The sequence below is a fragment of the Salmo salar genome, chromosome 05 (genome assembly GCF_965601325.2).
Source record: "Salmo salar chromosome 05, fSalSal1, whole genome shotgun sequence".
In the NCBI taxonomy this organism is placed as follows: domain Eukaryota; kingdom Metazoa; phylum Chordata; class Actinopteri; order Salmoniformes; family Salmonidae; genus Salmo; species Salmo salar.
Genome location: NC_138295.1, coordinates 9,650,857 through 9,722,474, shown reverse-complemented (window position 1 = coordinate 9,722,474; position 71,618 = coordinate 9,650,857). Strand labels below are relative to the sequence as shown.

The 71,618-nt window shown below is 41.0% G+C and overlaps 5 protein-coding genes across 9 annotated transcripts in view; all 5 read left to right on the top strand.

Moving 5' to 3' along the window:
- Positions 1-4,787, top strand: part of LOC106604201 (vesicular integral-membrane protein VIP36) — a 9,262-nt gene extending 4,475 nt beyond the window's left edge. For both annotated transcript variants that reach the window (XM_014198634.3, XM_014198633.3), the window contains exons 5-8: positions 75-236; positions 546-660; positions 3,562-3,681; positions 3,866-4,787. In XM_014198634.3, coding sequence (XP_014054109.1) covers positions 75-236; positions 546-660; positions 3,562-3,681; positions 3,866-4,026 — 558 coding nt within the window. In that variant the 3' untranslated portion in view covers positions 4,027-4,787. The remainder of the gene's footprint in view (positions 1-74; positions 237-545; positions 661-3,561; positions 3,682-3,865) is intronic.
- Positions 4,788-5,060: 273 nt separating this feature from the next.
- On the top strand, positions 5,061-9,010 carry LOC106604203 (transmembrane emp24 domain-containing protein 9). The gene is made up of 5 exons (XM_014198640.3): positions 5,061-5,258; positions 5,831-5,931; positions 6,084-6,209; positions 6,375-6,521; positions 7,303-9,010. Exons 1-5 carry the CDS (start codon positions 5,111-5,113, stop codon positions 7,450-7,452), a joined length of 672 nt encoding a protein of 223 aa, XP_014054115.1. The 5' UTR covers positions 5,061-5,110; the 3' UTR covers positions 7,453-9,010.
- Positions 9,011-9,558: 548 nt separating this feature from the next.
- On the top strand, positions 9,559-17,810 carry LOC106604202 (beta-1,4-galactosyltransferase 7). Of its 4 annotated transcripts, none has more exons than XM_014198636.3 (7): positions 9,560-10,307; positions 10,639-10,680; positions 11,077-11,409; positions 11,667-11,892; positions 14,348-14,431; positions 16,287-16,391; positions 16,533-17,810. In XM_014198636.3, the coding sequence occupies exons 1-7, from the start codon at positions 10,255-10,257 to the stop codon at positions 16,686-16,688; spliced, it is 999 nt and encodes a 332-aa protein (XP_014054111.2). In that variant the 5' UTR covers positions 9,560-10,254; the 3' UTR covers positions 16,689-17,810. The 4 variants fall into 4 exon arrangements, with proteins under 4 accessions (XP_014054113.2, XP_014054111.2, XP_045573828.1 ...); XM_045717872.2 differs by having other exon boundaries at positions 10,527-10,680; XM_014198638.3 differs by lacking the exon at positions 10,639-10,680 and having other exon boundaries at positions 9,559-10,307.
- A 1,008-nt stretch (positions 17,811-18,818) lies between these two features.
- On the top strand, positions 18,819-23,108 carry LOC123743076 (uncharacterized). Its single transcript, XM_045717869.2, has 2 exons — positions 18,819-19,275; positions 19,489-23,108. Exon 2 carries the CDS (start codon positions 19,963-19,965, stop codon positions 21,394-21,396), a length of 1,434 nt encoding a protein of 477 aa, XP_045573825.2. The 5' UTR covers positions 18,819-19,275; positions 19,489-19,962; the 3' UTR covers positions 21,397-23,108.
- A 2,375-nt stretch (positions 23,109-25,483) lies between these two features.
- LOC106604204 (homeobox protein EMX1) lies at positions 25,484-49,210 on the top strand. Its single transcript, XM_014198641.3, has 3 exons — positions 25,484-26,277; positions 45,802-45,986; positions 47,653-49,210. Exons 1-3 carry the CDS (start codon positions 25,935-25,937, stop codon positions 47,821-47,823), a joined length of 699 nt encoding a protein of 232 aa, XP_014054116.1. The 5' UTR covers positions 25,484-25,934; the 3' UTR covers positions 47,824-49,210.
- Positions 49,211-71,618: the final 22,408 nt, after the last annotated feature.

The following is a 71,618-nucleotide window of genomic DNA, read 5'->3' as shown; positions in this document are numbered from 1 at the left end:
ATTGATTCACAATGTCTATCTATATTGAATATTTGTCTGTTTTCTGTTGTTACATCCCTTGTGTTTTACACTAGCGTTCCTTCCCCTACATCTCTGCCATGGTGAGTAATGGTTCTCTGCCCTATGACCATGGGAATGATGGACGTACCTCTGAACTGGGAGGCTGCTCTTCTGAGATCAGGAACAAAGACCATGACACCTACCTGGCCATTCGCTACTCCAAGGGCAGACTCACGGTAGGAATCCCTTTTTAAGATATATAAATTACTATAGTCTAGACATCTTGGACTGGTATCCTAAACGCAGATGAGACTTAACCTAGTCCTGTATTAAACGGCATGCTTAATGGAGATGCTCCTTGGAGCATGCTTTTTGGTCCAGGACTACGCTTCGTCTTTGTCTGGGAACCAGGCCTCTTGTGTTATGAAATGTATGTATATATTTTTTCTTCTTCTATGTTATAGACTATATGTTATGTAATTGACATGATATATTTCTATTCAAATAATGGCAATTGCTGAATTGTGTCATTCTGATCTCTACAGGTGATGATTGACATTGATGATAAGAATGAATGGAAAGCGTGCATTGACATCGGGGGTGTCCGCCTCCCCACGGGGTACTACTTTGGGGCTTCTGCTGCTACAGGAGATCTCTCTGGTAGGTTGGGTCAGGTTGTAGAGACTGATTCTAGCTACAGGGGATCTCTGGTAGGTTGGGTCAGGTTGTAGAGACTGATTCTAGCTACAGGGGATCTCTGGTAGGTTGGGTCAGGTTGTAGAGACTGATTCTAGCTACAGGGGATCTCTGGTAGGTTGGGTCAGGTTGTAGAGACTGATTCTTGCTACAGGGGATCTCTGGTAGGTTGGGTCAGGTTGTAGAGACTGATTCTAGCTACAGGGGATCTCTGGTAGGTTGGGTCAGGTTGTAGAGACTGATTCTTGCTACAGGAGATCTCTCTGGTAGGTTGGGTCAGGTTGTAGAGACTGATTCTAGCTACAGGAGATCTCTGGTAGGTTGGGTCAGGTTGTAGAGACTGATTCTAGCTACAGGATATCTCTGGTAGGTTGGGTCAGGTTGTAGAGACTGATTCTAGCTACAGGGGATCTCTGGTAGGTTGGGTCAGGTTGTAGAGACTGATTCTAGCTACAGGAGATCTCTGGTAGGTTGGGTCAGGTTGTAGAGACTGATTCTAGCTACAGGGGATCTCTGGTAGGTTGGGTCAGGTTGTAGAAACTGATTCTAGCTACAGGGGATCTCTGGTAGGTTGGGTCAGGTTGTAGAGACTGATTCTAGCTACAGGGGATCTCTGGTAGGTTGGGTCAGGTTGTAGAGACTGATTCTAGCTACAGGGGATCTCTGGTAGGTTGGGTCAGGTTGTAGAAACTGATTCTAGCTACAGGAGATCTCTGGTAGGTTGGGTCAGGTTGTAGAGACTGATTCTAGCTACAGGGGATCTCTGGTAGGTTGGGTCAGGTTGTAGAGACTGATTCTAGCTACAGGGGATCTCTGGTAGGTTGGGTCAGGTTGTAGAGACTGATTCTAGCTACAGGGGATCTCTGGTAGGTTGGGTCAGGTTGTAGAGACTGATTCTAGCTACAGGGGATCTCTGGTAGGTTGGGTCAGGTTGTAGAGACTGATTCTAGCTACAGGGGATCTCTGGTAGGTTGGGTCAGGTTGTAGAGACTGATTCTAGCTACAGGAGATCTCTCTGGTAGGTTGGGTCAGGTTGTAGAGACTGATTCTAGCTACAGGGGATCTCTGGTAGGTTGGGTCAGGTTGTAGAGACTGATTCTAGCTACAGGAGATCTCTCTGGTAGGTTGGGTCAGGTTGTAGAGACTGATTCTAGCTACAGGGGATCTCTGGTAGGTTGGGTCAGGTTGTAGAAACTGATTCTAGCTACAGGGGATCTCTGGTAGGTTGGATCAGGTTGTAGAGACTGATTCTAGCTACAGGAGATCTCTCTGGTAGGTTGGGTCAGGTTGTAGAGACTGATTCTAGCTACAGGAGATCTCTCTGGTAGGTTGGGTCAGGTTGTAGAGACTGATTCTAGCTACAGGGGATCTCTGGTAGGTTGGGTCAGGTTGTAGAGACTGACTCTAGCTACAGGGGATCTCTGGTAGGTTGGGTCAGGTTGTAGAGACTGATTCTTGCTACAGGGGATCACTGGTAGGTTGGGTCAGGTTGTAGAGACTGATTCTAGCTACAGGGGATCTCTGGTAGGTTGGGTCAGGTTGTAGAGACTGATTCTAGCTACAGGGGATCTCTGGTAGGTTGGGTCAGGTTGTAGAGACTGATTCTTGCTACAGGGGATCTCTGGTAGGTTGGGTCAGGTTGTAGAGACTGATTCTTGCTACAGGGGATCTCTGGTAGGTTGGGTCAGGTTGTAGAGACTGATTCTTGCTACAGGGGATCTCTGGTAGGTTGGGTCAGGTTGTAGAGACTGATTCTTGCTACAGGGGATCTCTGGTAGGTTGGGTCAGGTTGTAGAAACTGATTCTTGCTACAGGGGATCTCTGGTAGGTTGGGTCAGGTTGTAGAGACTGATTCTAGCTACAGGGGATCTCTGGTAGATTGGGTCAGGTTGTGGAGACTGATTTTTGCTACAGGGGATCTCTGGTAGATTGGGTCAGGGTGGATTAAATAGAAACTGATTCTTGCTACAGTGGATCTGGTAGGTTGGGTCAGGGTGGATTAAATAGAAACTGATTCTTGCTACAGTGGATCTGGTAGGTTGGGTCAGGGTGGATTAAATAGAAACTGATTCTTGCTACAGTGGATCTGGTAGGTTGGGTCAGGGTGGATTAAATAGAAACTGATTCTTGCTACAGTGGATCTGGTAGGTTGGGTCAGGGTGGATTAAATAGAAACTGATTCTTGCTACAGTGGATCTGGTAGGTTGGGTCAGGGTGGATTAAATAGAAACTGATTCTTGCTACAGTGGATCTGGTAGGTTGGGTCAGGGTGGATTAAATAGAAACTGATTCTTGCTACAGTGGATCTGGTAGGTTGGGTCAGGGTGGATTAAATAGAAACTGATTCTTGCTACAGTGGATCTGGTAGGTTGGGTCAGGGTGGATTAAATAGAAACTGATTCTTGCTACAGTGGATCTGGTAGGTTGGGTCAGGGTGGATTAAATAGAAACTGATTCTTGCTACAGTGGATCTGGTAGGTTGGGTCAGGGTGGATTAAATAGAAACTGATTCTTGCTACAGTGGATCTGGTAGGTTGGGTCAGGGTGGATTAAATAGAAACTGATTCTTGCTACAGTGGATCTGGTAGGTTGGGTCAGGGTGGATTAAATAGAAACTGATTCTTTCAAGATGTAGATCACTCCTTTCTTTTTTTTTTTTTTTAGGTCTCGAACACAAATGTAAAAACTGCACGCTGAGAAAGATAATGCCTGACCTTGATTCAATTCTTATTTAAAACATCTTGCTGTGCAGGAGAGTATACACAGATTGAACCAATTACTTGTTTGTCATTTCACAGTCTGGCTTTGTCCATTGTACATTTGAAGTCTATGGTGATTCATGCTAACACAACTCTCATGTTGCAGATAACCATGACATCATCTCTATGAAGATGTATCAACTGATGGTGGAACACACACCTGATGAGGACAGTCTGGACTGGACCAAGATTGAGCCAAGCGTCAGCCTGCTGAAGTCCCCCAAAGGTAGGTAGATTTATTTGATAAAGAAAACCCATTTCTGTTCTAACCAAATAGACAAAGATGGTATTCCATTTGACCACAGTTAGGTATTTGTCATCTTACTGTAGATCATGTACGGTATTGGTAGGTGAGTAGACTTGTTAGATTGAGTTAACCATGATCATTCTTTAATTTTTCTCTTTCACAGACAACATTGATGATCCTACTGGTAACTTCCGAAGCACACCTCTTACTGGCTGGAAGGTCTTCCTGCTTCTGCTATGTGCTCTACTGGGAATTGTAGTTTGTGGTGTTGTAGGGGCTGTAGTCTTTCAGAAGCGCCAGGAAAGAAACAGGAGGTTTTACTGAGAGGAAAAACATATTTCTGTATGTGAGAGGTATTTGTAAAATGAACTGTTGTGAAAAATACAGATTCAGCAACACATCCAAAGTGAATTTTCTAAAGATTGTACAAATGTTTATATCTGCTGAAGCACCGTGATGATTACAGTCACTTATGGTATTGTCCAATGTTTGTGAAATAACCATGACTAATGGTTACTACCAGGTATGAGTGACCTTTTGATGGAGGTAGTTTGTTTTTATTCACCCTTTCACAGTACAGGGGATACTTGTTGATTTGGATCAATCTGTAAAACACTTTGTTAAATAACTTTCAGAGGAGATTTACTTTCACAACATTTTCTGTATAAGTTGATTTATTTTCCCCTCATCTTTTTATACAATTGGGTTCTGAGTGATTGGACTGATTTTACATATGTTTAGGATTTCATTTAGTTTTACATTGACCTCTAACTGCTCTTGACTTTGAATTCAATATGGGTGTTGGGAAGGATTTCGGGCACATTTACATTTGGTAACGCATACTGGAGGCTTTACAAATCTCTCATGGGAGATTGCGTCACATTTTACATTAGATCCACGGGAATTGTGTTTTTAATTATTCTGCATAAAGTGTTTCTTTCCTTTTGAGGTGGCTGCTTTAAACACGGATTATTTGAGTGGAAATATCCCTTTACCGTGATTGAATGACTCAAACTGAACAAGGCCGTTGTTGAGTTATCCTGTAAGACTCAATAAAACTGGTCTCCCCAAATGTCTTCTTCTAATGTGTAGTCCTAATGCTTTCATATCATGTTGTGTGACAGACAGTACACGTTAGCCCTGGACTTTTTCTATTAGCTTAAACTAATTGATATCTAAATTGAAGACCATAGTCAGTTAATTATTTTCATTCGTTTTGTGAGTGTTGGGTTAAGAAATAATACATTCGTAGTGCATAATCATGAAACCGGAAGAACATTACTTAGAACTACCATAACCACAAGTCTAACTCAAGTGTTGATTGGACGATGACCAGCGATAGGTTACGTGGCATTGGTGTCCGCGCAGACTCAGATTACAACATCCTTCGTCTATCATCGCCTGGAAGATGATGGCAGTCAAAATGCAGTCTTGTGTGTTGTTAGTTTTGCTTTTGAACGTTTATTACACCTTTGTCTCTTCGCTGTACTTCCACATCGGGGAGACTGAGAAGAAATGCTTCATAGAGGAAATTCCGGATGAAACCATGATCATCGGTCAGTAAAGTTATCTTGGGATTGCTATGCTATTTAGCCTCGGGATGTCAGCTAACGTTAACAGCTATCTAGTTAGCTAGTTATCTAGCCAGCCAACATTAAATGTGTCTGTTAACTTACTTTTCAGTTGACTTGTTGACAGACTTGCCTAGCTAGCTACTCAAATTCATGAGCAGGTTAGCTAACTAAGTTAACCAGTTAGCTAACGTTAGCTATACAAATCAAATACAATTTTATTAGTGGCGTACACATTTGCAGATGTTAACGCAGGTGCGAAATGCTCATGTTTCTAGCTCCAACAGTGCAGTAATATCTAACAATACAAATCTGACACTTGTCATATTGATGTCGTCAACTAGCTACAACTATCATGATTTGGATACTTTAATAAATATAAACCATATCTAGTGTAACAACATATTTTACTGTCGTACCATCCATATCGTAGGTCCTGCCCAGAAACAACCCCAGGCCCTAACACTTTACCCTCTAGCTAGCCACTTGTAAAGATAGGACCGGTAGAAGCAGTCATTGGCTGGCATGTGTAAACAATTGCATTTTTCTCTTTTTAGGAAACTATCGTACACAATTGTACGACAAACAGAAAGAAGAGTACCTTCCTGCCACACAGGGTCTGGGGATGTTTGTTGAGGTGAAAGACCCAGATGAGAAGGTAGGATGCTACACTCAGAAACCAGTATCATTCACATCATATGTTATTCTCTGAGAGAACCCTGTGAGAATAATTAAAAACCAAGCTGCATTGAATAGTAATTATACCGAAAAAGTGTTGCTTCCTGTGTTTTTTTCTTGTCTGGACTCTAGGTGATCCTGTCTCGTCAGTACGGCTCGGAGGGAAGATTCACCTTCACCTCTCACACCCCAGGAGAACATCAGATCTGCCTTCATTCCAACTCCTCCAAGTTTGCCCTCTTCGCTGGAGGAATGCTTGTAAGTACATTAGTGTGACAAATGTGGGGAAAAAAGGCTATTGCACTCACAATGTGGGTCAATAAGAAAAGCTGATGGCAGGATACAATATGGGATGGGGGGGGTGTAAGTGTTTTGAAAATAACTATGTTGATGCTCCTCTGAATTGCTGTGAACCACCCTCAGAGAGTTCACCTGGACATCCAAGTGGGAGAGCACACCAATAACTATGCAGAGATTGCAGCCAAAGACAAGCTGACAGAGCTGCAGCTGAGAGTGAGACAGCTGGTGGAGCAAGTGGACCAGATCCAGAAGGAGCAGAACTATCAGAGGGTGAGTACATTTTTAAATGTTATTTTTTTTATTTAACCTTTATTTAACTAGGCAAGTCAGTTAAGAACAAATTCTTATTTACCATGGCGGCCTACTCCGGCCAAACCCTAACCCGGACGACGCTGGGCCAATTGTGCCCGGCTCTATGGGACTTCCGATGACGGCTGGTTGTGATACAGCCTGGGATCAAACCAGGGTCTGTAGTGAAGCCTCTAGCACTGCTTAGACCGCTGTGTCACTTGGGAGCCCAACTCTAACTCAAGTCTACATCAGCTGTCCTGCTGAGTAAAGCCCTGGACACACTGGTATTGTTTGCTTGCCATTAGTACTTGGCACCTCTGAAAAGAGAGCTGGCTGTAATTTACAAACTGATTCTACATGTAGAAAAATACTAAAATAATGTCACAGACATCTACCTGCAGGTGGTCCGTAAAACACTGAGCGGAATGAACGCGAAACGAACCATTTGGTGGAATGTTTTCTCCTTAAAATATCAGTCTTTTCAAGGCAGTTTGATTTAAGACATTTGCTGAATTCCATATTTACCTCTAGCCCCCACACTCTAGCCACTCCTGTAGATCTGAGGGGATTGGATAGATTTGAGTAATGGCTTAATATAGTCTTCTGAATGGCTGGGTGGGAATATCGCCATATTGCTTCCGCCTATCCTATCCTGTCAGATCTACTAGTGAGTAGGGGTCGGGTTGGAGTTCAGATATTGATTCCCTTGGCTTGTGTGCTACTATTTGTATTTCTAAAAGCTTTGCTATGTCTTTTTCAGTACCGTGAGGAGCGCTTCAGGCAGACGAGTGAGAGCACAAACCAGAGGGTTCTGTGGTGGTCCATCGTTCAGACATTGATCCTTGTGGCCATTGGCTTCTGGCAGATGAGACATCTCAAGAGTTTCTTCGAAGCCAAGAAATTAGTGTAGACCTGCACTCTCATTTTGTTGTTTCTGAGTCTGGGTTGGGGATCAATTCAGTAAATTCAGGAAGTGAACTTTAACTCTATTATTCAATTGAAAATTCTCCCATTGTTTTCTATGAGGCATTTTTCATTCATCAATTCAGGTTTTAAATTCACTTCCAGAATTGATAAGTGAAATGAACCCAACCCTGGTCTGAATGCAGTACTCAAACATCAGTCCGAATGTGTGTTTGCTCCCAGAAGTATATGTGCAGACTGGTGAAGTTACCATCCTATCAGTGAAAACCACCCAATTACTTTGTATTTTGATAGGACTCTGCTTTTGGATTTTTAAGACCCTTTTATGACATTGATAATGCCCATCCCTGTTTCTATAAGATATCAGTCTGCAATTAGTTTATTTATGATCCTCTACATTATGCTATATGTTTTACTTTAGGCTGGGGAAAAAATTGTTTTATACTATTGATGATATCAAACATGGTTTATACTATTGGTGATATCAAACATGGTTTTATACAATTGATGATATCAAACATTGTCCTTCGACGGTTAAAACCACCTGTATTTTTTTCTCAACACATACTGCCCCCCGACGCCCCCGTAATATATTTCTGTTTGTGACTGTCAGTCATATTACAGGCCGCATCTCTTCTCTCAAAATAACAGCTGTGTTTTCAAACTAATTAGACAATGTTCTCACTCTACATGCATTATAATGGGGTTTTGTTACTGGCTGAGAGAGATCACCTATTTTAGTTCAGAGCCATACAACAGAAATGGTGACTTGATTTATGAAATGTATTTTTGGTCATGTGTGCATACTGGTCTTTGTGTCTGGATGTTTTTATTTAGATTCAAATGAATTTATGTTTCAACCCCAGATGTATTTAGTGTCAGTTGTGGTCTGTGTGTTTAGAAACAGAAAGACATCCATTTTTTTTTTTTTTATGGAGCTCTTGAAAATGTGGAATCTTCTCCTGTCTTGTTAGCCAGTATCTGTATTCACAAAGCGCATTGGAGTAGGCTTTCTGATCTAGTATCTGTTACCCCTTGCTATTCATTTTGATTTAAAAGTGAAAGCTGATCCTAGCTCAGCACTTCTACTCTGAGACGCTTACTGAATACGGGCTCTGTCTGTGTTTTATTTAATGTTCAATTTATAAAGCTGGAAAGTGAGACAAGAAACATGACATTTTAGTTAAAGGGTGGTGATAGTGTCTGATGTTAATATGGTAGTTCTATGGAAGACAAAAAGTAATGTGAAATACTAGCTATGCATTTGCTTAAGTAAGAAAGCAGTTCACAGTTTCTCCCTAACTTGCTGAATACACTGCCAAAGATGTTCACTTACCACAATCCATTGACTTGATGATGGTCAAGTGAATATTGATTTAAAGAGATTTGCTTGTTTTTTTTCTCTCCATCTATACTGCATATCTAAGTGAACCAGGAGAGATGGTGTTTTTGGCTTCTGTTTTGTCCATTTCCTTTCTCCAAATACTCAAGTAGAGTTATGAAGACACTGATTTATTTCAATAAAGAACTGCTGTCCAGGTTAACAGTTTGCTCCAGTTCTCATCATGCACAAGGAGTTGATTCGTGGGTAAACATCCATTGTACACTTAAAGTATTTAGCCAGAAAGCAGTCTTTGCTTCTTGTCTATCATAAAACAATTATTAACTATACTGGATCATTTTTGCAAAAACATTTTTGTTCAGTTAATCTGTTTTTTTTGTGTATCCTTAATGTTCCCAAAATGATTCCTAATTGTGTTAGTTCATCATTGGTGTTTTTTTTTTGTTGTTATGGTTAGATGTCAGAGATTGAGTGTGATTTTAATTTAATTGATTTTAATGGTTTATTTTGGGTGGGAATATTTTAGATTCTGTAAATTTGAAAACGTGTCTAAATTGCAGTCAAATATAAAGTTGTGACCTTTGGCTAGCTAGCTTGAATTACTATTTCCCAAGACACTTTGCCAAACAAAAATAGATCAGACGTGGGTCCATCCATTGGGAATGCGTTCTATAGTTCCCCAAATGCATAGGAATGTTTAGTCTTGATAATGTGTTTCTCCCGGAGCAATGTCTTCGGCGAACTTTAGAAAAACAGGTTGTGATATGTTCGTGAGTAGAAGCTCTTTTAGTGAACTAACGAATTATGTCAATGTAACTTTCGTATGGTAGTGTGTGTGAAACACACCGTTAATTATCGAAACAAATTATATTTGTGTAGTTTGTTGCTAGACTTCTTTTGCTTCCCGAAATCCACGGGTCTCACTGTGCGGTAGGTCATGGCGGGTAGGAACAACATTTCCCATGCTCCTCTATGTTGCCACGTGTCCACCCGGGGCGTCTTCATTACGCCGATTCCGTTCCAAAACGTTTCTTTAAACGGAAGGAAATGGGTCTGGACCTACCCGAACGTGTCCAATATCGTGTCCAACTCGTTTTAGCTGTAAAACGTTTTACAACACTTTGGACTAATGATTACACCCCTGTTAGAAAGCTCGCTAGTCATTAGCCAGCGTCAAGCCAAAGCTTTGCCAATGTAACAAGAAAATTGACACGGAATGTCAGTAACCAAAGGCGTATTGTGACATTTCGAGGAAGAATATGACAAGAACATCGAAATCCGACTGCAAAGGAGAGAACCATGAAGAATGGAGAAGTTCGATTGTAGAATCACGACAAAAACATTCTCTGTTTCATGAGTAGCTAACTACTGTCAAAATCTGGGGAATAGCAATACTCTTATTTTTTCTGTGCAACCTTGAAGCTGTTGTCATTTGCATTTTTGAAAATGATGTATTCATCTAGAAGAAAACCAGTCCTCTATTTCAAAGAAGACAGAAGGTAAAACATAACGGTATTTGGTATCTGATGTTAACAATGAGAGATTATCCAATCCTAGACTGGTTAGGCTAGATGAGGGAACAGATTTATGCATTTCAAGACATTAGCAAACTAGTAAAATGTCATTTTTATCTACTAGTGAGGCCTATGTGAATCATAAAAATGCACTACTACTGTAGGTACACTAAAGCCTAAATCTCTATTACATTGGGCCACTAGCCTATTTCTCAAAAACGTTTGAGAATGCAGCTGGTGTAAAATGGATTGCAGGCAGGTGTTGAAGATGGTTAAAGTATTTCACATCATTTCTTGGTATTGTTCAACCTCAAAGAAATGAGACACCAAAAGTACCTCGTCCAGAAGAGCGTAATCAGTGAGTAGCTGACTACAATAGAAGTGTGTTACTCTCAGATTTTGTTGTGTGAAATAATGTTGGTGCATTGATTTGTTTGTTTGCTGGTAAAAATTGCATGGAAGTATTTTAAATCAGCCACTCAGCCTTATAATCTAGACGTAGCCAATGCATACAGTGTATATGGGTTTGGTTGTGCAAGCGTTTTAATGTACAATACTAATACCTAACTGAGTTATTGAAACATTTTGAACTATTAGCTGTTTTCCAATGACAATGTGATGTCTTTCGGGCTACTTAACCGCTCACTTTTACATGCATGGCACTTGATCAATTTGTGGTGAAGGTGTGCGTCATAACATTGATTGACTTCACAACATTGCTCAATATGAGACTTGCTATTACTTCTACTTTCAGATTCTGGTCTGGGAAATGCACTGTCTACAAACTATTTGGTCTGTGTGTGGTTCCGGTACTGGTCTCCCTCCTATGGCTCCAACTCAGCTGTACAGGAGACATGGGCCGGGTTGTAGTGGATGACAGGCGCCTCCAACATCAGCCCTGTCCGCTGGACAGACAGGCATCCGCTGCGGACGACCCTTCCTGGGGTCCTCACAAGCTGGCCCTCCTGATACCTTTCAGGGAGAGGTTTGAGGAGCTGTTGGTGTTTGTCCCCTTCATGCACACCTTCTTGAACAACAAGAAAATACTGCATAAGATCTTCGTAATCAACCAGATGGATCACTATCGGTAAGTGATGGAAGACGTTATTTTGCCTTGTTAGTCATTAGGCCTACAACAGAAGTGTTGTCTAATCTGAAGACCACAACATATTCTATTCTGTTCTATCCTGTTCTATTCTATTTCAGTCCTATGGTGGTTGATGAATTCTGATTGGCACAGGGGAACTATAGTCTGGATGTGTGCCTAGGTGATTTGCGCCTTACCAAATAAATATTGACTCCTCCTGGAAGTAAATAATGAGTTCCACCCATATCTCACCACAGGTTCAACAGAGCCTCTCTCATTAACGTTGGTTACACGGAGAGTGGTAACGACACCGATTACATCGCCATGCATGATGTGGACTTGTTACCTCTGAATGAAGCTCTGGACTATGGTTTCCCAGAGGAGGGCCCTTTCCACGTGGCCTCACCAGAGCTGCACCCCCTGTATCACTACAAGACATACGTGGGAGGAATCCTGCTGCTCACCAAACAGCATTATCACATGGTAGGTTAGCCTATTGTTAAGTCAATCATTCATTATCCATAATAATAGACAGCACTTCAAAGCGCCAATATGTTCAATATTTTTTTTTTTTTACCCATGCACATATTAAAATACAATTATTTGTCACATGCACTGAATACAGCTGGTGCAGACATTACCGTGAAATGCTTACTTAAGAGCCCTTACCAATGATGCAGAGTTTAAAAATAGTAACACAAGAGAAATAAAATACACAAAAATGGAGCTATATACAGGAAGTACCAGATCAATGTGGAGCTATATACAGGAAGTACCAGATCAATGTGGAGCTATATACAGGAAGTACCAGATCAATGTGGAGCTATATACAGGAAGTACCAGTACCAGATCAATGTGGAGCTATATACAGGAAGTACCAGATCAATGTGGATCTATATACAGGGAGTACCAGATCAATGTGGAGCTATATACAGGAAGTACCAGATCAATGTGGAGCTATATACAGGAAGTACCAGATCAATGTGGAGCTATATACAGGGAGTACCAGATCAATGTGGAGCTATATACAGGGAGTACCAGATCAATGTGGAGCTATATACAGGGAGTACCAGATCAATGTGGAGCTATATACAGGGAGTACCAGTACCAGATCAATGTGAGGCTATATACAGGGAGTACCAGATCAATGTGGAGCTATATACAGGGAGTACCAGTACCAGATCAATGTGGAGCTATATACAGGGAGTACCAGTACCAGATCAATGTGGAGCTATATACAGGGAGTACCAGATCAATGTGGAGCTATATACAGGGAGTACCAGTACCAGATCAATGTGGAGCTATATACAGGGAGTACCAGATCAATGTGGAGCTATATACAGGGAGTACCAGATCAATGTGGAGCTATATACAGGGAGTACCAGTACCAGATCAATGTGGAGCTATATACAGGGAGTACCAGTACCAGATCAATGTGGAGCTATATACAGGGAGTACCAGTACCAGATCAATGTGGAGCTATATACAGGGAGTACCAGTACCAGATCAATGTGAGGCTATATACAGGGAGTACCAGATCAATGTGGAGCTATATACAGGGAGTACCAGTACCAGATCAATGTGGAGCTATATACAGGGAGTACCAGTACCAGATCAATGTGGAGCTATATACAGGGAGTACCAGTACCAGATCAATGTGGAGCTATATACAGGGAGTACCAGATCAATGTGGAGCTATATACAGGGAGTACCAGAACAAGATCAATGTGGAGCTATATACAGGGAGTACCAGTACCAGATCAATGTGGAGCTATATACAGGGAGTACCAGTACCAGATCAATGTGGAGCTATATACAGGGAGTACCAGTACCAGATCAATGTGGAGCTATATACAGGGAGTACCAGATCAATGTGGAGCTATATACAGGGAGTACCAGTACCAGATCAATGTGGAGCTATATACAGGGAGTACCAGTACCAGATCAATGTGGAGCTATATACAGGGAGTACCAGTACCAGATCAATGTGGAGCTATATACAGGGAGTACCAGTACCAGATCAATGTGGAGCTATATACAGGGAATACCAGTACCAGATCAATGTGGAGCTATATACAGGGAGTACCAGATCAATGTGGAGCTATATACAGGGAGTACCAGTACCAGATCAATGTGGAGCTATATACAGGAAGTACCAGTACCAGATCAATGTGGAGCTATATACAGGGAGTACCAGTACCAGATCAATGTGGAGCTATATACAGGGAGTACCAGTACCAGATCAATGTGGAGCTATATACAGGGAGTACCAGTACCAGATCAATGTGGAGCTATATACAGGGAATACCAGTACCAGATCAATGTGGAGCTATATACAGGGAATACCAGTACCAGATCAATGTGGAGCTATATACAGGGAGTACCAGTACCAGATCAATGTGGAGCTATATACAGGGAGTACCAGATCAATGTGGAGCTATATACAGGGAGTACCAGATCAATGTGGAGCTATATACAGGGAGTACCAGTACCAGATCAATGTGGAGCTATATACAGGGAGTACCAGATCAATGTGGAGCTATATACAGGGAGTACCAGTACCAGATCAATGTGGAGCTATATACAGGAAGTACCAGATCAATGTGGAGCTATATACAGGGAGTACCAGTACCAGATCAATGTGGAGCTATATACAGGGAGTACCAGTACCAGATCAATGTGGAGCTATATACAGGGAGTACCAGATCAATGTGGAGCTATATACAGGGAGTACCAGTACCAGATCAATGTGGAGCTATATACAGGAAGTACCAGATCAATGTGGAGCTATATACAGGGAGCACCAGTACCAGATCAATGTGCAGAGATGAACATGTACATGAAGGCAGGGTAAAGTGACTAGGCATCAGGATAGATCATAATAATTGTATGATTGTGGTGTGTTGTTTTAGCTGTGTCATGTTCTGTGTTCCTGAAGTGCAACGGCATGTCCAACCGGTTCTGGGGATGGGGAAGAGAAGACGATGAATTCTACAGGAGACTAAGAACTGCTGGATTACAGGTAAACCAGGACTGTCCTTTACAGTGAGGGGAAAAAAGTATTTGATCGCCTGCTGATTTTGTACATTTGCCCACTGACAAATAAAGGATCCGTCTATACTTTTAATGGCAGGTTTATTTGAACAGTGAGAGACAGAATAACAACAACAAAAATCAAGAAAAACGCATGCCAAAAATGTTATAAATTGATTTGCATTTTAATGAGGGAAATAAGTATTTGACCCCCTCTCAATCAGAAAGATTTCTGGCTCCCAGGTGTCTTTTATACAGGTAACGAGCTGAGATTAGGAGCACACTCTTAAAGGGAGTGCTCCTAATCTCAGCTTGTTACCTGTAAAAAAGACACCTGTCCACAGAAGCAATCAATCAATCAGATTCCAAACTCTCCACCATGGCCAAGACCAAAGAGCTCTCCAAGGATGTCATGGACAAGATTGTAGACCTACACAAGGCTGGAATGGGCTACAAGACCATCGCCAAGCAGCTTGGTGAGAAGGTGACAACAGTTGGTGCGATTATTCGCAAATGGAATAAACACAAAAGAACTGTCAATCTCCCTCGGCCTGGGGCTCCATGCAAGATCTCACCTTGTGGGGTTGCAATGATCATGAGAACGATGAGGAATCAGCCCAGAACTACACGGGAGGATCTTGTCAATGATCTCAAGGCAGCTGGGACCATGGTCACCAAGAAAACAATTGGTAACACACTACGCTGTGAAGGACTGAAATCCTGCAGCGCCCTCAAGGTCCCCCTGCTCAAGAAAGCACATACACATGCCCGTCTGAAGTTTGCCAATGAACATCTGAATGATTCAGAGGACAACTGGGTGAAGGTGTTGTGGTCAGATGAGACCAAAATGGAGCTCTTTGGCATCAACTCAACTCGCCGTGTTTGGAGGAGGAGGAATGCTGCCTATGACCCCAAGAACACCATCTCCACCGTCAAACATGGAGGTGGAAACATTATGCTTTGGGGGTGTTTTTCTGCTAAGGGGACAGGACAACTTCACCGCATCAAAGGGACGATGGACGGGGCCATGCACCGTCAAATCTTGGGTGAGAACCTCCTTCCCTCAGCCAGGGCATTGAAAATGGGTCGTGGATGGGTATTCCAGCATGACAATGGCCCAAAACACATGGCCAAGACAACAAAGGAGTGGCTCAAGAAGAAGCACATTAAGGTCCTGGAGTGGCCTAGCCAGTCTCCTGACCTTAATCCCATAGACAATCTGTGGAGGGAGCTGAAGGTTCGAGTTGCCAAACGTCAGCCTCGAAACCTTAATGACTTGGAGAAGATCTGCAAAGAGGAGTGGGACAAAATCCCTCCTGAGATGTGTGCAAACCTGGTGGCCAACTACAAGAAACGTCTGACCTCTGTGATTGCCAACAAGGGTTTTGCCAGCAAGTACTAAGTCATGTTTTGCAGAGGGGTCAAATACTTATTTCCCTCATTAAAATGCAAATCATTTTATAACATTTTTGACATGCGTTTTTCTGGATTTTTGTTGTTGTTATTCTGTCTCTCACTGTTCAAATAAACCTACCATTAAAATTATAGACTGATCATTTCTTTGTCAGTGGGCAAACGTACAAAATCAGCAGGGGATCAAATACTTTTTTCCCCTCACTGTACGTGTCACAAAGAGACCGACATAGCTAGGAATTTGGGTTAATCCCTGAAAATACTCCAAAAGAATGATAAGCCAATGACGGATTAGCATCAGTATCTGATACATCTCCCTACATAGTAGAACAACTCAAGAGTACGTTTGCATGTAGATCAGCAAAACAGCTGCCGCCACGTCTCTAAATACTATGAATAATATAATCAATCTGTCATTTTCTGTTTGTCAGCTCTTCAGGCCCAGTGGGATAAAAACAGGGTATAAAACCTTTCGCCACATCCATGACCCTGCCTGGAGGAAGAGAGACCAGAAGAGAGTGGCTGCACAGAAACAGGTAGAGATGCATTCACTGGACACCTACTACCGTGTTGTATTGTTATGTGTTCTATTCTCAGACAGATACTGGATTGATCTCCTCGGGTTGTATTTCTAATCACAGTACTGACATTGTTTTTCTGTCCTCGTTTTTTGGAAGGAACAATTCAAGGTTGACCCTGAGGGCGGGTTGACTAACTTGCAGTACAAGGTGGAGTCGAGACAGGAGCTGACTATTAGTGGAGCCCCTGTCACTGTCCTCAACATCAAACTGGGGTGTGACACGGACAAGACTCCCTGGTGTCTGTTGAACTAAGATGGCCTCCATGATAGACCTATGCTGCCTCTCATCTGGGTTATGTTCATTATCCATCAAACGGAAGAAAACAAACTAAAACAGGGAGGGACTACCTGAGCTTCTCCAATGAGAAACACTTGTTTTTGTGTGCCCTAATGAATATGACCCTGGTGCTACAGAAGGGGTGCTGTTAGCCCCTGCTTGCTGTGCTACGTCGGGACAGTTTCTGGTCCTGAGGACATGGCTAAAACAAACAACCGCACCAGGAGACATGGGTACCATATTCTGGCCGGTCCAGAAAAGAGGCTTTGGCCTCTGACCTTTGAACCCAGCAACGCCTTCCCTCATTGGAGAGATGGAATGTATTTATAAACTAGCTAAATGATGTTGTCCTTTAGAACTGCAGCGTAGCCGTCTGGCTTGCATTCAGAACTGTGAGTGACTGGATCTCATGCAGGCCTAACATCAGGGGCTTTAAACTACAGACGCTTTGCCAATATTGACGACACATGAAAGGAAAGGTGTACTGAAATCATAAGCAAAGTCCTTTGTATCTGTTTATCCAGGGACAGACAAGGACCAACCCTGCTTAGCTTCGGAGGCCAACCAGCAGTGGGATGTAGGGTGGTCTGTTGCTGGGTGTGATACCAGTGGATCATTTTCAGGAATCACTTTTCTGTCCTTCAGTTGAACTCTGCTGTACTGTCTGGCTTAATGTCTTATCATCAGAGTTAGTTTACTATGAAAGGGTTTTCTTTCTGAACTTGTAATGCACCGGATTGGCATGCCACCTCCATGATACATAGCGCTGTATTCTCATCCGGTATCCATTGTGACCCATCATGTAGTCAACTAGTAGTGAGTTGAGTATCAGAGTGCCATTTTGGGTTTGTTGTTGATGGTAAATCAGCTTTTAAGGTTTACAGTTTGTGCTTTTAGAACGTTTTCAGAGAACGACTTGATATTATGAAAGTATGTTTGGGTAAATGAACATATGTTTAGGTAATGTCAAGCGTATGTTACAACAGTTTGGCCATATATCATACTGCTGCAATGTCTTTTTGAATGATGGTACTGAAAAATGTATTTGTACAATATTCAGTATTTATATAAAGTTATGACTCAAAACCCCGGGAAAAACATGCACATTGTCTTATTCTCATTATAAATGTCTTCATTGTACATAATATGATTAACACATCTGTATCGTATTTTCAATACTTAACAGGATCTAACTGATCAGTTTGAAGTTCTGTATGACAGAAGACCATTGTACTTAGACTTCGTTATGTTGACGTTTCTCACTAGAATTGAAAAGTACTTGTTTCAGTTGAAACCTTCTCAGGAAATGCTTATAGGGTTAGTTAATAACTGATGGCACTTTGCTTGACAGTGTAAATGAAGGTGTGTAACCTGTTGTTTAGATTTCAGGTGCTTAAAGCGACCACTAGCCTGTCATTCCAGGTGTCTTTAATCTTCCTGATCCTGTAAACAGCCTTTGAAGTCAACCCTGCATTGTCCCGCTGGTTATAGACAAGACACATTTTGAATCCAGTAGATACTTGTATCACTACCAAGAAGTCTACAATAGCCTGTCTGAAATGTAAATGTATTGTAAGTTTATAAAATCAAGCATAACTTGTTATGCATTTAAAGTCGGCTCAAGACTGTAGTAGTTAGGCCTATTTCTGCTTCATGACCATGAAAAGATTCATTATTGCATTTAAATAGCCTAGGGAGCAAGCGACCATATGTCCTGTCCATATGCGATTATGTTGTATGCCTTTTGTAGCCTAATATTTATAGAAAAGACTATAGCACATTTATTTCATAAGCACAAACTAAGTCTCACTCAATGGCAACTTTGCCTAATTCTGGGGGCAGACGTTTCCCGAAATCCAATGGCATTCGTTTTCGATTAGATCGTTATTTCATTTGAATATCACAATGAAAACCTTTAGGCCTGTCTACTGAAACATGATTGTGTTGATTTGTCACTTCAGCCCGGCATGCAAAGCTCCTGTCTGAAGTGTTTGTCAGGTCATAATTGATCCATCGGCTCTTGGTCGACCAGAACACGGCCCCATTTAGGACAAGCCCCATCAGGAAAGGTTTACACTAATCTCCTCAAAGTAGTTTCTGACTCGATGGGACAACACCTCTCAGGCCCTCTGATCTATCTGTTGAGGCGGGGTATAAAGTCCTCGCCTCCCGCCTGGAGAAGGAGCCACATTGAGCCACACTCAACCGCGCAGCATGACGAGAGGAAGCCTGAGCGCGAGTTCCCTCAACGGGACATCTCCTTTCTCATTACCATCATACTTTCCTTTTTATGGTGGAGCAACGGACATCTCCTCATGCTTGCCAATCACGATTCTATCAACAACACAGACAAAAAAAGCGTGATCCTTCAGTGTAGAAGTGATCCATTCCGTGGGTCCTTCCGGGGAAGCAGCCACACAACAAGCCATGCACATCCAGCGACCAGGCGGAGGCGCACTGCACCATCCTGCGATGCTGACTTGGGCTCATTTTGGAGACACAAATTCACTTCACCCAGTTTACTAGAGGCGTCTAAGTGGTTATAATCAAGTTCTGTAGAACGGTAAGATTTAAAGTTTAATTTATGTCGTAAATGTTTCCGACTTTTATTGTTATGGTCCAAAGGATAGTAGCATATACATTATAGGTCTCGCATTGAATTGTATTGTAAAACTGATGATCTGACTCCTCTATATATTCCAAATGGAATAAGGATCATTGGGATAATGTATAATTAAGAATATATAGCAAATGAATGTTTGTTTTCTCTCAGCAGGAGATTCCGCACTATCTACACACCGACAACCAGCTGACTAAAGTAGAAGAGGTGTGCAGTAAGCAGCGGTACATGATCACCGGACGGAGAAGATTTTTCTGGCCTCATCGCTCAGACTGACCGAGACACAGGTCAAAGTCTGGTTCCAGGACAGGAGAACGCGGTGGAGGAAGGCCCACGGGGACATGGTCGTTGTACCGGAGAGACACACTAAGGGTGAAACATCGAGCAAGGAGGAGGATTAGTTGATTTCCGTGGACAATGACGAGTCATGGGTGTATTTTTTAAAATGTGTTTTATATTAGTAAATGCCTTGAGTCCATCACACACATTCATGATGATTGTTGAATTCTTATTCTTGTCAAACAAGAGAGAAAATTGCCGATATTTTACCACTGTGTGGCCTGGCATGGTATGCTTTTGCTCATCAGCTAGGCTATGAGTCACTGAAGATTTAGCCACATAATTTTTGTAATGTATTTTATATTCCTCATATCACAACATTCCTTATGTGATATAATTTCCCCCGCCTTCCTTTTACACCTGGAGTTTTTATTGGGTTCCCTTTCAGTTTATGTGGTGGCATTTATCCACGTACCGAACCCAGGGTGTGGGCATAGCCTTGTTCTGAACCCAGGGTGTAGGCATAGCCTTGTTCCGAACCCAGGGTGTAGGCCTTCTGTACTGAACCCAGGGTGTAGGCATAGCCTTGTTCCGAACCCAGGGTGTGGGCATAGCCTTGTTCTGAACCCAGGGTGTGGGCATAGCCTTGTTCTGAACCCAGGGTGTAGGCATAGCCTTGTTCCGAACCCAGGGTGTAGGCATAGCCTTGTTCCGAACCCAGGGTGTGGGCATAGCCTTGTTCCGAACCCAGGGTGTAGGCATAGCCTTGTTCTGAACCCAGGGTGTAGGCATAGCCTTGTTCCGAACCCAGGGTGTAGGCATAGCCTTGTTCTGAACCCAGGGTGTAGGCATAGCCTTGTTCTGAACCCAGGGTGTAGGCATAGCCTTGTTCCGAACCCAGGGTGTAGGCATAGCCTTGTTCTGAACCCAGGGTGTAGGCCTTCTGTACTGAACCCAGGGTGTAGGCCTTCTGTACTGAACCCAGGGTGTAGGCCTTCTGTACTGAACCCAGGATATAGGCCTTCTGTACTGAACCCAGGGTGTAGGCCTTCTGTACTGAACCCAGGATATAGGCCTTCTGTACTGAACCCAGGGTGTAGGCCTTCTGTACTGAACCCAGGATATAGGCCTTCTGAACTGAACCCAGGGTGTAGGCCTTCTGTACTGAACCCAGGGTGTAGGCCTTCTGTACTGAACCCAGGATATAGGCCTTCTGTACTGAACCCAGGGTGTAGGCCTTCTGTACTGAACCCAGGATATAGGCCTTCTGAACTGAACCCAGGGTGTAGGCCTTCTGTACTGAACCCAGGATATAGGCCTTCTGTACTGAACCCAGGATATAGGCCTTCTGTACTGAACCCAGGGTGTAGGCCTTCTGTACTGAACCCAGGGTGTAGGCCTTCTGTACTGAACCCAGGGTGTGGGCCTTCTGTACTGAACCCAGGGTGTGGGCCTTCTGTACTGAACCCAGTATATGGGCCTTCTGTACTGAACCCAGGGTGTGGGCCTTCTGTACTGAACCCAGGATGTAGGCCTTCTGTACTGAACCCAGGGTGTGGGCCTTCTGTACTGAACCCAGGGTGTGGGCCTTCTGTACTGAACCCAGGGTGTAGGCCTTCTGTACTGAACCCAGGGTGTGGGCCTTCTGTACTGAACCCAGGGTGTGGGCCTTCTGTACTGAACCCAGGATATAGGCCTTCTGAACTGAACCCAGGGTATAGGCCTTCTGAACTGAACCCAGGATATAGGCCTTGCCTCCTGTATTGCTGTTGTTTCTGTTCTTAATGTGGAATATTTTCGACTGATCACTGTCTCTATATTGTTGTTTTGACTGATATTTTTTAGCTACTTGATATGCAATTCTCTTGTATTTTTTATTTTTTTTTAATAAACCTTTGACCTATAGATGTGAAATGATGAATAAAATATAGGAAATGCCTTGTCCAAAACAGCAAGTGGAGATTTATTAAAGAACACACAACTTGCTGCAAATAACTATAGGCTACATTAATATATCATCCAAATCGACTAATTCTAATATACTCGGATGACAATAGTGTGATGGACAGAAGACTGCAGGTATAGCACCAAACTGAGTGACTAATGCATTATGGGCCACTACAGACTGTTTATTCGTTTTCAATGAGTTAAGACGTCCCCCCAGGCATACTGGCCTTCACTTAACCAGGTATTATGTTCCTAGAAGCCAGGTGTGTGGAGGTAAAAGCTTAAAGTCAGACCCAACACTGACATTCTTCTCCCTAATTGACCTTTATGGACTCGAGCTGACAGAGACAGGAAATGTTTGTGCGCGAGAGTAAATAAATCAGACAGTCCGGAGAGAGAGAGAGAGACAGCCATAAGGGCACAAAACGTTCCACAATTTGAGCCTAAATATGCTTCAAGGTTAAATTCCTCCTCACGCCATTTGCACAAATTATATATATATATATATACCTTCTTTTTTTTTTATTGTGTTATTGGCGGTACGCTTGTTTACTCCATGTGTAACTCTGTGTTGTTGTATGTGTCGAACTGCTTTGCTTTATCTTGGCCTGGTCGCAGTTGTAACTGAGAGCTTGTTCTCAACTTGCCTACCTGGTTAAATAAAAGTGAAATAAAAAATAAATTAAAAAATTGTAATTAGGTTGTAGATGGAAGTTTCCATTATGTAGTTATTAAAAAATAATACGTGTGAAATGAATTAACATGATATAATTAATAACTAATAAAGTTAAAGTAATTCGGGGTAAATAAAATAAAAAATAATATTGTTGAATTGAATTAAACATTTTTTTGTTGCAAATAGGTAATTATAGAAAATATCATGAATTCTATCCCAGATCTGATTTCAACAGAACATCAATATTATCTTAAAAAGTAAAGGTTTTTGCTCAACCCGCACTGACCTTTACTGAGACCATTAAAATCCACTAGAGGGCATTGACCACATAATAGTTTGCGTGAATGCATTGACATGGAGGCTACGGTTTTTTTATTTTTATGTATGTAGTTCTGTCCTTGAGCTGTTTTTGTCTATTAATGTTCTGTATTAGGTAATATTTCATGTTTTGTGTGGATCCCAGGAAGAGTAGCTGATGCTTTTGCAACAGCTAATGGAGATCCTAATAAAATATTTAAAAAAAATAGAGCACCCATAGTAACCAATTCATTCACTTGAAATCATTCATTTACCACCAAATTAAATGTAAATGAAAAGAAATTATTAAACCAGCACAAGATTTGACAAAAATGATGCCCTTCAACTTTACCCTTGACAAATGTACTTAAATAGGGCAATATTGTAACTATTTGAATTGATAAAGTTATTATTAAAATGCTGAATTAATATCATCAACGACAATGTATATTTAATAAGGGGACTGTTTTCTTCATTCCATTTCTCATTCAATGTACTGAAACCATAAAGGTAATCTGTAATGACCTGATGTGTCGATGAATGTTCCATTCAGCAGAGTTCTATAAAACGGCTCATGTTTTTCATGTCCTTTATACTGCAGTTTACTATATAGAATAAAGTAAATGGCATTTCCTATAACACATCCTATTTCTGTTCCTTTCTGAATAGAGTAACCTCATTCCTTGTAAAAGGGACTTAACTCCAGTTAGCTGATTCAAGGCAGACCATGCAGGGTGACAATAATCACATTTTAACTCAGCTTCACACCCCTGCGTGCCTACAAAAACTCCAGCTGCTTAATACCTCCTTTCAGACCAGCAAAATCTGTCATTAATTGCCAGAGGCAAAATTAATAGTTGTTAATGGCCACCTGAATCAAAGGCTCCGGGGCTAGATCTGCCAGTAAAACCTATTCATTCTATACAGCGGGACTGGGCGTTATAGGATTGGTATAGGGGACAAGAGGGGTGGAGACTAAACTCCTTTGGGACTCAAAGGGCTCTTTGGCCCTTGGTGGTTCACATCAGCTTTCCACCGCGCAGATCATGAAAGATGGAAGCAGGGGGCTTTTGTGGTTCGTCCTGATTATTTCTCCCCTGAAAGGACTGACATCTGTCCTGGGTTCCTGGGACTGGCTGCTTCTCTGATCTACTGGTACCCCCCCCCCCCCCCCACACCCCACCCCACCCCACCCCCCACCCTACCCCACTCCCTCAACAACATCTAAGATGGTAACTACCAAAAGAGGGAGGGAAGGTACCCTGGACATAACGTAAAGAGGACATATTTCCCAGACCTTTGACCTTAGTAAAACAATACCTCTTTAACTGACCTATTCTCAAAAGGAGTTTCATTTAGTAGACCTATAGGCCTATTCTGGAAAGGAGTATCATTTAGTAGACCTATAGGCCTATTCTGGAAAGGACTTTCATTTAGTAGACCAATAGACCTATTCTGTAAAGGAGTATCATTTAGTAGACCAATAGGCGTATTCTGGAAAGGACTTTCATTTAGTAGACCAATAGGCCTATTCTGTAAAGGACTTTCATTTAGTAGACCAATAGGCCTATTCTGTAAAGGACTTTCATTTAGTAGACCAATAGGCCTATTCTGGAAAGGACTTTCATTTAGTAGACCAATAGGCCTATTCTGTAAAGGACTTTCATTTAGTAGACCTATAGGCCTATTCTGGAAAGGACTTTCATTTAGTAGACCAATAGGCCTATTCTGGAAAGGAGTATCATTTAGTAGACCAATAGGCGTATTCTGGAAAGGACTTTCATTTAGTAGACCTATAGGCCTATTCTGGAAAGGAGTATCATTTAGTAGACCAATAGGCGTATTCTGGAAAGGACTTTCATTTAGTAGACCTATAGGCCTATTCTGGAAAGGACTTTCATTTAGTAGACCAATAGGCCTATTCTGTAAAGGACTTTCATTTAGTAGACCAATAGGCCTATTCTGTAAAGGACTTTCATTTAGTAGACCTATAGGCCTATTCTGTAAAGGACTTTCATTTAGTAGACCTATAGGCCTATTCTGTAAAGGACTTTCATTTAGTAGACCAATAGGCCTATTCTGTAAAGGACTTTCATTTAGTAGACCAATAGGCCTATTCTGTAAAGCAGTATCATTTAGTAGACCTATAGGCCTATTATGTAAAGGACTTTCAGTTTGTAGACCTATAGGCCTATTCTGTAAAGGACTTTCAGTTTGTAGACCTATAGGCCTATTCTGTAAAGGACTTAAAAACCTAGTAAACCTCAGAGATATTTTGTAGTTAATCCCTAGAATTATCATGTTCAAATTGTTAGAAGTGGCTTTAAAGGTTTGGACTAGTCTGATCTTTGACCTAGAATTAAATTGATCAATAAACCTACAGGTGCCACTGTCAGATATGGGCTATAAGATAGGAAAAAGATATGGGCTATAAGATAGGAAAAAGATATGGGCTATAAGATAGGAAAAAGATATGGGCTATAAGATAGGAAAAATATATGGGCTATAAGATAGGAAAAAGATATGGGCTATAAGATAGGAAAAAGATATTGGCTATAAAATAGGAAAAAGCTGAATAACTCATTTGTGTGAGAACCTTTTTTATGGTTTTCTAGTACAAGGCTAATTTCCTAGATTTTAGGGACCTTTTGGGAACGGGACATAGGGAATAATAAACTTGTTATGAGTAAATTATAATTAGTCAGTCATTAACAAGAACATCTCATATTATGGTGCTTCTGATTTAATATGATATCACTTTGCAACATTTAAATTAAACGTATATAGATAGGCTATTATTAGTCACAAGTCAATTCAACAGAGAATTAAGTCAGTCATTTAGACAAACAAAATGGCTGTCATCCACTAGGCTACACGGTCCTATCTGCGCATGCCCACCACACCTCTGTCACCGACAGTAGAGCCCAGGTATTGAGTATGACGAGTGACAGGCTCTTTCTCAAAGGCTTAGCCTTACTGATCCTGGCTCCTAACACAGCACTGTCCAAAAATGGTTTCCAGGACTGATGAGACTGAGACAAGAGCCAGGCTGTCATAAACCTAAAGTAATCACAAACTAATAGATCTGACGTTGCAGTGGTAACTAGAACGGAAACTAGATTTTTTTTGGGGGGGGCATATTGTTACAGCAGAGAAAAACCGGACGATATCCTTCTTATTGAAGACAAGTGACGGAGACAACTGAACCGGCGGTACAGGCAGCCCGCTCCAGAGGTCCGCTGATATTGGCAACAAGGTTTGCACGCGCAAGGGACTGCGAGTTATGGATTTCCCGGGAACTGTTCTACTACTGCTGTTGTGAGGTTTTACTGTGCATCACCTGTTTTATAACAGTGTTATTGAATATATTATTACAAATATATAAACTACAACCTATTTGATCATGTACCAACATAGTAAGAAATGTTTTACCATCGAATCCCTGGTTGGGAAAGACGTGAACTCTTCGACTACCGGGGACGAACCGATCAGACCTACAGCGCTGAGGTTCACGGAATCAATTCACCCGGCGCCCTTTGGGAGTTGTTTCCAGAACTCCGGCAGGACTTTATACAGCAGTCCAGACATGATGTTCCCTGACCCGGGCACACACACAGGGAACTCCGGTCTGCCCCTGCATCCCCTCCAGCTTCCATCTCAGCCTTTCTTCAACCCGCATCAGAGAGACACGTTGAATTTCTACCCGTGGGTTCTTCGAAACAGATATCTCGGGCACAGGTTCCAAGGTAAGCGAACAAGTACTTTAATTTAACGAATATTGCTAAGTTATTTTAAATAATATCATATGTTTGGGCATATCCTTGTTATTGCACACGTATGGGGACATATTACGCACGAGCTAAATTCCAACGACTGTAAGCATTAGAATTGAGAACTCACTCTATAGTTCCGTGATGGAAGAAATGTTCTAATGATCCCTGGACACGCGACATGTTGCTACGGATGGTCATTTATTCAGGACACAAACAAAATATATAAAAAGGGTAGTAAACAAAGTAACAAAAACAGGATCAATGCACATTATTGAAACTACTGTTTGCAGAGGAAAAAATGTCAAAATCCAATTATAGTTATTTTACTTGTTAAGTTATAGTTATATTCCTTATTGGTACATTTTCAGAGATTGGATGCATTAAAATAAACTTAAAACATCACACCCAAGCTTTGAACCCGCCGGTAGCTTTAAAAACCTGTAAAAAACACAAATGCATACTTTTCGTCCATTTTCAGTTGTGATTTAAAAAACCCATTAATATATGTTTTAATTCAATGAAAGTAGACTATATTGTTTATTTTTATTCATTTAAAATGCACATCGAAGCCATTGCACTTTCTTATAATGTATGTTCCGATAAAGTTGTTAGGAGATCAATAGTCTAATATGTTGAATAATAATAATAATAATACTAGGGTAAATTAATTTAAATGTGTAAGTTGTATGCAATTATTGAAATAAAATAGGCCTATAATCAAGATTTCTTTCACATTTGCCTAACCATTCGTTTTAGGTTTTGCATCATTCAGAAAGTTAATTATAAGCAGTGGTGCAAAAACGACCCAATTATCATACTTGAGTAAAAGTAAAGATATCTTAACAGAAAATGACTCAAGTAAAAGTGAGTCACCCAGTACTAAAAGTATTTGTTTTTAAATATACTTAAGTATTAAAAGTACATGTAATTGCTAAAATATACTTAAGTATCAAAAGCACAAATATAAATGATTTCACATTCCTTATATTAAGCAAACTGGACGGCACGATTTTCTTGATTTTTAAATTTACGGATAGCCAGGGGCACACTCCAACACTCAGACATCATTTACAAACGAAGCATTGTGTTTAGTGAGTCCGCAAGATTAGTGGCAGTAGGGATGACCAGGGATGTTCTCTTGAGAAGTACGTGAATTTGACCATTTTCCTGTCCTGCTAAGAATTTGAAATGTAACGAGTACTTTTAGGTATCAGAAAATGTATGGAGTAAAAAGTACATTATTTTCTTTAGGAATGTAGTGGAGTAAAAGTAAAAGTTGTACAAAATATAAATAGTAAAGTAAAGTACAAATACCCCAAAACAAAAAACGACTTAAGTAATACGTTAAAGTATTTTTACACCACTGATTATAAGGATTTTTGTTCCTCAAATATTTAGATATAATTAACTTATATTTAATTAGATAATTTAATGTTCAAAGTTATTTGGATTAAAAGTAACAAAAGACAGGAATAATGTAATATTATTCATTTCTAATAATGTTATAGTAATATAACAAATAATAACAGAAATAATAAACAAATAATAACAATATTATTTAATTCAAATTTGCTTTGTGTTCAACTTTAGATTTAAGGGCTGCACATTTCTGATAAGACATTGGACCAGATACAAAAGTCTTTAGGAACCAAATAAATCCATGAGAGAAATTGAATATTGGAAAATCTCAGTATTCAGTGACCAAAACTTTAAATCTTCTTACTCAAGCTATGTGCAGTGCATACATGCAGTACATGGTGAACATCCTTACTAACTGATGCTGGGTGGTCCTCAAAAAACAAAGCAATTTGTTAAACCAGACAGATCAATAACTTTCAACGCTCATCTCGTTGACTCAGTGGACAGCAGTGGTTAGCCACATCAGGTGTGCTCTCAGGTATGTTACAGGTATGTTACACTCTGACCAGCCAGCCCAGGGCCGTATTCACAGTGTCTCAGAGTAGGAGTGCTGTTCTAGGATCAGTTTAGCCTTTTAGATCATTAATGAATAAGATTATAAGGACAAAAGGGGGGAATCTGATCCTAGATCAGCACTTCTCTTCTTTACAGTCCTGTCCAGGTAACCTTCAGGGTGTATCTCAGTCAGGTAATCAGTAGGAGTCAGAGGTTGTTGTCACTGTTGCTCAGATCAGGAGCTCAGATAAAGTGTCTTTGTTTACAGACACAGCAGATCCACTCACTGATGGTGTCCAATAACCATGAAAACTAGTGTTTAGACAAGGCTAACTACAGACCGGAGGAGTGAGAGGAGAGGATTAACCATCATGACTGTCACTTACTGTTAGGGATGGATGGGTGATTTATTTTCTTTCATACTCCCCACACTTTCTGAGAGGCTGAGAGAGAGAAAGATAGAAAGAGAAAGATAGAGAGAGAGTTGTACAATATAAGCAGGATCTTAGGTCTTACACATGTGAGCAGCTCTTTATATTGGGGTGAATTTCAGTGTGTATGAGATTGTTATGGGATTGTTATCATCAGGAAGGAGGACAGACAGTTCAGTCACCCATCTCATCTCCCAATGGTCTGATGGTCTGGAGGTTTGCTTTGACACATTTTAATTCATTAGGAGGTGTTGAATGTCAGGAGATATGTGTCAGAGGTTAACTGATAGGATAACAGGGCATTGTAAACATTATTTTCCAAACATGTTGGTTAGTTCATAGAATACTCCTCTTCTTTTAGTTGTTTCAGTATTTGGTTTATAATCAGACAGAAAAACAATCAATCAATCAATCAATCAATCAATCACTCAGATAAAGACGGACTGTATGAGGAGGATGAAACATTATGATTACTTGCATGTAAAATGCTAATAGATTATAATTTTGTATGTAAAGAATAATTTATGCTGGAATTGATAGTTTCCTTTTCACATTCATTAATTATCTCTCTACATGTATACTTTATAGTCCATTTAGTGAGAAACGGAAATAGACCATCCTCCCCCTTATTTACCGCCGTCCGACTCCCTCCATATTCATCCATCCAGGGTTAGAATGAGAGATTGGCCCCCACCACTACCCAGTGTGTAGCTGACTGCTGACAAGACCATTCTTGTTGGTGCCAGGGGACTGGTCTTATTGGTGATGAACACAGCTCTCTGGCTGGCGCTGCCATCTGCTCCCTGGTAGTCATGTTGGAGGCATGTTCCCCCATGTTCCCCCACCCGCTGACTACAGGCCAGAGTGTTGAAGGCTCATCGCCTGGAGGGTATTCCCTCTGTGGCTGAGGCTGAGCCACCCTTACAGTTTAGGGTTAGTAATCACAAAGAGTCTCGGAGTCGGAGTGTTGATTTAGGATCAGGTCCCCGAGTCCATATAATTATATTTATTATGATCTATAAGGCTATATTGATCCTAGATCAGCACTCTTACTGATGGAGGTCTGAGCAGAACCAGCATTAGAGTTCAGTCCTAGTGTTCAGCCTGGTGAGATCCTCCCCAGTCTCAGTCTTCTCCAGGGGGATGTGAGTGGAGGTGACGCCGCTAACGCCATACAACAGATGATGCCAGTCTGACTGTCTATCTGAGTGGCTAAACCACCAGCCAGAACTAGCATGGGGTTCTCAAGGAAAATCATGTTGTTTCTTTCCTTATCAATGCATTACTATATTCGATGAAAACTACAATAGTTACAGCTGTTAAAAATTAAGACTTTAACACGAGATATATTACATTACATCTCCTCAATTTATTTAATTCAGCCTAATGCTGAGATTTAAAAAATGCACCACAAAATGGAGATACTATTTAGTTATTTTATTTTAGGACATGGACCCTAAAACCAGGAAATCCTATGACTTCTGTGACAGTGTGGCTTGTTGGTGTTCAGTGTCCCTTGAGAAGCATTAAGACTAAAGTTTTCATCACCTGCAGCTGCAGTGGATCTCTTTTTACATTCTCCTGTTCTACCAGAGCTGTGCTCCTCACATTCTCTCTCTTCAGAGGTGTATCTATTGTTTTTACATTCTCCTGTTCTACCAGAGCTGTGCTCCTCACATTCTCTCTCTTCAGAGGTGTATCTATTGTTTTTACATTCTCCTGTTCTACCAGAGCTGTGCTCCTCACATTCTCTCTCTTCAGAGGTGTATTTATTGTTTTTACATTCTCCTGTTCTACCAGAGCTGTGCTCCTCACATTCTCTCTCTTCAGAGGTGTATCTATTATTTTTACATTCTCCTGTTCTACCAGAGCTGTGCTCCTCACATTCTCTCTCTTCAGAGGTGTATCTATTGTTTTTACATTCTCCTGTTCTACCAGAGCTGTGCTCCTCACATTCTCTCTCTTCAGAGGTGTATCTATTGTTTTTACATTCTCCTGTTCTACCAGAGCTGTGCTCCTCACATTCTCTCTCTTCAGAGGTGTATCTATTGTTTTTACATTCTCCTGTTCTACCAGAGCTGTGCTCCTCACATTCTCTCTCTTCAGAGGTGTATCTATTGTTTTTACATTCTCCTGTTCTACCAGAGCTGTGCTCCTCACATTCTCTCTCTTCAGAGGTGTATCTATTATTTTTACATTCTCCTGTTCTACCAGAGCTGTGCTCCTCACATTCTCTCTCTTCAGAGGTGTATCTATTGTTTTTACATTCTCCTGTTCTACCAGAGCCGTGCTCCTCACATTCTCTCTCTTCAGAGGTGTATCTATTGTTTTTACATTCTCCTGTTCTACCAGAGCTGTGCTCCTCACATTCTCTCTCTTCAGAGGTGTATCTATTGTTTTTACATTCTCCTGTTCTACCAGAGCCATGCTCCTCACATTCTCTCTCTTCAGAGGTGTATCTATTGTTTTGTCCTCCGATGTTCAAAGCATTTTCAGCACGCCAGCTGAAGATGGTTGTTAATGACAGTCCTGTGACAGAAAATATGCATTCTTTAGTTAGCTAACACAGCTGAAGTGCTGGAGAGCATACCGTATTTGGTGCGGACCCCAATAGACTGTTATCCATGGCACTGTTAGTGCTATAGCCTATTTATTGTAGCAGGAAGGGGTGCTACAGTGCTTTCAGAAGTATTCACACCCCTTGAGTTTTTCCACATTTTGTTGTGTTACAGCTTGAATTTAAAATGTGTTACGTTGAGATTTTGTGACACTGGCCTACAAACAATATCCCAAAATGTGAAAGTGGAATTCTATTTTTAGAATTTTTTTACTAATGAATTAAAAATCAAAAGCTGAAATGTCTTGAGTCAATAATTATTCAACCCATTTTGTTATGGCAAGCCTAAATAAGTTTAGGAGTAAACATTTGCTTAACAAGTCACATAATAAGTTGCATGAACTTACTCTGCGTGCAATAATAGTGTTTAACATGATTGTTGAATGACTACCTCATCTCTGTACCCCACACATATAATTATCTATAAGGTCCCTCGGTCAAGTAGTGAATTTCAAACACAGAATCAACCACAAAGACCAGGTAGGTTTTTCAATGCCTCGCAAAGAAGTGCACCTATTGGTAGATGGGTAAAAAAAACAGAAAGCAGACATTGGGTATTCCTTTGAGCATGGTGAAGTTATTAATTACACGTTGGATGGTGTATCAATACACCCAGAACCCTACAAAGATACGGGCATCCATGAGGCCAATGTTGACTTTAAAACAGTTACAGAGGTTAATGGCTGTGATAGGAGAAAACTAAGGATGGATCAACAATATTGTACATACTCCACAATACTAACCTAATTGACCGAGTGAAGAGAAAGAAGCCTGTACAGAATACAGAATTTTATTAAAAATAAATAAATATTATTTACAATGACAACCTAGGAACAGTGGCTGAACTGCCTTGTTCAGGGGCAGAACGACAGATTTTTACAATGTCAGCTCAGGGATTCGATCTAGCTGTCACGTCCTGACCATAGAAAGCTTTTATTTTCTATGGTAGAGTCGGTCAGGGTGTGACAGGGGGTTTTGTCTAGTTTATTTATGTCTATGTTGGTTCTAGTTTATTTTTTCTATGTTGGGGGTTTTGTCTAGTTTATGTATTTCTATGTGGGGTTCTAGTTTCTGTATTTCTATGTTGTTGTTTTTTGGGATGATCTCCAATTAGAGGCAGTTGGTCATCGTTGTCTCTAATTGGGGATCATATTTAAATTGTTATTTTCCCCACTAGGTTTTGTGGGAGATTATTTTGAGTTAGTGTATGTTGCACCTCTTCGTCACGGTTTGTTGTTTTGTTTATTAGTTTATTTGTATGTCTTGCATAGTTTCACAAATGTGGAACGGTACACACGCTGCGCTTTGGTCCCATTCTTCAGACAGCCGTGACACTAGCAACCTTTCGGTTACTGGCCCAACGCTCTAACCACTAAGCTACCTGCCGCCCAAAACATGCATCCTGTTTGCAACAAGGCACTAAAGTAAAACTGCTAAAAATTGGGCTAAGAAATGTCCTGAATAAAAAGCGTTATGTTTGGGGCAAATCCAACACAACACATCACTGACTACCACTCTTCATATTTTCAAGCATGGTGGTGGTTGCATCATGTTATGGGTATGAGATTTGTTAATGACAGTATGCGGTGGAACACATGAAAATCACATGTACCTTCAGAATTGTTTGGCGAACTACTCAGAGGTAGCTACTGGTAGCTGGCGATCGACCTGTTGGAGACCCCTGAGACACAGACTGACCTGGTGAATCCAGGTGAAAGCTATGATCCCATATTCATTTCACTTGTTAAATCCACTTCAATCAATGTAGATGAAGGGAGGAGACAGGTTAAAGAAGGATTTTTAAGCCTTGAGTCTATTGAGTATGTGTGCCATTCAGAGGGTGAATGGGCAAGACAAAATATGTAACTACCTTTGAACGGGGTATGGTAGTAGAAGCCAGGCACACCTGTTTGTGTGAAGAACTGCAACGCTGCGGAGTTTTTCGTGCTCAACAGTTTCCTGTGTGTATCAAGAATGGTTCACCACCCAAAGGACATCCAGCCAATTTGACACAACTGTGGGAAGCATTGGAGTCAACATGGGCCAGCATCCCTGTGGAACGCTTTCGACACCTTGTAGAGTCCATACCCAGAGGAATTGAGGCTGTTCTGAGGGGGAAAAGGGGAGGGGTACTACTCAATAGGATGGTGTTCTTAATGTTTTGAACACTCAGTGTATATTCATCTGTGCATATGGAAAAACATTGTTGTAGCATTGTTTTGAATAAAAGCTGAGGAAACCTACTATTAGCTATTAGCTATTATTACTAGGTGCTAATAAGAAAGATTATTTCTTTATTTGATATATTAGGATCCCCATTAGCCAACGCCAATGGTGACAGCTAGTCTTACTGGGGCCTGACGTTTAACGAAAAATACATTACAGACAAAAGACTTTACAATTGACATACATTTGGGGCGGCAGATAGCCTAGAGGTTAGACCGTTGGGCCAGTAACCGAAAGGTTGCTGGATAAGGTAAAAATCTGGCCTTCTGCCCTGAACAAGGCGGTTAACCCACTGTTCCCTGGTAGGCTGTCATTGTAAATAAGAATTTGTTCTTAACCGACTTGCCTAGTTAAATAAATGTAAAACATTAATGTGTGTGCATCTATCAGTTACACATGTCAGTACATACACACAACCAGTAGGTCACATGTCAGTACATACACACAACCAGTAGGTCACATGTCAGTACATACACACAACTAGTAGGTCACATGTCAGTACATACACACAACCAGTAGCTCACATGTCAGTACATACACACAACAAGTAGGTCACATGTCAGTACATACACACAACAAGTAGGTCACATGTCAGTACATACACACAACCAGTAGGTCACATGTCAGTTCATACACACAACCAGTAGGTCACATGTCAGTACATACACACAACCAGTAGGTCACATGTCAGTACATACACACAACCAGTAGGTCACATGTCAGTACATACACACAACCAGTAGGTCACATGTCACTACATACACACAACCAGTAGGTCACATGTCACTACATACACACAACCAGTAGGTCACATGTCAGTACATACACACAACCAGTAGGTCACATGGTGGAGAGGTGGTGTTGCTGTTCACTTGTGCTATATAAGGTGGAAGGAAGTTCACTCCTGGCTCTGTATAATACTCTACCTTTTCTTCCTGGACCTGGGGACTGTGAAAACACCGCTTGTGGCATGTCTGGTGGGATAACTGTGTGTGTCAGTGCTGTGTGTAAGTTGACTATGCAAACAATTTGGAATTTCCAACCCGTTAATGTTTCTTATAAAAACAAGAAGTGACGCAGTCAGTCTCTCCTCAACTCTCAGCCAAGAGAGACTAGCATGCATGGTATTAATATTAGCCCTCTGATTACAATGAAGAGCAAAACGTGCCGCTCTGTTCTGGGCCAGCTGCAGCTTAACTAGGTCTTTCTTTGCAGCTCATATGACTGGACAATAATCAAGACAAGATAAAACTAGAGCCTGCAGGACTTGCTTTGTGGAGTGTGATGTCAAAAAAGCAGAGCATCTCTTCATTACGGACAGACTCCCCATTTTGACAACTATTGTAAACTGTCATGGTCAAAAGATTCAATCTAAGGTAACACAAAATCATTTAGTCTCCTCAACTTATTCAACAGCCACACCGTTCATTACCAGATTCAGCTGAGGTCTAGAACTTAGGGAATGACTTATACCAAATACAATGCTCTTAGTTTTAGAGATATTCAGGACCAGTTTATTACTGGCAACCCATTCTAAAACTGACTGCAACTCTTTGACTTTTATTAGCTGTGGTTGTTGATGCGTATATGGTTGAATCATCAGCATACATGGACACACATGTTTTGTTGGTGGCAGGTCATTGGTAAAAATACAAAAGAATAGAGGGCCTAGAGAGCTGCCCTGCGGTACACCACACTTTACATGTTTGACATTAGGGAAGTTTTCATTAAAGAAAACCCTCTGAGTTCTATTAGATAGCTCTGAATCCACTATATGGCAGAGGTTGAAAAGCCATAACATACGTTTTTTCAAAAACAGGTTATGGTCAATAATATAAAAGGCTGCACTGCAATCTAACAGTACAGCTCCCACAATCTTCTTATTATCAATTTCTTTCAACCAATCATCAGTCATTTGTGTCAGTGCAGTACATGTTGAGTGCCCTTCCCTATAAGCATGCTGGAAGTCTGTTGTTAATTTGTTTACAGAGAAATAGCATTGTATTTGGTCAAACACAATTTTTTTCCAATAGTTTTCTAAGAGCTGGCAGCAAGCTGATAGGTCTCCTGTTAGAACCAGTAAAGGCCTCTTTACCACTGTTGGGTAGCGGAATGACTTGTGCAGCTGGTTATTCCAGGCCTGTCAAAGAAGATATTAAGAGTTGACCATAAGCAGATGTGATTTGTTATGCTAGGCAAGAAATACACGGTTGTTTCCACAGACAGTGCTTTCATTGAACTCATTTAACAGTCTGTAGTAAAGAGCATCAGGTCAGTTTCTAACTAGGTTTATATTAGCATGAAATTATCCCTATAATATTGTAGTGTGTGCAAAGCTGTCATTAAGGCAAAGGGTGGCTACTTTGAAGAATCTCAAATATAAACTATATTTTTATTTGTTTAACACTTTTTTGGTTACTACATGATTCCATATGTGTTATTTCATAGTTTTGATGTCTTCACTATTATTCTACAATGTAGAAAATAGTAAAAATAAAGAAAAACCCTTGAATGAGTAGGTGTGTCCAAACTTTTGACTGGTACTGTATACAAATGATCTTAATGTCACAATATAGAGAGGAGAAAAGTCACTGAACCTGCCATCTACAGTGGTAATATAATCCTCTATTTCTGAATGAACCTGCCATCCAGAATGGTAGATTAACCCTCTATTTATGAATGAACCTGCCAACCAGTGTGGTAAAATACTCCTAGTTCTGAATGAACCTGCCATCCAGAATGGTAGATTAACCCTCTATTTCTGAATGAACCTGCCATCCAGAATGGTAGATTAACCCTCTATTTCTGAATAAACCTGCCATCCAGAATGGTAGATTAACCCTCTATTTCTGAATGAACCTGCCATCCAGAATGGTAGATTAACCCTCTATTTCTGAATGAACCTGCCATCCAGAATGGTAGATTAACCCTCTATTTCTGAATAAACCTGCCATCCAGAATGGTAGATTAACCCTCTATTTCTGAATGAACCTGCCATCCAGAATGGTAGATTAACCCTCTATTTCTGAATAAACCTGCCATCCAGAATGGTAGATTAACCCTCTATTTCTGAATGAACCTGCCATCCAGTGTGGTAAGATACTCCTCTATTTCTGAATGAACCTGCCATCCGCAGTGGTAGGATACCCTATAGCTTCTGAATGAAGTGGTATTCCGTATTGAAACTAGATGATCTACACTGAACACAATAATGAATGCATCATGCAACAATTTCTAAGATTTTTCTGAGTTACAGTTCATATAAGGAAATCAGTCAATTTAATTAAATTCATTAGGACCTAATTTATGGATTTCACATGACTGGGAATACATACACTACCGGTCAAACGTTTTAGAACACCTACTCATTCAAGGGTTTTCCTTTATTTTTACTATTTTCTAAGTTGTAGAATAATAGTGAAGACATCAAAACTTTGAAATAACACATATGGAATCATGTAGTAACCAAAATCAAAATATATTTTAGATTCTTCAAAGTAGCCACCTTTTCCCTTGATGACAGCTTTGCACACTCTTGGCATTCTCTCAACCAGCTTCACCTGGAATTCTTTTCCAACAGTCTTGAATGAGTTCCCACATATACTGAGCACTTATTGGCTGCTTTTCCTTCACTCTGCGGTCCGACTCATCCCAAACCATCTAAATTTGGTTGAGGTCAGGGGATTGTGAAGGCCAGGTCATCTGATGCAGCACTCCATCACATTCCTTTTTGGTAAAATAGCCATTACAGAATGTTGTGGTAGCCATGGTGGTGTGCCTTAAATTCTAAATACATCACAGACAGTTTCACCAGCAAAGCACCCCCACACCATAACACCTCCTCCTCCATGCTTCATGGTGGGAACCACACATGCGGAGATCATCCGTTCACCCACACCGCGTCTCACAAAGACACAGAGGTTGGATCCAAAAATCTCAAATTTGGACTCCAGACCAAAGGACACATTTCCACTGTTCTAATGTCCATTGCTCGTGTTTCTTGGCCCAAGCAAGTCTCTTCTTCTTATTGGTGTCCTTTAGAAGTGGTTTCTTTGCAGCAATTCGAACCTTGAAGGCCTGATTCACACAGTCTCCTCTGAACAGTTGATGTTGAGATGTGTCTGTTACTTGAGATGTGTCTGTTACTTGAACTCTGTGAAGCATTTATTTGGGCTGCAATTTCTGAGGATGGTAACTCTAATGAACTTATCCTCTGCAGCAGAGGTAACTCTGAGTCTTTCATTCCTGTGGCGGTCCTCATGAGAGCGAGTTTCATCATAGCGCTTGATGGTTTTTGTGACTGCACATGAAGAAACTTTCAAAGTTCTTGAAATATTATGTATTGTCTGACCTTCATGTCTTAAGGTAATGATGAACTGTCATTCTCTTTGCTTATTTGAGCTGTTCTTGCCATAATATGGACTTGGTCTTTTACCAAATAGGGCTATCTTCTGTATACCACCCCTACCTTGTCACAACACAACTGATTGGCTCAAATGCATTAAGAAGGAAAGAAATTCCACAACTTTTAAGAAGGCACACCTGTTTATTGAAAAGGATTCCAGGTGACTACCTCATGAAGCTGGTTGAGAGAATGCCGAGAGTGTGCAAAGTTGTCATCAAGGCAAAGGGGGGCTATTTGAAGAATCTCAAATATAAAATATATTTTGATTTGTTTAACACCTTTTTGGTTACTATATGATTCCATATGTGTTATTTCATAGTTTTGATGTCTTCACTATTATTTTACAATGTAGAAAATAGTAAAAAATAAAGAAAAACCCTTGAATGAGTAGCTGTTCTAAAACTTTTAGTGTTGTGAAATGGTAGTGTATATGCATCTGTTGGTCACAGATACCTTAAAAAAAAGGTAGGGGCGTGGATCAGAAAACCAGTCAGTGTCTGATGTGACCACCATTTCATGCATGCAGCGCGACACATCTCCTTTGCATAGAGTTGATCAGGCTGTTCATTGCGCCCTGTGGAATGTTGTCCCACTTCAATGGCTGTGCTAAGTTGCTGGATATTGATGGGAACTGGAACATGCTGTCGTACATGTCGATCCAGAGCATCCCAAACATGCTCATTGGGTGACATGTCTGGTGAGTATGCAGGCCATGGAAGAACTGGGACATTTTCAGCTTCCAGGAATTGTGTACTGATTATTGAGACATGGGGCTGTGCATTATCAAGCTGAAACATGAGGTGATGGCAGAGGATGAATGGCACGACAATAGGCCTCAAGATCTCATCAAGGTATCTCTATGGATTTAAATTGCCATCAATAAAATGCAATTGTGTGCGTTGTCTGTAGATTATGCCTGCCCATACCATTACCCCACCTCCACCATGGGGCACTCTGTTAACAACGTTGACATCAGCAAACCGCCCGCCCGCCCACACAACACCATACACACTGTCTGCCATCTGCCCGGTACAGTTGAAACCGGGATTCGTCCGTGAAGAGCACACTTCTCCAGTGTGCCAGCGGCCATCAAAGGTGAGCATTTGCCCACTTACATCGGTTACGACGACGAACTCCAGTCAGGTCAAGACCCTGGTGAGGACAACGAGCATGAAGCTGGTTGTGAAAGTTTGTGCAGAAATTATTTGGTTGTGCAAACCCACAGTTTCATCAGCCCTCCGGGTGGCTGGTCTCAGACGATCTCGCAGATGAAGAAGCCGGATGTGGAGGTCCTGGGCTGGCGTGGTTACACATGGTCTGCTGTTGTGAGGCCGGTTGGACGTACTGCCAAATTCTGTAAAACGACGTTGGTGGCAGCTTATGGTAGAGAAATGAACATTCAGTTCTCTGGTTACAGCTCTGATGGACATTCCTGCAGTCAGCATGCTAATCACATGCTCCCTCAAAACTTGAGACATCTGTGGCATTGTGTTGTATGACAAAACTGCACATTTTAAAGTTACCTTTTATTGTCCCCAGCACAAGGTGCACCTATGTAACGATCATTCTGTTTAATCAACTTCTTGATATGACACACCTGTCAGGTGAATGGATTATCTTGGCAAAGGGGAAATGCTCACTAACAGGGATGAAAACAAATGTGTACACAATTTTTGTTGTTGTTGTGCTTTTGGAACATATCTGTGATCTTTAATTTCAGCCCATGAAACATGGGACCAACACTTTACATGTTGCGTTTTTATTTTTGTTTGGTATACTCGGGGCTCCCAAGTGGCGCAGCGGTCTAAGGCACTGTATCTCAGTGCTAGAGGCATTACTACAGACACCCTGGTTCAAATCCAACCGGCCGGGATTGGGAGTCCCATAGGGCGGCGCACAATTGGCCCAGTGTTGTCCGGGTTTGGCCGGTGTAGGCTGTCATTGTAAATAAGAATTTGTTCTTAACTGAATTCCCTGGTTAAATAAAAAAAATATTCTAGAGGTTTTTATTGAGTCTAGCCTAAGAAAAGTATTCACAAATATTTATGGAATAACTCACTTTAAATTACAGTACTATTAAAATGTGATTCATGTCTTTGTTACTTTGGCACAACTAAGCAATGTCCTATTTAAAGTATCTTATTTTGAAACACTTTGATCTGAATAGCAAACATACAAACAACATTTCTCTCACAATAAACATATGCTTAAACAAAATAGGCACTGAGCAAATTTCAGGTTTGCTGAATGCAAACTTGACCTGTGTGAAAATTCTGTGCAACTTCCAGCGCGTGTTTGCTGAAGCTGTACCCGCTTTAAGTTACTGCTTCAAAAAGTATTCTACTGTGGCTATTTGTTCATAATGTAGGCTTAACAGAGTAGCCTACCATCAACAACAATGGAGAAATTGTATGTTGTTTAATATAGGACTACATTCTGTGAGTAAAAATAAATTAATTGACATTACCCTGTTTATCCACTTGTCCTTCAGACAAGGAGGTGACTGAAAATGTTGTTGTGGTGTCAATGCAAGAAACCATTTTACAAAATAAAAAATCTTTATTATTCCCATACCATAATTACAGAGAATCAGACAAATTATTCTACCCTCTGCCTGTTGGCTACTTAGCTTATTCAAGCATGTCTCAAAATACAACATTGCCCCTTAAAGACAAAAAAAAAGCTCTTTACCTGACTCGCTTTTCAAAGATGTACAGCTTTTCTTCTCTTGTAGGAAGCAATCACTCTCCCATTGCTGACTACAAATGATATATACCTGGGCTAATAACTCACTAAATAGCAAGGATATGAACAAATGTGCACATATGGCTACATGCAGCTCTTGCTTTGATCTCAAAACAAGAGCATCTACTCACGACCGCTCATCCTGTTAACACAGTCCAGTTCAAAGTGAATGGCACAGATCCATATATGGCAATGGTCTATTTACATATAGGCCTACTGCAGCTCTGATTGGTTATGCCGCACCGGTCTGGTCTGTGTAGTGTACGGGGCATGACTTGTGCCTGATAGTGTTTAACTAAGGTGGAAAACTCTAGAAAATTGAGTGAAGTTCAATCTAGTGCTTCTCTCTGTGCGGTAGTCCCGGGGGCGTGCATGGGCGCAGCTTAAGGCCTCCGCTTTGCTGAACTCGGCTAGCCGAACCGAACGAGTGTGCTCACAAACTCCCTTAAAAGACCTTCGCTTGAAAAATTTGAAAAAAAGCAGCAATGGTACTGTTTGTCCATTTTGAAACGCCATAGCCAGTATACACTTCCTCAAAATAGTCAGAATTAATCTAAGGTAACTCAAGAAATGTGTAACTAATTTTGACGTTTTTGACGAAGAGATCTTAGTCACGTAATTTTACATCTAACTAAGATGTTTGGTGCAGTACTGTGCAGTGAAAAAATGTCCGTGAAAATGAGTCATCTCTCGTTGAATGACAACAAAGACTTTATTGAAGAAATCCCAGTGTTGACCAATCACCGACGAAGAGGCGTAGACTTCGGCTACGAACCTCGGCTTGCTTCCAGAAACAAAATGTGTGTTCCCGAACAACCGAAAAAACCCTCACCGAAGTCCAAAACAAACAAAAACAAACAACATGTCGTCATAATATGCGCACGAACTCTACCGACCTGTTTCGGCTGGGAAGAATGCAGACGCCTTTATTATTAGAGCGGAACATTAGTCATGACCTTGATATATCAGAGAGGGTTTTTTTCTTTCAAATGTACTTCTCTCTCTCTCTCTCTCTGTGTGTGTGAGTGTGTGTGTGTGTGTGTGTGTGTGTGTGTGTGTGTGTGTGTGTGTGTGTGTGTGTGTGTGTGTGTGTGTGTGTGTGTGTGTGTGTGTGTGTGTGTGTGTGTGTGTGTCAGTGTGTGTGTGTATGTGGAACCAATATGCTCGTTGTTTAAAGTCCCAGTCCCTGGAGGTGGATGTCATCCATGGTGGCTGAACCAACATGTCAATTATTCAACTTTACTATTTCCTAACTGTGATGACATTCAACTCTACTATTTCCTAACTGTAATGACATTCAAACGTTGTGTAATGCATACAGTGCATCATCTCCTTAACTATAAATCTGTCTACATACTAGAACAAGCATTTTGAATGAGGTGTGGTGTGGTAGCATTGTGAAATGGAGGGAGAATGTCACATCCAAACATTAGTAGTGTTTACCTGTACATGAATCAATTACTCACGTTATGGGAAAGTGTCATGAATGATGAGTCAAGTGAAGAAGCCCATCGGGGCACATTGATATGGCTGATAGTGACCTGCTTAGCAGCATGCAATACATATCAACACTGATGTCCTGCTTAGCAACATGCAATACATATCATCACTGATGTCCTGCTTAGCAGCATGCAATACATATCAACACTGATGTCCTGCTTAGCAGCATGCAATACATATCATCACTGATGTCCTGCTTAGCAACATGGAGTACATATCAACACTGATGTCCTGCTTAGCAGCATGCAATACATATCATCACTGATGTCCTGCTTATTCAGTTCTTTGTCCTCCTTTTTGAGGTGTAATTGGACAAGGTATTAATCACAAACAACACCAAAGCCTACAAAAAAAACAGTATCAGTTTGCTGAGTTGTACAGTAGTTAGTATACAGTAGTTAGTATACAGTAGTTAGTATACAGTAGTTAGTATACAGCAGTTAGTATACAGCAGTTAGTATACAGCAGTTAGTATACAGTAGTTAGTATACAGTAGTTAGTATACAGCAGTTAGTATACAGCAGTTAGTATACAGTAGTTAGTATACAGCAGTTAGTATACAGTAGTTAGTATACAGCAGTTAGTATACAGCAGTTAGTATACAGCAGTTAGTATACAGCAGTTAGTATACAGTAGTTAGTATACAGCAGTTAGTATACAGTAGTTAGTATACAGCAGTTAGTATACAGTAGTTAGTATACAGTAGTTAGTATACAGTAGTTAGTATACAGCAGTTAGTATACAGTAGTTAGTATACAGCAGTTAGTATACAGTAGTTAGTATACAGCAGTTAGTATACAGCAGTTAGTATACAGCAGTTAGTATACAGTAGTTAGTATACAGTAGTTAGTATACAGCAGTTATTATACAGTAGTTAGTATACAGTAGTTAGTATACAGTAGTTAGTATACAGCAGTTATTATACAGTAGTTAGTATACAGTAGTTAGTATACAGTAGTTAGTATACAGCAGTTAGTATACAGTAGTTAGTATACAGTAGTTAGTGTACAGTAGTTAGTATACAGCAGTTAGTATACAGTAGTTAGTATACAGCAGTTAGTATAAAGTAGTTAGTATACAGCAGTTAGTATACAGCAGTTAGTATACAGTAGTTAGTATACAGTAGTTAGTATACAGCAGTTAGTATACAGTAGTTAGTATACAGCAGTTAGTATACAGCAGTTAGTATACAGTAGTTAGTATACAGCAGTAGTATACAGCAGTTAGTATACAGTAGTTAGTATACAGTAGTTAGTATACAGCAGTTAGTATACAGCAGTTAGTATACAGTAGTTAGAATACAGCAGTTAGTATACAGCAGTTAGTATACAGCAGTTAGTATACAGTAGTTAGTATACAGTAGTTAGTATACAGTAGTTAGTATACAGCAGTTAGTATACAGTAGTTAGTATACAGTAGTTAGTATACAGTAGTTAGTATACAGCAGTTAGTATACAGTAGTTAGTATACAGTAGTTAGTATACAGCAGTTAGTATACAGCAGTTAGTATACAGCAGTTAGTATACAGCAGTTAGTATACAGTAGTTAGTATACAGCAGTTAGTATACAGCAGTTAGTATACAGCAGTTAGTATACAGCAGTTAGTATACAGTAGTTAGTATACAGTAGTTAGTATACAGCAGTTAGTATACAGCAGTTAGTATACAGCAGTTAGTATACAGCAATTAGTATACAGCAGTTAGTATACAGTAGTTAGTATACAGCAGTTAGTATACAGCAGTTAGTATACAGTAGTTAGTATACAGCAGTTAGTTACAGCAGTTATTATACAGTAGTTAGTATACAGCAGTTAGTATACAGCAGTTAGTATACAGTAGTTAGTATACAGTAGTTAGTATACAGCAGTTAGTATACAGCAGTTAGTATACAGTAGTTAGTATACAGTAGTTAGTATACAGCAGTTAGTATACAGCAGTTAGTATACAGTAGTTAGTATACAGTAGTTAGTATACAGTAGTTAGTATACAGCAGTTAGTATACAGCAGTTAGTATACAGCAGTTAGTATACAGTAGTTAGTATACAGCAGTTAGTATACAGCAGTTAGTATACAGCAGTTAGTATACAGCAGTTAGTATACAGCAGTTAGTATACAGCAGTTAGTGTACAGTAGTTAGTGTACAGTAGTTAGTGTACAGCAGTTAGTATACAGCAGTTAGTATACAGCAGTTAGTATACAGCAGTTAGTATACAGCAGTTAGTATACAGTAGTTAGTATACAGCAGTTAGTATACAGCAGTTAGTATACAGCAGTTAGTATACAGTAGTTAGTATACAGTAGTTAGTATACAGCAGTTAGTATACAGCAGTTAGTATACAGCAGTTAGTATACAGTAGTTAGTATACAGCAGTTAGTATACAGTAGTTAGTATACAGTAGTTAGTATACAGCAGTTAGTATACAGCAGTTTGTATACAGCAGTTAGTATACAGCAGTTAGTATACAGCAGTTAGTATACAGCAGTTAGTATACAGCAGTTAGTATACAGTAGTTAGTATACAGCAGTTAGTATACAGCAGTTAGTATACAGTAGTTAGTATACAGCAGTTAGTATACAGCAGTTAGTATACAGCAGTTAGTATACAGTAGTTAGTATACAGCAGTTAGTATACAGCAGTTAGTATACAGCAGTTAGTATACAGCAGTTAGTATACAGCAGTTAGTATACAGCAGTTAGTATACAGCAGTTAGTATACAGCAGTTAGTATACAGTTGTTAGTATACAGCAGTTAGTATACAGTAGTTAGTATACAGCAGTTAGTATACAGCAGTTAGTATACAGCAGTTAGTATACAGCAGTTAGTATACAAAAGTTAGTATACAGTAGTTAGTAACAGCAGTTAGTATACAGCAGTTAGTATACAGCAATTAGTATACAGCAGTTGTATACAGTTGTTAGTATACAGCAGTTAGTATACAGTAGTTAGTATACAGCAGTTAGTATACAGCAGTTAGTATACAGCAGTTAGTATACAGCAGTTAGTATACAAAAGTTAGTATACAGTAGTTAGTAACAGCAGTTAGTATACAGCAGTTAGTATACAGCAATTAGTATACAGCAGTTAGTATACAGTAGTTAGTATACAGCAGTTAGTATACAGTAGTTAGTATACAGCAGTTAGTATACAGCAGTTAGTATACAGCAGTTAGTATACAGCAGTTAGTATACAGTAGTTAGTATACAGCAGTTAGTATACAGCAGTTAGTATACAGCAGTTAGTATACAGCAGTTAGTATACAGTAGTTAGTATACAGCAGTTAGTATACAGTAGTTAGTATACAGCAGTTAGTATACAGCAGTTAGTATACAGCAGTTAGTATACAGCAGTTAGTATACAGTAGTTAGTATACAGCAGTTAGTATACAGTAGTTAGTATACAGCAGTTAGTATACAGCAGTTAGTATACAGTAGTTAGTATACAGCAGTTAGTATACAGCAGTTAGTATACAGCAGTTAGTATACAGTAGTTAGTATACAGCAGTTAGTATACAGCAGTTATTATACAGTAGTTAGTATACAGTAGTTAGTATACTATAGTGTATCTCTTTACACATACAACAAGAGCTGCTATGGTGTCATTCCTGTCTGTCAACCCTAAGTCTAACCCTCCACTTCCTCTCCCTCCTCTCCTCTCTGCAGATGAGGACAGCAGCCCAGAGAACCTGCTCCTTCATGGGCCTTTTTCCCGCAAGCCGAAGCGCATCCGGACAGCCTTCTCCCCTTCACAGCTCCTCAGGCTGGAGAGGGCCTTTGAGAAGAACCACTATGTGGTGGGAGCAGAGCGGAAGCAGCTCGCCAGCGGCCTCTGCCTCACAGAGACACAGGTGTGTGGTGAGGGGACTCAACGATGTCGAACGCACCCTAAACCCCTAGGGCCTAAAAGCCAATTTGTGCTTGATCCGAAAATGTGGTCGGAGGCTCCGGATGGAGGGTGTGACGCAATTGTGGCGCCTCTGGAGGCTTGCGGAGGCCAAATCGAACTCCGTACCGCATCGTTGTGCCCCTTCGTATCGCTCCGTATAGCTCCGTATAGCTCCGTATAGCTCCGTACCGCATCGTTGTGCTCCTTCGTATAGCTCCGTATAGCTCCGTATAGCTCTGTATAGCTCCGTATAGCTCCGCATAGCTCCGTATAGCTCCGTATAGCTCCGCATAGCTCCGTATAGCTCCGTATAGCTCCGTATAGCTCCGTATAGCTCCGTACCGCATCGTTGTGCTCCTTCGTATAGCTCCGTATAGCTCCGTATAGCTCCGTATAGGTCCGTATAGCTCCGTATAGCTCCGTATAGCTCCGCATAGCTCCGTATAGCTCCGTATAGCTCCGTATAGCTCCGTATAGCTCCGTACCGCATCGTTGTGCTCCTTCGTATAGCTCCGTATAGCTCCGTATAGCTCCGTATAGCTCCGTATAGCTCCGCATAGCTCCGTATAGCTCCGTATAGCTCCGTATAGGTCCGTATAGCTCCGTATAGCTCCGTATAGCTCCGCATTGACATGATTGGTTGACGGTAGGTCCAGTATGAACATAAACTCACTTCCTTGACAACTTCCTTCACAACGGCTCTGCTCAGAGAAGCGCAATAAATATACATGCCCTGACTTTAGAGGCCGTATCACAGTAAATGCTGTTTGGCCACTGCAGAAGGCGGATTTACCATGCAGAGCCTTTAAGGCATGGCTGCATTCCAGAGCGCTGAAACAGGAGATATGAGTAGACTCGTAGTCAGAACTCCACAACACCCCCTCCACCAACGTATAGCAAAACCAGGTTTCTTAACCACAAGTTGTTTGTCCTACGCTAGCTATCGGGATGGGCAAGGTGACGTCAATAAATTATGTAGTAGATTTCACAATGATTATTTATGACTTCATTTCCCTAATCAACATCAGAAACACGCTGCTGATGAACAGCAATTTAGGCTTTTCGCAATCCTCTCATGCAATATTTCATACATTGGGAATACAGTACTGTATTGTATATTGTATACATTGGGAATACAGTATTGCGATGTGCTGAACTTTTAATTTCAAAGGAATTAGACCAATAATTGAATCAAGCTTGTAAATGTGATAAAACAATTACAACCAGACAATGTCTGAAAAATTTGATAGAAATGTGTTGCTATTTGCAAACAGCTGTAAAGAACAAAAGTATGTGAAGCCTTAGGTAAAGGCAATGTTTAGCAGTGTTGGCAGTATGGAAGCAATAACAGTTTTACACCATGTGAAATATTGTGTTGCCATTGTTGCTATGACACTTTGAAAAAAGCTTCGCTTAAAAATCATAGGGGGGATACATGCAGACACTTTTATAACTAGTAAAGGTACATTTACTGAAGAAAATGTGTGTGCTTGCTTCAGCTGTCTCAAGGTGTTTCATGGACGTGGAAGAACAAGTAGTAGTAGTTTTTCCAGCAAGCACATTGATACTATATATTTTGCCAATGTTTCTTCCAGTACTAAACGTGATGTCTCTCCTTTCTCTCCCAGGTAAAGGTTTGGTTCCAGAACAGGAGGACGAAGCACAAGCGACAGAAGCTGGAGGAAGAGTCACCTGAGTCGCAGCAGAAGAGGAAAGGAAGCCAGCACGTCAGCCGCTGGAGAGTGGCTACGCAGCAGGGCAGTAGCCCCGAGGACATCGATGTCATCTCAGAGGACTGACGTACGTCGTTATCACCTTGATTAAACCATCAGAAATCATTTGTCATGAATGCAGACTGACTGACTGCAGACTGACTGAATGCAGACTGACTGACTGCAGACTGACAGGTGTCTGAATGTCAGCGGTCTGTGTGCTCCTCTGAACACTTGGTTTGACCTTTCAATGAAAACGATCACTGCTTTATGTTGGACAGAAGAAGGCCAAGTTTATCATTTTATTACACAGCTCTGACTGCTGTAAACGTGGTGGACATCTGCATTTGGTCTATGTTGCTTGCCGTAGCAGCACAAATTACTGAAGAGAGACTGTTTGACTGGGAGGAATCCATTCAATACAGTTTGTTACTCTATTGTCTACCTGAACTTGAGATTGTCCTTCCTCACACTCACATTTAACAAAACATTGTCATTGTTTTAGCGTTTTCAGTTTGTTGTGTAATTGTACAATGCTAAATATGCACAATATGTTTGTGGTCAAAAATAAGCCATTGGTATGATAGCTATAGAGGAACCACCTAGAACCTGCTGATTCTGTTTAGGATTTTGTTAGTCTTTAGACCAGTCCCACTGAAAGGTAGGCAACTGCCACTTCAGACAATACATCATATAGATGCCACGTTACCCCTGAAATATGTTTTTGAGTCTCACATTGGAATAGTTTGGACAATTTAAATTGTAAGTATTTATGTACATCTAAAAATGGTATTCTATGCATATTTTGTCCTTGTTTTGTTTCCTCTGGATTTTTAAAAAGGCAGTTTTTGCCTAGTTTGTTACTCTTAAAATTCATTGCAAGTTTCTTTTTGCCTTTGACAAATATTTGATCAATTCTACTGAGACCATGTAGAATGTACAGTGCAGGCACATTCAAACTTGTCCACAAGAATGACATGAAAAACAAATGTACCTCAATACTACATTTATTTCAACAACCATTACAATTCCTGTGATATCATGTTACGTAGCACTTCGTAGTGGAATATATATATATATATATTTTTATTTGTTTTAAATAGATGTTAGAAATAACGCACTATAAGTAGGCCTACACTTTGATTTGATTTGAACCTATGCCCCGAGAGTGAACCTTTTTTTGTACTTTCTGTGTGTGGTCAGATGACTTTGGAAAATAAAAAACATCAACATAACATTATCTGTACAATACTACTGATATATATATTATGTGTACAATACTACTGATATATATATTATCTGTACAATACTACTGATATATATATTATGTGCGAGTACGTCTAAGCGTTCATTTTATAACCTATTTTCAACATCTATAATTGTCGACATGTCATGATGACACGTCAAACTACTAACGCATATCGGTTAAATGACAACGACACAGAACTTGGAAAAAGTAAATTGATTCACGACGGTTTGGTATTTGTTATTTGGTCTACACCTTTGTAGCACAGCTGTTCATATTTTTGCGAACTGCGGTTGAATAGTCCAAGCTGCTGATCAGCATATTTTTGTGACAAGTATACATTTTGTGACATGTATACATTTTTTAATTAAAAAAAGTACAGAAAGCCTAGTCTAGCCTAAACACAGAGGCATGGTTATAGTTTACAAAGCTTTATCTTGTGTTGTTAAACATGTTATCCATAAGAAACCCAAATGCTCTGTGTTTTTTACAAATCTTTATTCAGTCTGCAGATAGCCTTTATTATTAGGCCTATCCTAAATGATACATTGGCTATAATAGGGTTATTAACAGTTAGCCTAGATTATCAATACACTTATTGACGAAAACATGAAACATAAGGAGGTTCTTTAGACGACAGTAGGCCTTTTTGAATGTCTTCTCCGTCTGGACTTGTGCCTGTAGGCCTATAATTTGTAACTCAATGAGACACTGGATAGGTTGCGATGGGTGCAGGGCCAAATACGACGACACGTTCAAAGCGATATGAAGCAAGTTTAACATAACTCGGTGTCAATACACACTTTGTTCCGTCTCGTGCTCTTCAAAGGACATCTTTCACCAGCAATATTGTTGTGCCAGAGATGTTTTTCATTCCGGACACACCGAAGGACATATGCAACACTTACAGCAGCAAAAATAGAGAATGACAAATGTAATTGATTAGCCCCCTAGGCCATAAACCTTCAGCCGAAAGAGTTTCAAAAAAGGTAGGCCTATGTCGGACTCAGAATCAAACACATATTTTTTATTCCAATTTTTGCCATGCATGAGACGAGGATATGCTGCTATGGGAAAATAACTTGTTCCGTTATGCCGACACACACAGATGAGTAACGGCTGAGAAAGAGACAATCACAGCAAGAAATGTGTCGGGCCAAACGGACATGATCAACCCAACAACAGGCCAAAACCCGTCCCTGCTATTATTACTAACACGACATTGCCTCCTTACTAAAACGGCTTTCTTTGGGTAATAGAGACAAGTCTAGCGTGAGCCATAGTATTAATCAGTGATATATGGAGCATAGTCCCTAAGTGGTCAATTATTTAGAGCTGTTGTTCTTCATACTCAAACTGTCCCTAATTTCATTCTACGTTTTGTTATATTTTATGTCACCATTGTTGTGTTTGATATTCAGCTTGTATTAATGTAGATTGATGAAACATTGCTTGAAGGGCCTCTGCTGGGCCTTCAGCTCTATGTTTTACCAGCTGGAAAATTAATTCATATCACCTTTATGCGTTGTGATTTACACCTGCTAATTCTTCAAGCCCCGAGCAATTGAGAGGTGTTAGATTTGCGTCATTTTCATCACCTTTTTACAATAGACAGCCTCATTATCGGCAGATAGGCACATAAACTGTGAACAAAATGTAGGAGCAAACTATTCATATTCTCGGTAATTGGGACTTGAATCTTTTTTTCAGGGTACAATTACATAGTCAGTTACATACTTTCAGACACATTGATGATACGAGCATTGAAATAGGGATAGTAAAATCCACCAAGGCCTATAGGCTACATGATTGCCAGATTTTGTTGTTAAATTGATACAGTTGTTTCTGTTCTGCTTGATGCATGAGTGGAATGCAAACCAGCTCTCTTTTAGTAATTCTAAGTAATCTTATTTGTACTGTTGGAATGGGGATTAATCTATAGTATATTTAGTATAGTATAGTTGATTATATTATATTATTGACTGGGTGGTTTGAGCCCTGAATGCTGATTGGCTGACAGTCATGGTATATCAGACCGTATACCACGGCTATGACAAAATAGCTCTAATTACATTGGTAACCAATTTATAATAGCAATAAGACACTTCGGGGGTTTGTGGTATATGGACAATAAACCACGGCTAAGGGCTGTATCCAGGCACTCCTCGTTGCGTCGTGCGTAAGAACATTCCTTAGCTGTGGTATATTGGCCATGTACCCCACCCCTCGTGCCTTATTGCTTAAGTATAGTGTAGTACAGTATAGTATATCATAGTACAGTATAGTATAGTATAGTATAGTATAGTATAGTATAGTATAGTACAGTATAGTATGGTACACTATAGTATATTATATTATAGTATAACACATTGTAGTATAGTATATTATACCATAGCATAGTAGTACATTACATTTGTATAGTACAGTAAAGTCTGGTATAGTATAATATTGCATAGTATAGTATAGTAGTATAGTACATTACATTATGGTACAGTATAGTACAGTATATTATATTATATTATATTATAAAGGGGAAAGGAGAAAGGTGGATACTTAGTCAGTTTTAAAACTGAATGCATTCTACTGAAATGTGTCGTCCGCATTTAACCCAAACCCTCTGAATCAGAGAGGTGCGGAAGGCTGTCTTAATCGACATTCACATCTTCGGCGCGCGGGGAACAGCGGGTTAACTGCCTTGCTCAGGGGCAGAACGACAGATCTTTACCTTGTCAGCTCTGGGATTTGATCCAGCAACCTTTCGGTTAGTACAGTATAGCATATTATAGTATAGTACAGTGCAGTACCGTATGGTATTGTATAGTAAAGTAGTATTGTATAGTAAAGTAGTATGGTATTGTATAGTAAAGTGGTATGGTATTGTATAGTAAAGTAGTATTGTATTGTATAGTAAAGTAGTATTGTATTGTATAGTAAAGTAGTATGTGTATAGTAAAGTAGTATTGTATTGTATAGTAAAGTAGTATGGTATTGTATAGTAAAGTAGTATTGTATTGTATAGTAAAGTAGTATTGTATTGTATAGAATGCCTAATTTACTATAGATTATAGATTTGAAGATTATTTAGGAGTAGATTTATTAAAGTCTGTTCCAGAGCCATATATTTAGAGAGTTGGGACAATTTATTATATTCTGTTCCAGAGCCATATATTTAGAAAGTTGTGCCAATTTATTATAGTCTGTTCCAGAGCCATATATTTAGAAAGTTGTGCCAATTTATTATACTCTGTTCCAGAGCCATATATTTAGAGAGTTGGAGCAACGTTAAGAATATTTTCTAATTCTAGACATTCATAGCATTGTTTAAGTATTCCCCATGTTATGTTAATGCAGAGCTAACATGGCTACCATACAATGTTGTAGTGGCATGTAAACACATCCTAATGCAGAAACCTCAATGTCCCAGCTCTCTAAATATATGGCTCTGGTCTGTCCAAATGCCCTCAGTTCAGTTGTAGCCTTATGAACCCTGTGAGTGGTTTTATTATATTCAGGGGAAAACATTTATACACTTCCTGCTTCCTGCCTCCTTGGCGTTGCAATGGAAATTGGAAATTTAGAGGAACAAATAAAATACCAGATGGTAGAATGCATGTAGGTGCACAGAATGATCAGCTTTGTTCAGTAGCCACCATATCTCAAGAGAAATCAGGAGAGATATGTATTATGATTAGATTATGCTGTTGATATTTATAATAATAATTTAATATACTAAAGTATTTCATGTCTGGATTCCTTATGTTCATTTCCCATTTTACATGTACTTTTATGTAGGTTAACTTATGCACACAACAGAGTAGTTGTGTGCAGCCAGCCATACGGCTGGCAGATCAAGAGCTCTATAACTACTGTATATAATTAAGTATTAGAACTCTAGAACTAGAGGCTAGAACTATATAATTAAATATTAGAACTCTAGAACTAGAGGCTAGAACTATATAATTAAATATTAGAACTCTAGGACTAGAGGCTAGAACTATAGAATTACATATTATAACACTAGGACTAGAGGCTAGAACTATAGAATTACATATTAGAACTCTAGGACTAGAGGCTAGAACTATATAATTAAATATTAGAACTCTAGGACTAGAGGCTAGAACTATAGAATTACATATTAGAACTCTAGAACTAGAAACTAGAACTATATAATTAAATATTAGAACTCTAGAACTAGAAACTAGAACTATATAATTAAATATTAGAACTCTAGAACTAGAGACTAGAACTATATAATTAAATATTAGAACTCTAGAACTAGAAACTACAACTATATAATTAAATATTAGAACTCTAGAACTAGAAACTAGAACTATATAATTAAATATTAGAACTCTAGAACTAGAAACTAGAACTATATAATTAAATATTAGAACTCTAGGACTAGAGGCTAGAACTATATAATTAAATATTAGAACTCTAGGACTAGAGGCTAGAACTATATAATTAAATATTAGAACTCTAGAACTAGAGACTAGAACTATATAATTAAATATTAGAACTCTAGAACTAGAGGCTAGAACTATAGAATTAAATATTAGAACTCTAGAACTAGAAACTAGAACTATAGAATTAAATATTAGAACTCTAGAACTAGATGCTAGAACTATATAATTAAATATTAGAACTCTAGAACTAGATGCTAGAACTATAGAATTACATATTAGAACTCTAGAACTAGAGGCTAGAACTATATAATTAAATATTAGAACTCTAGAACTAGAGACTAGAACTATAGAATTAAATATTAGAACTCTAGAACTAGATGCTAGAACTATAGAATTAAATATTAGAACTCTAGAACTAGAGGCTAGAACTATAGAATGACATATTATAACTCTAGAACTAGAGGCTAGAACTATAGAATGAGCTATGAGTGTTCTTCTTTCTGCTGATTGAACGATGTAATTCATCTTTATTACTAATTAGTGACTGACAATCCCATGAGGCTCCATTACGAGGCCTCTGTATGTCTGTATGTCAAAGACAAAGACACACACACAGCTCACACTGACATGACCTTAGATAGATGGATGGAAAAGTTCCCTGTAGCTTTTCTCAAGTAAAAAAACAACAACTCTTCTTTCTTATTCAAATGTTTTTGTCAACCATTAGGCTTAAAGTAAACACCATGAAGTGAAAAGAAGTCTGGTTCCTTTGTTGAAAGTCAGGTAAGGGTTGTCAAGGGTTGTGTGAAAATGAATATGCCTTACGGTGTAATAGTGTTGTGAAACCTGGCGGAAGTGTAGGCTATTAGTAGCAGTTGTTATAATGACCTGAGTGATTGCATTAATCAGAACACTACACAACCTCCAGTACCTCTGTGTGTGTGTGTGTGTGTGTGTGTGTGTGTGTGTGTGTGTGTGTGTGTGTGTGTGTGTGTGTGTGTGTGTGTGTGTGTGTGTGTGTGTGTGTGTGTGTGTGTGTGTGTGTGTGTGTGTGTGTGTGCATTAGTGCACTGAAAAAAGTAATTAGTTCGGCTAACAGTTTTATTTGGTGGAAACCTGCTGCCTAGAACCATTCCAGTAACCCAACTCAAAGTACACTGCCTTCAAAAATGATTCATACCCCTTGACTTATTCCACATTTTGTTGTGTTACAGACAGAATTCAAAATGGATTAAATATATATTTTTTCCTCACACATCTACACACAATACCCCATAAGGACAAAGTGAAAACATATTTTTAGAAATGTTTGCAAATGTATTGGAAATTAAATTCAGTAATATCTCATTTACATAAGTATTCACACCCCTGAGTCAGTACATGTTAGAATCAGCTTTGGCAGTGATTACAGCTGTGAGGCTTTCTGGGTAAGTCTCTAAGAGCTTTGCACACCTGGATTGTACAATATTTGCCCATTATTCTTTTCAAAATTCTTCAAGCGCTGTCAAATTGGTTGTTGAACGTTGCTAGACAACCATTTTCAAGTCTTGCCATAGAATTTCAAGCCGATTTAAATTAAAACTGTAACTCTGCCACTCAGGAACATTCACTATCTTGTTGTTAAGCAACACCAGTGTAGATTTGGCCTTGTGTTTTAGGTTATTGTCCTGCTAAAAAAGGTGAATTCATCTCCCAGTGTCTGGTGGAAAGCAGATGGAACCAGGTGTTCCTCAAGGATTTTGCCTGTGCTTAGCTCCGTTACATTTGTTTTTCACCCTGAAAAACTCCCCAGTTCTTGACGATTACAAGCAAACCCATAACATGATGCAGCCACCACTATGCTTGAAAATATGGAGAATGGTACTCAGTAATGTGTTGTATTGGATTTGCCCCAAACATAACACTTTGTATTCAGGACCAAAAGTTAATTGTTTTGCCAATTTATTTTGCCTTGTTGCAAACAGGATGCATGTTTTGGAATATTTGTACAGGCTTCCTTCTTTTCACTCTGTGAATTAAGTTAGTATTGTGGCGTAACTACAGTGTTGTTGATACGTCCTCCGTTTTCTACTATCACAGCCATTAAACTGTTTTAAAGTCCCCATTGGCCTCATAGTGAAATCCCTGAGAGGTGTCCTTCCTCTCCGGCAAGTGTGTTAGGAAGGACACCTGTATCTTTGTAATGACTGGGTGTATTGATACACCATCCAACGTGTAATTAATAACTTCACCATGCTCAAAGGAATACCCAATGTCTGCTTTCTGTTTTTTTTACCCATCTACCAATAGGTGCACTTCTTTGCGAGGCATTGAAAAACCTACCTGGTCTTTGTGGTTGATTCTGTGTTTGAAATTCACTGCTGGACTGAGGGACCTTACAGATAACTATATGTGTGGGGTACAGAGATGAGGTAGTCATTCAACAATCATATTAAACACTATTATTGCATACAGAGTGAGTCTATGCAACTTATTATGTGACTTGTTAAGCAAATGTACACTACTAAACATATTTAGGCTTGACATAACAAAGGGGTTGAACACTCAGATTTTCATTTGTAATGAATTAGTAAAAAAATTCTAAAAACATAATTTCACTTTGGCATTTTGGGATATTGTGTGTAGGCCAGTGACCAAAAATCCCAATTGAATAAATTTGAAATTCGTGTTGTAACACAACAAAATGTGGAAAAAGGTCAAGGGCTGTGAATACATTGCATTCGGAAAGTATTCCGACCCCTTGACTTATTACACATTTTGTTACATAACAGCCTTATTCTAAAATTGATTTCCCTCATCAATCTACACACAATACCCCATAATGTCAAAGCAAAAACAGGTTTTTAGAAATTTGAGCAAATCACATTTACATAAGTATTCAGACCCTTTACTCAGTACTATGTTGAAGCACCTTAGGCAGCAATTACAGCCTTGAGTCTTCTTGGGTATAACGCTACAAGCTTGGCACACCTGTATTTTGGGAGTTTCTCCCATTCTTCTCTGCAGATCCTCTCAAGCTCTGTCAGGTTGGATGGGGAGCATTGCTGCACAGCTATTTTCAGGTCTCTCCAGAGATGTTCAATCGGGTTTAAGTCCGGGCTCTGGCTGGGCCACTCAAGGACATTCAGAGAATCCTCCCGAAGCCACTCTTTGTTTTGGCTGTGTGCTTAGGTTCGTTGTCCTGTTGGAAGGTGAACCTTCGCCCCAGTCTGAGGTCCTGAGTTCTCTGGAGCAGGTTTTCATCAAGGATCTCTCTGTACTTTACTCCGTTCAACTTTCCCTCAATTCTGACCAGTCTCCCAGACCCTGCCGCTGAAAAACATCCCCACAACAGGATGCTAACACCACCATGCTTCACCATAGAGATGATGCCAGGATTCCTCCAGACGTGATAATTGGCATTCAGGCCGAAGAGTTCAATCTTAGTTTCATCAGACCAGAGAATCTTGTTTATCATGGTCTGAGTCTTTAGGTGCCTTTTGACAAACTCCAAGCTGGCTGTCATGTGCCTTTTACTCAGGAGTGGCTTCAGTCTGGCCACTCTACCGTAAAGGCCTGATTGGTGAAGTGCTGTGGAGATGGTTGTCCTTCTGGAATCTTCTCCTATCTCTACAGAGGAACTCTATAGCTCTGTTCGAGTGACCATTGGGTTCTTGGTCACCTCCCTGACCAAGGCCCTTCTCCCTCGATTGCGAAGTTTTGCCGGGCGGCCAGTTCTAGGAAGAGTATTGGTGGTTCCAAACATCTTCCTTTTAAGAATGACTGAGGCCACTGTGTTTTTGGGGACCTTCAATGCTGCAGACATTTTTTGGTACCCTTCCCCAGATCTGTGCCTCGATACAATCCTGTCTCGGAGCTCTACGGATAAATTCCTTCAACCTCATGGCTTGGTTTTTGCTCTGACCTGCACTGTCAACTTTGGGCCGTTTATAGACAGGTGTGTGCCTTTCCAAATCATGTCCAATCAATTGAATTTACCACAGGTGGACTCCAATCAAGTTGTAGAAACATCTCAAGGATGATAAATGGAAACACGATGCAGACTCAAAGGGTCTGAATACTTATGTACTTAAGGTATTTCTGTTTTTTATTTTTAATACATTTGCTAAAATTAATAAAAACTTGTTTTCGTTTTGCTGTTATGGGATGTTGTGTGTAGATTGAATTGATTATTTATTTAATCCATTTTAGAAAAAGGCTGTCAAACGGTTCATAAAACACTAAACAGTTTAGTATTTAGGACTAGATAACCACATTGGTTCTGACATTCAGTGCCTTCGGAACGTTTTCAGACCCGTTGCATTATGTATTCTGAACTATAACGACTGAAGTTAATTAAACATGAATATGTGTTGTAGTGAACATACACATTTTGAGTCCCTTCCATTTAAATTATAAACTTTCATTACACATTTTTTGTCAAGTGTAAGAAGTTCTGGTTAGTAATTCTTAATGTTTAATATTGTTTCATGTACAGTATTTGACAATTTGTCATTTGAACCCACCTTAGCAGACATGGTCTCTTCCTCCTCCGGAAGCTGAAAAAATTGGGCATGGGCCCTCAGATCCTCAAAAAGTTCTACAGCTGCACCGTTGAGAGCATCTTTACTGGCTGCATCACTGCTTGGTGTGGCAACTGCTCGGCATCCGAGGCGCTGCAGAGGGTAGTCCGTACGCCCAGTGCAACACTGGGGTCGAACTCACTGCCATCCAGGACTTCTATTCCAGGCAGTGTCAGAGGAAGTCCCGAAAAATGGTCAAAGACTCCAGCCACCCTAGTCATCGATTGTTCTCTCTGCTATCACTTGGCAAGCGGTACCGGAGTGCCAAGTCAGGGGCCAAAAGGCTTCTGAACACCTTCTACCCCAAAGTCATAAGTCTGCTGAACAGTTAATGAAATGGCTACCCGGACTATTTACATTGACCCTTTATCATTCATTTTTTTAATCTTCATTTTTTTGCACTGACTCTATTCACATTTACTAGACCCAACCCACACGCTCACACATGCTAGACTGACACACACACACACACACGCACGCACGCACACACACGCACGCACGCACACACACACACACACACACACACACACACACACACACACACACACACACACACACACACACACACACACACACACACACACGACACACACACACACAGACACACACACACACACACACACACACACACACACACACACACACACACACACACACACACACACACACACACACACACACACACACACACACACACACACACACTTTCACAATCTTCACATACGGTGCTGCTACTATGTTTATTATCTATCCTGAATGCCTAGTCACTTTTACCCCTACCTACATGTACATACTGTATTACATTTACATTTACGTCATTTAGCAGACGCTCTTATCCAGAGCGACTTACAAATTGGTGCATTCACCTTATGATATCCAGTGGAACAACCACTTTACAATAGTACATCTATATCTTTTTTTTTGGGGGGGGGGGGGGTTAGAAGGATTACTTTATCCTATCCCAGGTATTCTTTAAAGAGGTGGGGTTTCAGGTGTCTCCGGAAGGTGGTGATTGACTCCGCTGTCCTGGCGTCGTGAGGGAGCTTGTTCCACCATTGGGGTGCCAGAGCAGCGAACAGTTTTGACTGGGCTGAGCGGGAACTGTGCTTCCGCAGAGGTAGGGAGGCGAGCAGGCCAGAGGTGGATGAACGCAGTGCCCTTCTTTGGGTGGAGGGACTGATCAGAGCCTGAAGGTACGGAGGTGCCGTTCCCCTCACAGCTCCGTAGGCAAGCACCATGGTCTTGTAACAGATGCGAGCTTCAATTGGAAGCCAATGGAGTGTGCGGAGGAGCGGGGTGACGTGAGAGAACTTGGGAAGGTTGAACACCAGATGGGCTGCGGCGTTCTGGATGAGTTGTAGGGGTTTAATGGCACAGGTAGGGAGCCCCGCCAACAGCGAGTTGCAGTAATCCACACAGGAGATGACAAGTGCCTGGATTAGGACCTGCGCCGCTTCCTGTGTAAGGCAGGGTTGTACTATGCGAATGTTGTAGAGCATGAACCTACAGGATCGGGTCACCGCCTTGATGTTAGCGGAGAATGACAGGGTGTTGTCCAGGGTCACGCCAAGGCTCTTAGCACTCTGGAAGGCGGACACAATGGAGTTGTCAACCGTGATGGCAAGATCATGGAACGGGCAGTCCTTCCCCGGGAGGAAGAGCAGCTCCGTCTTGCCGAAGTTCAGCTTGAGGTGGTGATCCGTCATCCACACTGATATTTCTGCCAGACATGCAGAGATGCGATTCGCCACCTGGTTATCAGAAGGGGGAAAGGAGAAGATGTATTGTGTGTCGTCTGCGAAGCAATGATAGGAGAGACCATGTGAGGATATGACAGAGCCAAGTGACTTGGTGTATAGCGAGAATAGGAGAGGGCCTAGAACTGAGCCCTGGGGGACACCAGTGGTGAGAGCACATGGTGCGGAGACGGATTCTCGCCACGCCACCTGGTAGGAGCGACCTGTCAGGTAGGACGCAAACCAAGAGTGAGCCGCGCCGGAGATGCCCAACTCGGAGAGGGTGGAGAGGAGGATCTGATGGTTCACAGTATCAAAGGCAGCAGATAGGTCTAGAAGGATGAGAGCAGAGGAGAGAGAGTTAGCTTTAGCAGTGTGGAGAGCCTCCGTGACGCAGAGAAGAGCAGTCTCAGTTGAATGACCAGTCTTGAAACCTGACTGATTTGGATCAAGAAGGTCATTCTGAGAGAGATAGCAAGAGAGCTGGCCAAGGACGGCACGCTCAAGAGTTTTGGAGAGAAAGGAAAGAAGGAATACTGGTCTGTAGTTGTTGACATCGCAGGGATTGAGTGTAGGTTTTTTGAGAAGGGGTGCAACTCTCGCTCTCTTGAAGACGGAAGGGACGTAGCCAGCGGTCAAGGATGAGTTGATGAGTGAGGTGAGGTAGTGGAGAAGGTCTCCGGAAATGGTCTGGAGAAGAGAGGAGGGGATAGGGTCAAGCGGGCAGGTTGTTGGACGGTCGGCCATCACAAGTCGCAAGATTTCATCTGGAGAGAGAGGGGAGAAAGAGGTCAAAGCATAGGGTAGGGCAATGTGAGCAGGACCAGCGGTGTCGTTTGACCTAACAAACGAGGATCGGATGTCGTCAACCTTCTTTTCAAAATAGTTGACGAAGTCATCCGCAGAGAGGGAGGAGGGGGGAAGGAGGAGGAGGATTCAGGAGGGAGGAGAAGGTGGCAAAGAGCTTCCTAGGGTTAGAGGCAAATGCTTGGAATTTAGAGTGGTAGAAAGTGGCTTTAGCAGCAGAAACAGAGGAAGAAAATGTAGAGAGGAGGGAGTGAAAAGATGCCAGGTCCGCAGGGAGGCTAGTTTTCCTCCATTCCTGCTCGGCTGCCCGGAGCCCTGTTCTGTGAGCTCGCAATGAGTCGTCAAGCCACGGAGCAGGAGGGGAGGACCGAGCCGGTCGGGAGTATAGGGGACATAGAGAGTCAAAGGATGCAGAAAGGGAGGAGAGGAGGGTTGAGGAGGCAGAATCAGGAGATTGGTTGGAGAAGGATTGAGCAGAGGGAAGAGATGATAGGATGGAAGAGGAGAGAGTAGCAGGAGAGAGAGAGCGAAGGTTGCGACGGCGCAGTACCATCTGAGTAGAGGCAGAGTGAGTAGTGTTGGAGGAGAGCGAGAGGGAAAAGGATTTAAGGTAGTGGTCGGAAACTTGGAGGGGAGTTGCAGTGAGATTAGTAGAAGTACAGCATCTAGTAAAGATGAGGTCAAGCGTATTGCCTGCCTTGTGAGTAGGGGGGGACGCTGAGAGGGTGAGGTCAAAAGAGGAGAGTGGAAAGAAGGAGGCAGAGAGAAATGAGTCAAAGGTAGACGTAGGGAGGTTAAAGTCACTCAGAACTGTGAGGGGTGAGCCATCCTCAGGAAAGGAACTTATCAAGGCGTCAAGCTCATTGATGAACTCTCCAAGGGAACCTGCAGGGCGATAAATGATAAGGATGTTAAGCTTGAATATGACTGTGACAGCATGGAATTCAAAGGAGGAGATAGACAGATGGGTCAGGGGAGAAAGAGAGAATGTCCACTTGGAAGAGATGAGGATTCCAGTGCCACCACCCCGCTGACCAGATACTCTCAGATGCTTACCTCAATTATCTCAACTAACTCGTACGCACATTGACTCAGTACTGGTACTCCTTGTATATAGCCCTGTTATTGTTATTTTATTGTGTTACTCTTTCCTTTTTTATTTAGCAAATATTTTTCTTACTATTTAACTCTGCATTGTTGTGAATGGGCTCGTAAATAAGCATTTCACGGTAAAGTTTACACCTGTTGTATTCGGCGCATGTGACCAATACAATTTGATTTGATTGTTGAGCAGATTACTCATTCCATTAAGCATGAAGCATTACAGGATACTGAATTAACTTCTGTCATTAAGAGTGGTGCAAATGGCCTTGTGGATGGAGGGAATGGCTTGTCTCGTTATTTAATGTCAATTTGCTTGAAGGTTTTGATATCCATTCATCATGATCAATTACACCTCATAGCACAACAAACTGCTTAATACTATTTTAGAAATATACTTTTCTTTCTTCAAACATGCATATACCATTGTGTAAAAGTATAATAAAGTTAAAAAAATTCCAATTTCCCACAATCCTCTAAAAACAGAGACAAGTGGCACTATTACAGTGTAATTGTTTACACACTAAAATTGGCCCATGAGGCACAATGACCCAAACCTGTATCTAGTAGAACCACACAACAAATCTGCAATACTACATGTTTTTCTTTACACTCATAATCTAACAAACATTTGGCAAAACACAACACACAATTCTCTACCTTTGGCACAACCTTCACAACTAAAATGTCTTGTGTGAAAATGAAAAACAACACTGTTCAACATGCTAAGATCAATTTCCAATTGATCACTTTCTCTCTTCACATGTGCCAACACTAATTGTGTAAATGTTCACTTTACAATCAGACCTCTGGTATGGATCAAAAAGCCACTTGTGAGCACTCCTGTGTTTGGAGAACAATGTAAGCGAACTTGGTAGACAGAGGTAGAGGTGGAGGTGGAGGTGGAGGAAGACCAAGAACAAGGAGAGTAATCTCTGAGAGAGGCTGGTCAACCATGGTTTGACCTTGAGAGAGGCTGGTCAACCATGGTTTAACCTTGAGAGAGGCTGGTCAAACATAGTTTGACCTTGAGAGAGGCTGGTCAAACATGGTTTGACCTTGAGAGAGGCTGGTCAAACATGGTTTGACCTTGAGAGAGGCTGGGCAAACATGGTTTGACCTTGAGAGAGGCTGGTCAACCATGGTTTGACCTTGAGAGAGGCTGGGCAAAGAGTGCTGCCCAATCTTAGCCGCTTCACCGTAGCATCCATCATCCAGATGTTCCAAAATGAGAAGAGGTTTGTACTGCAGACATTGGTCCTCTCTACTGCTTTTACTACTCGACAGTAGTACAACATAAAGCACAGTGAAGACTATAGATTTCAATACATACTGGAAGGGGAAACAAAGTCAATGGTTCATGTATTACTGTATGTATGAAATTGGGAGCTATAATACTTTGTAACATGTTTATCTTGTACACTGTATTACTGTAGTGTTTACTGTACTGCATGCTATTTGGTTTTTGTAGAACTGAAAGACGACCACCGCGTATGTGGCAGAACACGTCTATTTACAGGAGAACAGGAGGCTGCCATTGTGCAAATTGTAGTTGAAAAGAATGCCATAAGACTGTGGGAAATCCAACAACAGATGATTGAAAACCCTGCCATCTTCCATAACATCAGAGTAAGCTTATCAACCGTAGCGTGCATCCTTAAGAAACACAATCTCCGGATGAAGCAAATCTACAGAGTCCCATTTGAAGGAATTCCCAAAGGGCAAAGGTTAAACGGTACGAATATGTGCAAGTAAACAATGTAGTAGTATTACACTCTTGAAACATTAGAGAGTCATTAATGTTGCCAGTGAACTTTACTATACAGCAATTACAGTATTTACTGTCATTTCAGAGATTCATGGAGTTGGATGCAAGTCCTATCCCCCAGGTGTCACGACTTCCACCGAAGTCGGTCCCTCTCCTTGTTCGGGCGGCGTTCGGTGGTCGACGTCACCGGTCTTCTAGCCATCGCTGATCCACCTTTCATTTTCCATTGGTTTTGTCTTGTCTTCCCTCACACTTGGTTTCAATTCCATCAATTACATGTTGTGTATTTAACCCTCTGTTCCCCCCCCATGTCCTTGTCCGGAATTGTTGATTGTAAGAGTTTGTGCACGTTATGTCTGGCGTGCGAAGGGTTTTGTCCCATTGTATTTATTTATTGTGTTTGTTCACAGTGATTTTTATTATTCAACTGCACCGTTGTAACACAGTCTTTGCTCTCCTGCGCCTGACTTCTCTGTCACCAGTACACACGCATTACAGCGTGAGACGTTACGCGCATTACACCAGGACCTCATACTCATAGACGAGGCTGGATTCAATTTAGCAAAGATGAGGAAGAGAGGAAGGAACATCATTGGTCAATGCGACATTATTGACGTAACCTGGCCAGTGCAGGGGAAATGTCACCATATGCGCAGATATGAGCCACAATGGGGTGAGCCACAATGGGGTCCTCCACCGCCATGCCACCCTTGGACCATACAACACTGCCCATCTCCTTAATTTCCTGAACACCTTACATGACAATCTTTTTCAGCCAGAGCAGAGAGGGCCAGGTGATCCTGAGCAGCAAATGTATGTTCTAATTTGGGACAATGGGAGTTTCCATCGGGCTGTTCAGGTCTACGACTGGTTCCATGACCATCCCAGGTTTACAATTCTCCAACTCATATTCCCCATTTCTCAATCCCATTGAGGAGTTGTTTTCAGCATGGCAGTGGAAGGTTGTCACGCCTGCTCCCGCTCTCCCTCCCTGGCGCTCGAAGGCGCCAGGCTCCCCAGCATTATGCACTCCAGCCACCATCAGTACGCACACCTGCCTTCCCCCCGTCACGTGCATCAGCAATTATTGGACTCACCTGGACTCAATCACCTGTGTCATTACCTCTGCTACTGGCTTTCCAGTTGGTGGTGATGTCGGATCCGGGGGATGCATCCGATGGAAAGAGTGGTGCCTAAGACAGTTCGTCGGGCTTCCACGCCCTAGCTGGCTTGAGATGTTTTCTTGTCCCGGTTGGCTCGGCAGGCATCCATCCCACGTCAGGCCTCAGCCCGATCGCCCGGGTTTTACGCCTCAGCCGACTCGCCAGGTGTCTACGCTTCAGTCGGCTCATCAGGCGCCCACGTTCCAGCGGAATCGTCAGGCTGTCACGCCTCAACCGGGTCGTCAGGCTCCCACACCTCAGCCGGTTCGCCAGGCTCCCACGCCCCTGCCGTTTTGTCAGGCTGTCACGCCTCAGCTGGCTGGTCCAGCGCCCAGGCCTCGGCCGGCCCGTCAGGCTCGCCCAGGCAGGATGCCGGACTCAATCACCTGTGTCATTACCTCCCCTCTATGTGTCTGTTCCCAAGCTCTGTTCCCTGCTTCAGGATTGATGTTTGTTTGTCTTTGCATACCCGGTTCTGAAGCTGTCTCTGTCCTGTTTGATGTCTGTTCCATATTAAATATTCTACTCCCCGTACCTGCTTCTCTTCTCAAGCGTCGGTCCTTACAAAATGTGTATGATCGCAAACCCCATGAACGTATGGCTGTTGTCCAGGCAATGGAGGAGGCCTGCGGTGACATTCCAGCAGAGTCCTGTCAGGGGTGGATGCGTCATGCCAAAAGATATTTCCCTGCTGTCTGGCCTGTGATGTTGATGAAAATCTGTGGCCGGACGAAAACAACAGACATTACTGATTTTGTTTTTGCGATGGAGTATTTGTTTCTTATCTTATGATTTAGATTTGACTGTATTTTGACAGTTTCTTAATCTATTCCGTACAATTAATCTAACATACATTACAGTAGTACAAATAGGCCTATTTTTATTCCTCTGCATATGCAAAATATATTTACTGTATGTTTGCATTTTTACTGTATGTGTGCTTACAGTATGCTGTTTGACATGCATTGAGTTGAAATATAAAACTGACATTTTTGCATTTGTGTTCCTTTCTTGTTTGAGTACAAACAAACAATATACAGTTTAACAACAAAATATTAGTCTTCACACTGAAATAGGTTCTGATAGTAGTGTTTTGAATATGTCACAATAGTGTGATCTTGGTTGTCACTTAGTTAGATTCATTTGACGTGTGTGTGTGTCTGTCTCACTTTTATGCAGAGTTTCATTCTGAGCAGGGAGTACGTGATTTTGAATGCTGTGTTTCATATTGAAAATTGTCTGTAGGATTTGGGGAAATTGGCTAACTGTTTTGTGTTTCGTTTTTAGAGTTTTGAGTGTCTGAGATATAGTGTGTTAACAATTGTGAAAAACTGTATATATTCATAGCTTGCAAAAATGTAATAATTCTATATCAGCAGAAGAACAACACAGATAAATCAAGTGTTTTAATATCAATGTGTCTGACTACTACTTTATTATTTTAAGTAAGACATAAAACATAATAGAATCTAGTAATAACAACTTATTTAATAAATGTTAGATTCAATTTAAAATAATAATTATTATAATAATCTTAACTTGTAAAAATCAATGACTTTAGATTAGCAGAATACACATAAATAAAGTTATATTTTCTCAATAAGCTAATATTTGTTAAGAATACTCAAAAACATGAAGTGATAGATGAAGTGATCTGATTGACACCTGAATGAGTACCACTTATATGATTTGAGTTCTAGAGGAAGTTGAGATGGTTGAGTAACCACTACTCAATTGCTTTAATGAGTTAGACAATTACTTTTTACAGTGTGTACTTGTGTGTGTGTTAGTGTATGTGTGTGTGTGCGCATGAGTGCATGTGTGTGTGTGTGCGTTAGTGTGTGTGTGTGTGTTAGTGTATGTATGTGTGTGTCCTGTTGATCAGAAAACAGGTCAACAGCTTCCACAGGGTTAATTGTGATAATTATTGTGTTATTGATCAAAATTAGACTAATTAATACACGTATCCTGTGTTCCTATTTTAGTACTGATTTTATAATCTAGCAAATGTAGAAATGCAATAATTAAAATGAGTCAAATCAATATAATTAGTTATGGTTCCTCCTAAGACCTAGTAGTTATACACTTCTGTACACATGATTAATGCTGTTATGATGATTAAAGTCCTTCAGATACAACCAGCCTGCAGCAGAGGCAAGAGAGCATGAAGCTAGTTGTGTTTGGATCATGTAGCATGAGCTGCTATACAGATCTGGCAGGGTAAAGGGTTAATATAGGTTAGCAGGGTAAAGGGTTAATATAGGTTAGCAGGGTAAAGGGTTAATATAGGTTAGCAGGGTAAAGGGTTAATATAGGTTAGCAGGGTAAAGGGTTAATATAGGTTAGCAGGGTAAAGGGTTAATATAGGTTAGCAGGGTAAAGGGTTAATATAGGTTAGCAGGGTAAAGGGTTAATATAGGTTAGCAGGGTAAAGGGTTAATATAGGTTAGCAGGGTAAAGGGTTAATATAGGTTAGCAGGGTAAAGGGTTAATATAGGTTAGCAGGGTAAAGGGTTAATATAGGTTAGCAGGGTAAAGGGTTAATATATACTGCTCAAAAAAATAAAGGGAACACTTAAACAACACATCCTAGATCTGAATGAAAGAAATAATCTTATTAAATACTTTTATCTTTACATAGTTGAATGTGCTGACAACAAAATCACACAAAAATAATCAATGGAAATCCAATTTATCAACCCATGGAGGTCTGGATTTGGAGTCACACTCAAAATTAAAGTGGAAAACCACACTACAGGCTGATCCAACTTTGATGTAATGTCCTTAAAACAAGTCAAAATGAGGCTCAGTAGTGTGTGTGGCCTCCACGTGCCTGTATGACCTCCCTACAACGCCTGGGCATGCTCCTGATGAGGTGGCGGATGGTCTCCTGAGGGATCTCCTCCCAGACCTGGACTAAAGCATCCGCCAACTCCTGGACAGTCTGTGGTGCAACGTGGCGTTGGTGGATAGAGCGAGACATGATGTCCCAGATGTGCTCAATTGGATTCAGGTCTAGGGAACAGGTGGGCCAGTCCATAGCATCAATGCCTTCCTCTTGCAGGAACTGCTGACACACTCCAGCCACATGAGGTCTAGCATTGTCTTGCATTAGGAGGAACCCAGGGCCAACCGCACCAGCATATGGTCTCACAAGGGGTCTGAGGATCTCATCTCGGTACCTAATGGCAGTCAGGCTACCTCTGGCGAGCACATGGAGGGCTGTGCGGCCCCCCAAAGAAATGCCACCCCACACCATGACTGACCCACCGCCAAACCAGTCATGCTGGAGGATGTTGCAGGCAGCAGAACGTTCTCCACGGCGTCTCCAGACTCCGTCACGTCTGTCACGTGCTCAGTGTGAACCTGCTTTCATCTGTGAAGAGCACAGGGCACCAGTGGCGAATTTGCCAATCTTGGTGTTCTCTGGCAAATGCCAAACGTCCTGCACAGTGTTGGGCTGTAAGCACAACCCCCACCTGTGGACGTCGGGCCCTCATACCACCCTCATGGAGTCTGTTTCTGACCGTTTGAGCAGACACATGCACATTTGTGGCCTGCTGGAGGTCATTTTGCAGGGCTCTGGCAGTGCTTCTCCTGCTCCTCCTTGCACAAAGGCGGAGGTAGCGGTCCTGCTGCTGGGTTGTTGCCCTCCTATGGCCTCCTCCATGTCTCCTGATGTACTGACCTGTCTCCTGGTAGCGCCTCCATGCTCTGGACACTACGCTGACAGACACAGCAAACCTTCTTGCCACAGCTCGCATTGATGTGCCATCCTGAATGAGCTGCACTACCTGAGCCACTTGTGTGGGTTGTAGACTCCATCTCATGCTACCACTAGAGTGAAAGCACCGCCAGCATTCAAAAGTGACCAAAACATCAGCCAGGAAGCATAGGAACTGAGAAGTGGACTATGGTCCCCACCTGCAGAACCACTCCTTTATTCGGGGTGTCTTGCTAATTGCCTATAATTTCCACCTGTTGTCTATTCCATTTGCACAACAGCATGTGAAATGTATTGTCAATCAGTGTTGCTTCCTAAGTGGACAGTTTGATTTCACAGAAGTGTGATTGACTTGGAGTTACATTGTGTTGTTTAAGTGTTCCCTTTATTTTTTTGAGCAGTGTAGATCAGCAGGGTAAAGGGTTAATATAGGTTAGCAGGGTAAAGGGTTAATATAGGTTAGCAGGGTAAAGGGTTAATATAGGTTAGCAGGGTAAAGGGTTAATATAGGTTAGCAGGGTAAAGGGTTAATATAGGTTAGCAGGGTAAAGGGTTAATATAGGTTAGCAGGGTAAAGGGTTAATATAGGTTAGCAGGGTAAAGGAGTAATATAGGTTAGCAGGGTAAAGGGTTAATATAGGTTAGCAGGGTAAAGGGTTAATATAGGTTAGCAGGGTAAAGGGTTAAGATAGGTTAGCAGGGTAAAGATAGGTTAGCAGGGTAAAGGGTTAATATAGGTTAGCAGGGTAAAGGGTTAATATAGGTTAGCAGGGTAAAGGGTTAATATAGGTTAGCAGGGTAAATGGTTAATATAGGTTAGCAGGGTAAAGGGTTAATATAGGTTAGCAGGGTAAAGGGTTAATATAGATCAGCAGGGTAAAGGGTTAATATAGGTTAGCAGGGTAAAGGGTTAATATAGGTTAGCAGGGTAAAGGTTTAAGATAGGTTAGCAGGGTAAAGGGTTAATATAGGTTAGCAGGGTAAAGGGTTAATATAGGTTAGCAGGGTAAAGGGTTAATATAGATCAGCAGGGTAAAGGGTTAAGATAGGTTAGCAGGGTAAAGGGTTAATATAGGTTAGCAGGGTAAAGGGTTAAGATAGGTTAGCAGGGTAAAGGGTTAATATAGGTTAGCAGGGTAAAGGGTTAAGATAGGTTAGCAGGGTAAAGGGTTAATATAGGTTAGCAGGGTAAAGGGTTAATATAGATCAGCAGGGTAAAGGGTTAATATAGGTTAGCAGGGTAAAGGGTTAATATAGGTTAGCAGGGTAAAGGGTTAATATAGGTTAGCAGGGTAAAGGGTTAAGATAGGTTAGCAGGGTAAAGGGTTAATATAGGTTAGCAGGGTAAAGGGTTAATATAGGTTAGCAGGGTAAAGGGTTAATATAGGTTAGCAGGGTAAAGGGTTAATATAGGTTAGCAGGGTAAAGGGTTAATATAGGTTAGCAGGGTAAAGGGTTAAGATGGGTTAGCAGGGTAAAGATAGGTTAGCAGGGTAAAGGGTTAATATAGGTTAGCAGGGTAAAGATAGGTTAGCAGGGTAAAGGGTAAAGATAGGTTAGCAGGGTAAAGATACGTTAGCAGGGTAAAGGGTTAAGATGGGTTAGCAGGGTAAAGGGTTAATATAGGTTAGCAGGGTAAAGGGTTAATATAGGTTAGCAGGGTAAAGATAGGTTAGCAGGGTAAAGGGTTAAGATGGGTTAGCAGGGTAAAGGGTTAATATAGGTTAGCAGGGTAAAGGGTTAATATAGGTTAGCAGGGTAAAGGGTTAATATAGGTTAGCAGGGTAAAGGGTTAAGATAGGTTAGCAGGGTAAAGATAGGTTAGCAGGGTAAAGGGTTAAGATGGGTTAGCAGGGTAAAGATAGGTTAGCAGGGTAAAGATAGGTTAGCAGGGTAAAGGGTTAATATAGGTTAGCAGGGTAAAGATAGGTTAGCAGGGTAAAGGGTTAAGATGGGTTAGGAAGAGTACAAGGTTGACTTGCTTGACATTCCTTTTAGCTCCTAGTTGGTGAAGACAGTAAAGGGTTAAATTGTCAGCATTGTTGAGTGTCTGTAGTAATAGATGACAACTCACAACAAGCCCTGCAACCCCATAAATGATCAACCCCAAATCTCCCCCACCGTGTTACGGAGTGGAAAGTTTCCCTGACACGTGACAGTCCTGCCACATCAGTCTTACTGCCTTTATCCATTTTTCATGTATTGTATGAATATACACTGTATGTATCATAGTTTTAAACTTTTGATAGTTATTTTGTCTGAGAGGAATTGTACAAAATATACATTTACATACTGTATACAGTACGGGTTAATGTAATCCTTTTGTTACTGTATAAAACATCTATTATGGATTTGATTCGACTGGTTTGATGTTTCAAGATCAATGCATAATACATTTTTGATTTCATATAAGAGTAGAATCACGCTCTGTGATGTCTGACATTGACTGAAGTAATCCAGGGAATATTTACGTGATTGACAGGGTTGATGATGAAGGCGAGTGTAATGATGGATGTCTAGAATTATGTTGAGACAGGAGAGTGGAGATGGATGTCTAGAATTGTGTTGAGACAGGAGAGTGGAGATGGATGTCTAGAGTTATGTTGAGACAGGAGAGTGGAGATGGATGTCTAGAATTGTGTTGAGACAGGAGAGTGAAGATGGATGTCTAGAATTATGTTGAGACAGGAGAGTGGAGATGGATGTCTAGAATTGTGTTGAGACAGGAGAGTGAAGATGGATGTCTAGAGTTATGTGGAGACAGGAGAGTGGAGATGGATGTCTAGAGTTATGTGAAGACAGGAGAGTGGAGATGGATGTCTAGAGTTATGTGGAGACAGGAGAGTGGAGATGGATGTCTAGAGTTATGTGGAGACAGGAGAGTGGAGATGGATGTCTAGAGTTATGTGAAGACAGGAGAGTGGAGATGGATGTCTAGAGTTATGTGGAGACAGGAGAGTGGAGATGGATGTCTAGAGTTATGTGGAGACAGGAGGGTGGAGATGGATGTCTAGAGTTATGTGGAGACATAGCATCACGTGTGACAGGCACCTCAACTCCTCCACCTCCATTCTGTCTGTCTGGGACCTCATGACCAGCTAGATTTGGAGCTCTGCTGCTGTGGATGTGATGATACCATGACAAGAGCGGGTGTGATTTACAACCCAAATGATGTAATAATTACAGGTTGACACGACCCGGGGAGCTAGTTAGCTGCTTTACAGACTGGAAGGGCCTGTTTCCTCGCCTAACACCTGTTTGGTCTGCAGTTATAGGCTACAGGGTACTTGAGAAAAGGACAGCAGTTCTAATCAATTATTGGGCGCTGCCAGTCAGACCCAGATTGCAATTCATTGGTTTTGGGGAATC

Bases quoted from the DNA above. Each gene is read 5' to 3' on its own strand.
- LOC106604203 (XM_014198640.3), top strand. From the start codon at position 5,111: ATGATGGCAGTCAAAATGCAGTCTTGTGTGTTGTTAGTTTTGCTTTTG. The intron at 5,259-5,830 runs GTCAGTAAAGTT...TTCTCTTTTTAG, and splicing joins GGATGAAACCATGATCATCG to GAAACTATCGTACACAATTG. The intron at 5,932-6,083 runs GTAGGATGCTAC...TCTGGACTCTAG, and splicing joins TGAAAGACCCAGATGAGAAG to GTGATCCTGTCTCGTCAGTA.
- LOC106604202 (XM_014198636.3), top strand. From the start codon at position 10,255: ATGATGTATTCATCTAGAAGAAAACCAGTCCTCTATTTCAAAGAAGAC. The intron at 10,681-11,076 runs GTGAGTAGCTGA...TTCTACTTTCAG, and splicing joins CGTCCAGAAGAGCGTAATCA to ATTCTGGTCTGGGAAATGCA. The intron at 16,392-16,532 runs GTAGAGATGCAT...GTTTTTTGGAAG, and splicing joins GAGTGGCTGCACAGAAACAG to GAACAATTCAAGGTTGACCC.
- LOC123743076 (XM_045717869.2), top strand. From the start codon at position 19,963: ATGTATTTTATATTCCTCATATCACAACATTCCTTATGTGATATAATT.
- LOC106604204 (XM_014198641.3), top strand. From the start codon at position 25,935: ATGTACCAACATAGTAAGAAATGTTTTACCATCGAATCCCTGGTTGGG. The intron at 26,278-45,801 runs GTAAGCGAACAA...TCCTCTCTGCAG, and splicing joins TCTCGGGCACAGGTTCCAAG to ATGAGGACAGCAGCCCAGAG. The intron at 45,987-47,652 runs GTGTGTGGTGAG...TTTCTCTCCCAG, and splicing joins TCTGCCTCACAGAGACACAG to GTAAAGGTTTGGTTCCAGAA.